Below are 72,089 nucleotides of genomic sequence, written 5' to 3' on the forward strand. Positions count from 1 at the left end.
TCACTTGGAACTCTGCAGCACACATATTGTTCACACATACACACACATCACTCACACTCATAACAACAGACACACGATCAAATTCACACAGCTCCATTGCTCATCCCTTTTGTTTGGATCTGTAGGGATCACATGTTTACCCACAGAGCTATTTCTTCTAGAAGCCTCCGTCACGGGTAGAAGAGAGTAACGTCTCTTTTTTTTGTGTTTGTCTGTATACTGTGTATGCTAATGCTCTGGCTAACGCGGTTTCACACGGTTTGTTTCTCTAAATGATGCAACTTGCCAGACATCCCTTTTTCTGCTGATGATCACACTTCCATTTTTTGGGAGTGAGCAGTTTGGAGAGGGAGGGAGGGAGTATGAGGAAAAGAAAGAGAAAGAGAGAGCGAGGGAAAGCGGGGTGAAGGAGGAGTGTACAAATCCACAAAGGTTTTGTAATAAATGCATCGGCGACAATAAAAACAAAAACATTCAAGGGAGAAAAGACGTGTTTCTGTGTTAAACAATTAGTGCTGCAGCATTAGAGCCGATCACTGAGAAACAAAGGCTCTGCAGTAGCAGGGGTTTACCCCAGACACAAAGACACAAAGACAGATGCTACAGTACTACAATACTACAGCTTTATACTACAGCCCTGCCTGGCTCTACTACAGACCAGATACAGTACTACAATACTACAGCTTTATATTACAGCCCTGCCTGGCTCTACTACAGACCAGATACAGTACTACAATACTACAGCTTTATATTACAGCCCTGCCTGGCTCTACTACAGACCAGATACAGTACTACAATACTACAGCTTTATACTACAGCCCTGCCTGGCTCTACTACAGACCAGATACAGTACTACAATACTACAGCTTTATACTACAGCCCTGCCTGGCTCTACTACAGACCAGATACAGTACTACAATACTACAGCTTTATATTACAGCCCTGCCTGGCTCTACTACAGACCAGATACAGTACTACAATACTACAGCTTTATACTACAGCCCTGCCTGGCTCTACTACAGACCAGATACAGTACTACAATACTACAGCTTTATATTACAGCCCTGCCTGGCTCTACTACAGACCAGATACAGTACTACAATACTACAGCTTTATATTACAGCCCTGCCCATCTCTATTACAGTACTACAATACTACAGCGTTATACCTCAACCCTGCCCATCTCTACTACAGACCAGATACAGTACTACAATACTACAGCTTTATACTACAGCCCTACCTGGCTCTACTACAGACCAGATACAGTACTACAATACTACAGCTTTATACTACAGCCCTGCCTGGCTCTACTACAGACCAGATACAGTACTACAATACTACAGCTTTATATTACAGCCCTGCCCATCTCTATTACAGTACTACAATACTACAGCGTTATACCTCAACCCTGGCCATCTCTGCTACAGACCAGATACAGTACTACAATACTACAGCGTTATACCTCAACCCTGGCCATCTCTGCTACAGACCAGATACAGTACTACAATACTACAGCTTTATACTACAGCCCTACCTGGCTCTACTACAGACCAGATACAGTACTACAATACTACAGCTTTATATTACAGCCCTGCCCATCTGTATTACAGTACTACAATACTACAGCGTTATACCTCAACCCTGGCCATCTCTGCTACAGACCAGATACAGTACTACAATACTACAGCTTTATACTACAGCCTTGCCCATCTCTATTACAGTACTACAATACTACAGCTTTATACAACAACCCTGCCCATCTCTACTACAGACCAGATACAGTACTACAATACTACAGCTTTATACTACAGCTCAGCCCACCTATACTACAGACCAGATACAGTACCACAATACTACAGCTTTATACTACAGCTCAGCCCACCTATACTACAGACCAGATACAGTACTACAATACTACAGCTTTATACAACAACCCTGCCCATCTCTACTACAGACCAGATACAGTACTACAATACTACAGCTTTATACTACAGCTCAGCCCACCTATACTACAGACCAGATACAGTACCACAATACTACAGCTTTATACTACAGCTCAGCCCACCTATACTACAGACCAGATACAGTACCACAATACTACAGCTTTATACTACAGCCTTGCCCATCTCTATTACAGTACTACAATACTACAGCTTTATACAACAACCCTGCCCATCTCTACTACAGACCAGATACAGTACTACAATATTACAGCTTTATACTACAACCCAGACACAGTATTACAATACTACAGCCCAGCTACAGTATATTATAGCCCCGCTCTATTCTACAGTACTATAGCTCTATACAATACTATAGCCCAGCTCTCTACTACAGCCCCAAAATGGAGTAGTGTAGGTGTAAGTGTACACTGTAAAACAAATCCAGGATGTACTTTTACAGCGTATAGTAGTATATGCATAGCCATTTTGAGATATGTGTATGTCTGGATCTCACATAGTGAATCCCCCTGAGGGCCAAGACAAATTGAGTGTGACACACACAGACACTCTCTGGGCTACCTGGTGTGTGTGTTTCAGGGTGCTATGGTAATCCCACCGCCCTGTGTGGTCAGACTCTGGGGTACCGCGCTCCACTTTGAGCTCCTGTTGACAGTGTGTGTGTGTGTTTGTGTGTGTGTGTGTGCATGCTTGATTGAGTGAGTGAGCGATTGACTGAGCGAATGCGTTCATGTGTGTGTGCATGTGTGTGTGTGTCAGGGGACTCGCTTTGGTGGCCCCTTGTCTGTAGACTCCCGTCAATGGTTCCAGTGTTTAATGTGTACACGTTTGTGTGTGTGTGTGTGTGTGTGTGTGTGTGTGTGTGTGTGTGTGTGTGTGTGACTCCAGCACTTAACCTCCTGACCGGAGTCAGCCTGGGCACCATGGTAGCGCCACTGAGCCTCTCACCCCCCGCCACACAGCAGTGGTGTGTGTTACCCCCTCTGGAGAGGGTGAGGAGCCACACACACACACACAAACACTCAACCTTGGACTTTCTTGAGCTCCATGTTTAGTCTCCCTGGTCTTTTGTTCCTCCCTGATCAGTCCACCTGCATATGAGGGAGGAAGTCTCCTTGTTTCTTTCTCTTTAATGTCAGGAAGTGTTTGATTCTCTCAGTGCTGTATCCTGCCCCTCTAAACCACTAATCGACACAACACTGCACCTCTCTATTCTCCTGTCTTTTCTTCTGTCCATTACTGCCTCCGTCTCTCTCCTCCTCTCTCTTATTCACAGAATTCTATCTTCATTCACCTTGCTCAGACACCTGTTGCATGCGCTCATGCAGAACATAATCACCTGTACCATTGAGTTACAGTGTGTGTGTGAATTATGCATGTCTGTGCATGTGTGTGTGTAGAATATGTGTGTGTAAGTGAACAGTGTGTGTTCTGGTGCAGGGGGTTCAGACTGGCATTCAGATGAGCAAAATACAATATATTTAATGCTTAATGATGAATTGATTAGAGAAAAAGGGGGGGGGTGTTTAACAGTAGAGAGTGTAGTAGATGATAGTAGTAGATGATAGTAGTAGGTAATAGTAGTAGGTAATAGTAGTAGATGATAGTAGTAGATGACAGTAGCAGGTGATAGTAGTAGATGATAGATGTAGGTGATAGTAGTAGATGATAGTAGTAGGTGATAGTAGTAGATGCTAGTAGTAGATGATCGTAGTAGGTGATAGCAGTAGATGACAGTAGTAGGTGATAGTAGTAGATGATAGTGGTAGATGATAGTAGCAGGTAATAGATGTAGGTGATAGTAGTAGATGCTAGATGTAGATGATAGTAGTAGGTGATAGTAGAATGTGATAGTAGTAGATGATAGTAGTAGGTGATAGTAGTAGATGCTAGTAGTAGATGATCGTAGTGGGTGATAGATGTAGGTGATAGCAGTAGATGACAGTAGTAGGTGATAGAAGTAGCTGATAGATGTAGGTGAGAGTAGTAGGTGATAGATGTAGGTGATAGTAGTTGGTAAAAGCAGTAGATGATAGTAGTAGATGATAGTAGAATGTGATAGTAGTAGATGATAGTAGTAGGTGATTGTAGCAGGTGACAGAAGCAGATGATAGTTGTAGATGACAGTAGTAATTGATAGTAGTAGGTGATAATAGTATATGATAATAGTATATGATACTAGTAGATGAAAGTAGTGGTTGATAGTAGTAGGTGATAGTAGAAGGTAGTAGTAGTAGGTGATAGTAGCAGATGATAGTTGTAGGTGATAGTAGTAGGTGAGAGAAGTAGATGATAGAAGAAGCTGATAGTAGTAGATGATAGTAGTAGGTAACAGTAGTAGGTGATAGTAGTAGATAATATTTGTAGATGAAAGTAGATGATAATAGTAGGTGATAGTTGTACATGAAAATTGTAGGTGATAGTAGTAGGTGATAATAGTATATGATAGTAGTAGGTGAAAGTAGTAGTTGATAGTAGTAGATGATAGTAGTAGGTGATAGTAGTAGGTGATGGAAATAGATGATAGTAGTAGGTGATAGTAGTATATGACAGTAGTAGGTGATAGGTGTAGGCAACAGTAGTAGGCGATAGTTGTAGGCGATAGTTGTAGGTGATAGTAGTAGCTGATAGTAGTAGATGACAGTTGTAGATGACAGTGGTAAGTGATAGTCCTATGAGATATTATTAGGTGATAGTAGAAGGTGATTGTGGAAGATGATTGTAGGAGGTGGTTGTAGTAGATTATAGGAGTAGGTGAGAGGAGTAGGTTATAGTAATAGATGATAGTTGTAGGTAAAAGCAGAAGGAGAAAGTAGCAGGTGATAGTAGTAGATGAGAGTAGTAGATGATAGTGGTGGGTGATAGAATTAGATTATAATTGTAGGTAAAAGTAAAAGGTGATAGAAGTAAGTGATAGGAGTAGATGAGAGTAGTAGATGATAGAAGTTGTGATAGGTGTAGATGATAGTTGTAGGTGACTGTAGTAGCTGATAGTAGTAGATTTTTTAATTTATTTTACCTTTATTTAACCAGGTAGGCAAGTTGAGAACAAGTTCTCATTTACAATTGCGACCTGGCCAAGATAAAGCAAAGCAGTTCGACAGATACAACGACACAGAGTTACACATGGAGTAAAACAAACATACAGTCAATAATACAGTATAAACAAGTCTATATACAATGTGAGCAAATGAGGTGAGAAGGAAGGTAAAGGCAAAAAAGGCCATGGTGGCAAAGTAAATACAATATAGCAAGTAAAACACTGGAATGGTAGTTTTGCAATGGAAGAATGTGCAAAGTAGAAATAAACATAATGGGGTGCAAAGGAGCAAAATAAATAAATAAATAAAAATTAAATACAGTTGGGAAAGAGGTAGTTGTTTGGGCTAAATTATAGGTGGGCTATGTACAGGTGCAGTAATCTGTGAGCTGCTCTGACAGTTGGTGCTTAAAGCTAGTGAGGGAGATAAGTGTTTCCAGTTTCAGAGATTTTTGTAGTTCGTTCCAGTCATTGGCAGCAGAGAACTGGAAGGAGAGGCGGCCAAAGAAAGAATTGGTTTTGGGGGTGACTAGAGAGATATACCTGCTGGAGCGTGTGCTACAGGTGGGAGATGCTATGGTGACCAGCGAGCTGAGATAAGGGGGGACTTTACCTAGCAGGGTCTTGTAGATGACATGGAGCCAGTGGGTTTGGCGACGAGTATGAAGCGAGGGCCAGCCAACGAGAGTGTACAGGTCGCAATGGTGGGTAGTATATGGGGCTTTGGTGACAAAACGGATTGCACTGTGATAGACTGCATCCAATTTGTTGAGTAGGGTATTGGAGGCTATTTTGTAAATGACATCGCCAAAGTCGAGGATTGGTAGGATGGTCAGTTTTACAAGGGTATGTTTGGCAGCATGAGTGAAGGATGCTTTGTTGCGAAATAGGAAGCCAATTCTAGATTTAACTTTGGATTGGAGATGTTTGATATGGGTCTGGAAGGAGAGTTTACAGTCTAATCAGACACCTAAGTATTTGTAGTTGTCCACGTATTCTAAGTCAGAGCCGTCCAGAGTAGTGATGTTGGACAGGCGGGTAGGTGCAGGTAGCGATCGGTTGAAGAGCATGCATTTAGTTTTACTTGTATTTAAGAGCAATTGGAGGCCACGGAAGGAGAGTTGTATGGCATTGAAGCTTGCCTGGAGGGTTGTTAACACAGTGTCCAAAGAAGGGCCGGAAGTATACAGAATGGTGTCGTCTGCGTAGAGGTGGATCAGAGACTCACCAGCAGCAAGAGCGACCTCATTGATGTATACAGAGAAGAGAGTCGGTCCAAGAATTGAACGATAGTAGTTGGTAAAAGTAGTAGATGATAGTAGTAGATGATAGTAGAAGGTGATAGTAGTACATGATAGTAGGTGATTGTAGCAGGTGATAGAAGCAGATTATAGTTTTGGGTGATAGTAGAATGTGATAGTAGTAGGTGATAGAAGCAGATGATAGTTGTAGATGACAGTAGTAATTGATAGTAGTAGGTGATAATAGTATGTGATAATAGTATATGATACTAGTAGGTGAAAGTAGTGGTTGATAGTAGTAGGCGATAGTTGTAGGCGATAGTTGTAGGTAGTAGTAGTAGGTGATAGTAGCAGATGATAGTTGTAGGTGATAGTAGTAGGTAACAGTAGTAGGTGATAGTAGTAGATAATATTTGTAGATGAAAGTAGTAGATGACAGTGGTAAGTGATAGTACTACATGATTTTAGTAGGTGATAGTAGATGATAATAGTAGGTGATAGTTGTACATGAACATGGTAGGTGATAGTAGTAGGTGATAATAGTATATGATAGTAGTAGGTGAAAGTAGTAGTTGATAGTAGTAGATGATAGTAGTAGGTGATAGTAGTATATGACAGAAGTAGGTGATAGGTGTAGGCGACAGTAGTAGGCGATAGTTGTAGGTGATAGTAGTAGGTGATAGTAGTAGGTGATAGTAGTAGGTGATAGTAGTAGGTGATAGCAGTAGGTGATAGTAGTAGGTGATAGTAGTAGATGATAGTAGTAGATGATAGTAGTAGGTGATTGTAGTTGATGAATGTAGAAGATGATTGTAGTAGGTGATAGTAGTAGAAGACACTGGTAAATGACAGAAGTAAGTGATAGTAGTAGATGAAAGTTGTAGGTGATTGTAGCAGGTGATAGAAGCAGATGATAATTGTAGGTGATAGTAGTAGGTGATAGCAGTAGGTGATTGTAGTAGGTGATAGTAGTAGATGAAAGTTGTAGGTGATTGTAGCAGGTGATAGAAGCAGATGATAATTGTAGGTGATAGTAGTATGTGATAGTAGTATGTGATAGAAGTAGATGATAGTAGCAGATGATAGAAGTAGATGAGAGTAGTAGATGACAGTAGTAGATGATAGTAGTATGTGATAGTAGTTGGTAAAATTAGTACACGATAGCAGTAGATGATAGTAAAATGTGATAGTAGAATGTGATAGTAGTAGGTGATAGTAGAAGGTAGTGGTAGTAGGTGATAGTAGCAGATGATAGTTGTAGGTGATAGTAGTAGGTGAGAGAAGTAGATGATAGAAGAAGCTGATAGAAGTAGATGATAGTAGTAGGTAACAGTAGTAGGTGATAGTACTACATGATATTAGTAGGTAATAGAAGATGATAATAGTAGGTGATAGTTGTACATGAAAATGGTGGGTGATAGTAGTAGGTGATAATAGTATATGATAGTAGTAGGTGAAAGTAGTAGTTGATAGTAGTAGATGATAGTAGTAGGTGATAGTAGTAGGTGATGGAAATAGCTGATAGTAGTAGGTGATAGTAGTAGGTGACAGTAGTAGGTGATAGGTGTAGGCGATAGTTGTAGGTGATAGTAGTAGCCGATAGTAGTAGATGATAGTAGTAGGTGATAGTAGTAGATGACAGTAGTAGATGACAGTGGTAAGTGATAGTCCTATGAGATATTAGTAGGTGATAGTAGAAGGTGATTGTAGTAGATGATAGGAGTAGGTGAGAGGAGTAGGTTATAGTAGTAGATGATAGTTGTAGGTAAAAGCAGAAGGAGAAATTAGCAGGTGATAGTAGTACATGAGAGTAGTAGATGATAGTGGTAGGTGATAGAATTAGATTATAATTGTAGGTAAAAGTAAAAGGTGATAGAAGTAAGTGAAAGTAGTAGATGAGAGTAGTAGATGACAGAAGTTGTGATAGGTGTAGATGATAGTTGTAGGTGACTGTAGTAGCTGATAGTAGTAGATGAGAGTATTAGGTGGCAATAGTAGATGATAGTAGTAGATTATATAATTTGTGATAGGTGTAGATGATAGTAGTAGGTGACTGTAGTACATGATAGTAGTGGGTGACTGTAGTAGATGATAGTAGTAGATGATAGTAGAAGGTGATTGTAGTTGATGAATGTAGTAGATGATTGTAGTAGATGATAGTAGTAGGTGATAGTAGTAGGTTATAGTAGTAGAAGACACTCGCAAATGACAGTAGTAGGTGATAGTAGTAGATGATAGTAGTAGGTGATAGATGTCGGTGATAGTAGTAGGTGATAGTCGTAGATGAAAGTTGTAGGTGATTGTAGCAGGTGATAGAAGCAGATGATAATTGTAGGTGATAGTAGTAGGTTATAGTAGTAGAAGACACTCGCAAATGACAGTAGTAGGTGATAGTAGTAGATGATAGTAGTAGATGATAGTTGTAGGTGATAGTCGTAGATGAAAGTTGTAGTTGATTGTAGCAGGTGATAGAAGCAGATGATAGTTGTAGGTGATAGTAGTATGTGATAGTAGTAGGTGATAGAAGTAGTGGATAGTAGCAGATGATAGAAGTAGATGAGAGTAGTAGATGACAGTAGTAGATGATAGTCCTAGGTGATAGTAGTTGGTAAAATTAGTAGACGATAGCAGTAGATGATAGTAGAATGTGATAGTAGTAGATGATAGTAGTAGGTGATTGTAGCAGGTGATAGAAGCAGATGATAGTTGTAGGTGACAGTAGTAGATGATAGTCCTAGGTGATAGTAGTTGGTAAAAGTAGTAGATGATAGTAGTAGATGATAGTAGAAGGTGATAGTAAGTACATGATAGTAGGTTATTGTAGCAGGTGATAGAAGCAGATTATAGTTGTGGGTGATAGTAGTATGTGATAGTAGTAGGTGATAGAAATAGAAGATAGTAGTAGATGATAGTAGTAGGTGATAGTAGAAGGTGATAGTTGTACGTGAAAATGGTAGGTGAAAGTAGTAGTTGATAGTAGTAGGTGGTTGTAGTAGGTGATAGAAATAGATGATAGTAGTAGGTGATAGTAGTAGGTGACAGTAGCAGATGATAGTTGTAGGTGATAGTAGTAGGTAAGAGAAGTAGATGATAGAATTAGCTGATAGTAGTAGATGAAAGTAGTAGGTGATAGTGGTAGGTGATAGTAGTAGATGACAGTAGTAGATGACAGTGATAAGTGATAGTACTACATGATATTAGTAGGTGATAGTAGATGATAGTAGTAGGTGATAGTTGTACGTGAAAATGGTAGGTGATAGTAGTAGGTGATAACACTATATGATAATAGAAGGTGAAAGTAGTGGTTGATAGTAGTAGATGATAGTCGTAGGTGATGGGTGTAGATGATATCAGGAGGCGATAGTTGTAGGCAATAGTTGTAGGTGATAGTAGTAGGTGTTAGTATTAGGTGATTGTAGCTGATGATAGTTGTAGGTGATAGTAGTAGGTGAGAGTAGTAGATGATAGAAGTAGCTGATAGTAGTAAATGATAGTTGTAGGTGATAGTGGTAGGTGATAGTAGTAGATGACAGTAGTAGGTGAGAGGAGTAGGTTATAGTAGTAGATGATAGTTGTAGGTAAAAGTAGAAGGTGATAGTAGTTTGTGATAGTATACAATGAGAGTAATAGATGAGAGTAGTAGGTGATAGTAGTAGATATTAGTAGGTAAAAGTAGAAGGTGATAGTAGTAGGTGATAGTAGTAGATGAGAGTAGTAGATGATAGAAGTTGGTGATAGTTGCAGGTCATAATAGCATATGATATTAGTAGGTGATAGCAGTAGGTGATAGTAGCAGGTGACAGTAGTAGGTGACAGTTGTAGGTGACAGTAGTAGTTGATAGTAGTAGGTGATAGTATTAGATGATAGTAGTAGGTGATAGTAGTAGCTGATAGTAGTAGGTGATAGTAGTAGATGACAGTAGTAGATGATACATGATAGCAGTAGGAGATAGAAGTAGGTAGTAGGAGGTAATAGTTGTAGGTGACAGTAGTAGTTGATAGTAGTAGGTGATAGTATTAGATGATAGTAGTAGGTGATAGTAGTAGCTGATAGTAGTAGGTGATAGTAGTAGATGACAGTAGTAGATGATACATGATAGCAGTAGGAGATAGTAGTAGGTAGTAGTAGGTAATAGTTGTAGGTGACAGTAGTTGGTGATAGTTGAAGGTGAAAGTAGTTGTTGATAGTAGTAGGATATAATAGTTGATGATAGTAGTAGGTGATATTGTAGCTGTCAGTAGTAGTTGATAGTTGTAGATGATAGTATGACATTATAGTAGTAGGTGATAGTAGGAGGTAATAGTAATAGATGATAGTTGCAGGTGAAAACAGTCGGTGATTGTAGTAGGTGATAATAGTATTTGATCGTAGTAGGTGATAGTAGTTTGTGATTGTAGTAGATGACAGTAGTAGGTGATAGTAGTAGTTGAAAATAGTATATGATAGTGGTAGATTATAGTAGTATATGATAGTATTAGGTGAGAGTAGTTGATGACAGTAGTAGGAGGCAGTAGCAGATGACAGTAGAAGGTGACAGTAGTAGATGGTAGTAGTAGGTGATAGTAGTTGATGACAATAGTAGATGATAGAAGTTGGTGGTAGTTGTAGATGATAGTAGTAGATGATATTAGTAGGTGAAATAGTATTTGATAGTAGTAGGTGATAGTAGTCTGTGAAAGTAGTAGGTAATAGTAGTAGGTTATAGTAGCAGGTCATAATAGCAGATGATAGTAGTAGGTTTTAGCGTAGATGATAGTGCAGGTGACAGTAGTAGGTGACAGTTGTAGGTGACAGTAGTAGGGGATCGCAGTAGGTGATAGTAGCAGGTGACAGTAGTAGGTGAAAGTATTAAATGATAGTAGTAGTTGAAAGTAGTAGGTGATGTTAAAAGATGATAGTTTATGTGAAAATGGAAGGTGATAGCAGTCGGTGATAATAGTATATGATAGTAGTAGATTAATGTAGTTGTTGAAAGTAGTAGATGATAGTAGTAGTTGATAGTAGTAGATGATAGCAGAAGACAAAAGCAGTAGGCGATAGTAGTAGGAGATAGTTGTAGGCGATGGTTGAAGGTAATAGTAGTAGGTGTTAGTAGTAGGTGATAGTAGCAGATGATGGTAGTAGATGATAGTAGAAGATGATAGTAGTAGATGATAGTAGTTGGTGATAGTAGTAGGTGAAATAAGTAGATGAGAGGTAGTAGGTGATAGTAGCAGGTGACAGTAGTAGATGACAGCAGTAGATGATAGTAGTCAATGATAGTAGTAGATGATTGTTGTAGGTGATAGTAGTAGATGATAATAGTGGAGGGCAGTAGTAGATGACAGTATTTGATAATAGTAGTAGATGATAATAGTTGGTGATAGTAGTAGTTGATAGTTGTAGGTGACAGTAGGAGGTGATGATAGCATTAGGTGATAGTAGTAGTTGATAGATGTAGGTGATAGTAGTAAATGACAGTAGTAGGATATAATAGTTGATGATAGTAGTAGTTGATAGTTGTAGGTGACAGTAGGAGGTGATGGTATTAGGTGATAGTAGTAGTTGATAGATGTAGGTGATAGTAGTAAATGACAGTAGTAGGATATAATAGTTGATGATAGTAGTAGATGATAATAGTTGGTGATAGTAGTAGTTGATAGTTGAAGGTGAAAGTAGTATGTGATTGTAGTAGATGATAGTAGTAGGTGATAGTAGTAGTTGATAATAGTATATGATAGTGGTAGATTGTAGTAGTATATGATAGTAGTAGGTGATAGTAGTTGATGACAGTAGTAGGAGGCAGTAGCAGATGACAGTAGAAGGTGACAGTAGTAGATGACAGCAGTTGGAGATATTAGTCAGCGATAGATGTATTAGATAGTTGTAGGTGATAGCAGTAGGTTATAATAGTAGGTGATAGAAGTTGTTGAAAATAGTAGATTATAGTAGTAGGTGATAGGAGTAGATGACAATAGTAGATGATAGAAGTTGGTGGTAGTTGTAGATGATAGTAGTAGATGATATTAGTAGGTGAAATAGTATTTGATAGTAGTAGGTGATAGTAGTCTGTGAAAGTAGTAGGTAATAGTAGTAGGTTATAGTAGCAGGTCATAATAGCAGATGATAGTAGTAGGTGATAGCGTAGATGATAGTAGCAGGTGACAGTAGTAGGTGACAGTTGTAGGTGACAGTAGTAGGGGATCGCAGTAGGTGATAGTAGCAGGTGACAGTAGTAGGTGAAAGTATTAAATGATAGTAGTAGTTGAAAGTAGTAGGTGATGTTAAAAGATGATAGTTTATGTGAAAATGGAAGGTGATAGCAGTCGGTGATAATAGTATATGATAGTAGTAGATTAATGTAGTTGTTGAAAGTAGTAGATGATAGTAGTAGTTGATAGTAGTAGATGATAGCAGAAGACAAAAGCAGTAGGCGATAGTAGTAGGAGATAGTTGTAGGCGATGGTTGAAGGTAATAGTAGTAGGTGTTAGTAGTAGGTGATAGTAGCAGATGATGGTAGTAGATGATAGTAGAAGATGATAGTAGTAGATGATAGTAGTTGGTGATAGTAGTAGGTGAAATAAGTAGATGAGAGTAGTAGGTGATAGTAGCAGGTGACAGTAGTAGATGACAGCAGTAGATGATAGTAGTCAATGATAGTAGTAGATGATTGTTGTAGGTGATAGTAGTAGATGATAATAGTTGGTGATAGTAGTAGTTGATAGTTGAAGGTGAAAGTAGTATGTGATTGTAGTAGATGATAGTAGTAGGTGATAGTAGTAGTTGATAATAGTATATGATAGTGGTAGATTGTAGTAGTATATGATAGTAGTAGGTGATAGTAGTTGATGACAGTAGTAGGAGGCAGTAGCAGATGACAGTAGAAGGTGACAGTAGTAGATGACAGCAGTTGGAGATATTAGTCGGCGATAGATGTATTAGATAGTTGTAGGTGATAGCAGTAGGTTATAATAGTAGGTGATAGAAGTTGTTGAAAATAGTAGATTATAGTAGTATATGATAGTAGTAGGTGATAGTAGTAGATGACAATAGTAGATGGCAGTCGTAGATGACAGTAGAAGGTGACAGCAGTAGATGATAGTAGTAGGTGATAGTAGTATATGACAGCTGTAGGCGAAAGTAGTAAGTTATAGTTGTAAGCGATCGTTGCAGGTGATAGTAGTTGGTGATAACAGTTGGTGATAGAAGTAGGTGAAAATAGTAGATTTTAGTCGTATATGATAGTAGTAGGTGATAGTAGTAGATGACAGTAGTAGATGGCAGTAGTAGATGACAGTAGAAGTTGACAGCAGTAGATGATAGTAGTAGGTGATAGTAGTAGATGATAGTAGTAGATGACAGTAGTAGATGGCAGTAGTAGATGACAGTAGAAGGTGACAGCAGTAGATGATAGGTGTAGATGATATCAGGAGGCGATAGCAGTAGGTGATAGTTGTAGGCAATAGTTGTAGGTTATAGTAGTAGGTGTTAGTAGCTGATGATAGTTGTAGGTGATAGTAGTAGGTGAGAGTAGTAGATGATAGAAGTAGCTGATAGTAGTAGATGATAATAGTAGGTAACAGTAGTAGGTGATAGTAGTAGATAATATTTGTAGATGAAAGTTGTAGGTGATAGTGGTAAGTAATAGTAGTAGATGACAGTAGTAGATGACAGTGGTAAGTGATAGTACTACGAGATGTTAGTAGGTGATAATAGAAGGTGATTGTGGTAGATGATTGTAGTAGATGATTGTCACGATCGTCGTAAGAAGCGGACCAATGCGCAGCGTGGTGTGAATGCATGAATTAATGAAGACGGAAAAAACACGAAATACACTAAAACAAACAAACAAACTAACCAGACGAACGTGACCGCTATAGAAACAGAGTGCTAACATGCAACATCACATAGACAATAACCCACGAAATACCCAAAGAAGATGGCTGCCTAAATATGGTTCCCAATCAGAGACAACGATAAACACCTGCCTCTAATTGAGAACCAATCTAGGCAACCATAGACATACATAAACACCTAGATGGTAAACAACCCCATGAACCTACAAAACCCCTAGACAGTACAAAAACACATACATCACCCATGTCACACCCTGACCTAACCAAAATATATAAAGAAAACAAAGAATACTCAGGTCAGGGCGTGACAATGATAGTAGTAGGTGAGAGGAGTAGGTTATAGTAGTAGATGATAGTTGTAGGCGATAGTTGTAGGTAATAGTAGTAGGTGTTAGTAGTGGGTGATAGTTGCAGATGATAGTAGTAGATGATAGTAGAAGATGATAGTAGTAGATGATAGTAGTAGATGACAGTAGTTGATGACAGTGGTAAGTGATAGACGTAGGTGGTAGTAGTAGGTGATATTAGAAGGTGATTGAAGAATGTGAGAGTAGTAGGTCATAGTAGTATTTGATAGTAGTAGGTGATAGTAGTATGTGATAGTAGTAGGTGATAGTAGTAGTTGATAATAGTACATGATAGTGGTAGATTATAGTAGTATTTGATTGTAGTAGGTGATAGTAGTTGATAACAGTAGTAGATGGCAGTAGCAGATGACAATAGAGGGTGAAAGTAGTAGATGATAGTAGTAGGTGATAGTAGTACATGATTGTAGTAGGTGATAGTAGTAGATGACAGCAGTTGGTGATATTAGTTGGCGATAGATATATTAGATAGTTGTAGGTGATAGCAGTAGGTTAAAATAGTAGGTGATAGAAGTTGTTGAAAATAGTAGATTATAGTAGTATATGATAGTGGTAGGTTATAGTTGTAAGCGATCGTTGTAGGTGATAGAAGTAGGTGATATAACAGTTGGTGATAGAAGTAGGTGAAAATAGTAGATTTTAGTAGTATATGATAGTAGTAGGTGGTAGTAGTAGATAACAGTAGTAGATGGCAGTCGTAGATGACAGTAGAAGGTGACAGCAGTAGATGATAGTAGTAGATGATAGAAGTAGATGATAGCAGTATGCGATAGTAGTAGGCGATAGTTGTAGGTGATAGTTGCAGGTGATAGTAGAAGGTAGTAGTAGTAGGTGAAAATAGTAGATTTTAGTAGTATATGATAGTAGTAGGTGGTAGTAGTAGATAACAGTAGTAGATGGCAGTCGTAGATGACAGTAGAAGGTGACAGCAGTAGATGATAGTAGTAGATGATAGAAGTAGATGATAGCAGTATGCGATAGTAGTAGGCGATAGTTGTAGGTGATAGTTGCAGGTGATAGTAGAAGGTAGTAGTAGTAGGTGATAGTAGCAGATGATAGTTGTAGGTGATAGTAGTAGGTGAGAGAAGTAGATGATAGAAGTAGCTGATAGTAGTAGATAATATTTGTAGATGAAAGTAGTAGGTGATAGTGGTAGGTGATAGTAGTAGATTACAGTAGTAGATGACAGTGGTAAGTGATAGTACTACGTGATATTAGTAGGTGATAGTAGATGATAGTAGTAGGTGATAGTTGTACGTGAAAGTAGTAGGTGATAGTAGTAGGTGATAGTAGTAGGTGATAGTTGTAGGTGAAAGTAGTAGGTGACAGTAGATGATAGTAGTAGGTGATAGTAGATGATAGTAGTAGGTGATAGTAGATGATAGTAGTAGGTGACAGTAGATGATAGTAGTAGGTGATAGTAGATGATAGTAGTAGGTGATAGTTGTACGTGAAAGTAGTAGGTGATAGTAGTAGGTGATAGTTGTACGTGAAAGTAGTAGGTGACAGTAGTAGGTGATAGTAGTAGTTTATCGTTGTAGGTGATAGTAGCAGGTGATAGTAGGAGTTGATAGTTGTAGGTGATAGTTGTAGGTGAAAGTAGTAGGTGATTGTAGTAGGTGATAGTAGCAGGTGATAGTAGTAGGTGATAACAGTTGGTGATAGAAGTAGGTGAAAATAGTAGATTTTAGTAGTATATGATAGTGGTAGTAGTAGATAACAGTAGTAGATGGCAGTTGTAGATGACAGTAGAAGGTGACAGCAGTAGATGATAGTAGTAGATGATAGAAGTAGATGATAGCAGTATGCGATAGTAGTAGGCGATGGTTGTAGGCGATAGTTGCAGGTGATAGTAGAAGGTAGTAGTAGTAGGTGATAGTAGCAGATGATAGTTGTAGGTGATAGTAGTAGGTGAGAGAAGTAGATGATAGAAGTAGCTGATAGTAGTAGATAATATTTGTAGATGAAAGTAGTAGATGATAGTGGTAGGTGATAGTAGTAGATTACAGTAGTAGATGACAGTGGTAAGTGATAGTACTACGTGATATTAGTAGGTGATAGTAGATGATAGTAGTAGGTGATAGTAGTAGTTTATAGTTGTAGGCGATAGTAGTAGGTGATTGTAGTAGGTGATAGTAGCAGGTGATAGTGGTAGGTGATAGTTGTAGCTGTCAGTAGTAGGTGATTGTAGTAGGTGATAGTAGCAGGTGACAGTAGTAGGTGATAGTTGTAGCTGTCAGTAGTAGGTGATTGTTGTAGGTGATAGTAGTAGGTGATAGTTGTAGGTGAAAGTAGTAGGTGATAGAAGTAGATGGTAGTAGTAGTTGATAGTTGTAGGCGATAGTAGTAGGTGATTGTAGTAGGTGATAGTAGCAGGTGATAGTGGTAGGTGATAGTTGTAGCTGTCAGTAGTAGGTGATTGTAGTAGGTGATAGTAGCAGGTGACAGTAGTAGGTGATAGTTGTAGCTGTCAGTAGTAGGTGATTGTTGTAGGTGATAGTAGTAGGTGACAGTTGTAGGTGAAAGTAGTAGGTGATTGTAGTAGGTGATAGTAGCAGGTGACAGTAGTAGGTGATAGTTGTCGCTGTCAGTAGTAGGTGATAAGATGATACGGAAAGACAAGCTATTATTGAGATAAAGACAGAAGGTTGTAGGAAAGAAGGGACAGAAAAGAGGTGCAGGAGGAGAGGCAGCGTGTGGCCCTGTCATGGTGAATATGAGGCTACTGACCCCAGTGAGTCTAGCCTTTCCCTTTTTTACACTTCAGAACAACTCCTCTATTGATGTCCTCCACCACCTCCACCGGCCTAGACTGCCCTGCTCTGCCATCCAGCCTGACCTCTAACCTCTGGTCCCAAAGGGTCACTGAGTTGCTTCCTGAACAGGCCGACCCCCCAGCCCCCCATGCTGGACGGACCGTTATCTGGGAGCGCCTGTTGGAAAGCTGACAGGACATGAGGGAGGGGGAAAGGAGGGGGAGGAAGGGGGGGAGGAAGAGGGGGAGGAGGGGGGAGGGGTAAAGGTGGTCTGGCAGGACGACGTCGCTCAGATAAGACATAAAAAGAGCCGACCAGTCATCTGAGCCAACCCGTCACTTGAGGGGTCACCGGGAGTCAGCGCTACGGCTACGGCAGCTGTCCATCACATCTCTGGGACAAGGGCTCCGACTGTACCTGACCTGTCAATCACCTGTGGTTACTCGGCAACCACACAGGGGATGCTGCACATACAAGAGCCGACTTAAGTTTTGACTACCACAATCATATGATGTCCTGACATCGTTTGTTACATCCACTGCAATTGTGGAGAAATGTATTTTCACAAATTGCTAACGATAAAGTGCCAAATGTATTTTAACCGTTGTCAATTTGATCTCATATACAGTTGAAGTCGGAAATTAGTCCTATATCGACATAACCTGAAAGGCCGCTCAACAAGGAAGAAGCCACTGCTCCAAAACCGCCATAAAAAAGCCAGACTACGGTTTGCAACTGCACATGGGGACAAAGATCGTACTTTTTGGAGAACTGTCCTCTGGTCTGATGAAACAAAAATAGAACTGTTTGGCCATAATGACCATCGTTATGTTTGGAGGAACGAGGGGAAGTCTTGCAAGCCGAAGAACACCATCCCAAACGTGAAGCACGGGGGTGGCAGCATCATGTTGTGGGGACTAGGATTTTTACTAGGACTACATGTCAGGAATTGTGAAAAACTGAGTTTAAATGTATTTGGCTAAGGTGTATGCAAACTTCCGTCTTCAACTGTATTTAAGTTTGTACGGCATCAAATCAAATCAAATTTTATTTGTCACATACACATGGTTAGCAGATGTTAATGCGAGTGTAGCGAAATGCTTGTGCTTCTAGTTCCGACAATGCAGTAATAACGAACAAGTAATCTAACTAACAATTCCAAAAAACTACTGTCTTATACACAGTGTAAGGGGATAAAGAATATGTACATAAGGATATATGAATGAGTGATGGTACAGAGCAGCATAGGCAAGATACAGTAGATGATATCGAGTACAGTATATACATATGAGATGAGTATGTAAACCAGGTGGCATAGTTAAAGTGGCTAGTGATACATGTATTACATAAGGATGCAGTCGATGATATAGAGTACAGTATATACGTATGCATATGAGATTAATAATGTAGGGTAAGTAACATTATATAAGGTAGCATTGTTTAAAGTGGCTAGTGATATATTTACATCATTTCCCATCAATTCCCATTATTAAAGTGGCTGGAGTAGAGTCAGTGTCATTGACAGTGTGTTGGCAGTAGCCACTCAATGTTAGTGGTGGCTGTTTAACAGTCTGATGGCCTTGAGATAGAAGCTGTTTTTCAGTCTCTCGGTCCCAGCTTTGATGCACCTGTACTGACCTCGCCTTCTGGATGACAGCGGGGTGAACAGGCAGTGGCTCAGGTGGTTGATGTCCTTGATGATCTTTATGGCCTTCCTGTAGCATCGGGTGGTGTAGGTGTCCTGGAGGGCAGGTAGTTTGCCCCCGGTGATGCGTTGTGCAGACCTCACTACCCTCTGGAGAGCCTTACGGTTGAGGGCGTGCAGTTGCCATACCAGGCGGTGATACAGCCCCCCAGGATGCTCTCGATTGTGCATCTGTAGAAGTTTGTGAGTGCTTTTGGTGACAAGCCGAATTTCTTCAGCCTCCTGAGGTTGAAGAGGCGCTGCTGCGCCTTCCTCACGATGCTGTCTGTGTGAGTGGACCAATTCAGTTTGTCTGTGATGTGTATGCCGAGGAACTTAAAACTTGCTACCCTCTCCACTACTGTTCCATCGATGTGGATGGGGGGTGTTCCCTCTGCTGTTTCCTGAAGTCCACAATCATCTCCTTAGTTTTGTTGACGTTGAGTGTGAGGTTATTTTCCTGACACCACACTCCGAGGGCCCTCACCTCCTCCCTGTAGGCCGTCTCGTCGTTGTTGGTAATCAAGCCTACCACTGTTGTGTCGTCCGCAAACTTGATGATTGAGTTGGAGGCGTGCGTGGCCACGCAGTCGTGGGTGAACAGGGAGTACAGGAGAGGGCTCAGAACGCACCCTTGTGGGGCCCCAGTGTTGAGGATCAGCGGGGAGGAGATGTTGTTGCCTACCCTCACCACCTGGGGGCGGCCCGTCAGGAAGTCCAGTACCCAGTTGCACAGGGCTGGGTCGAGACCCAGGGTCTCGAGCTTGATGACGAGCATTCTCACATAGGTATTCCTCTTGTCCAGATGGGTTAGGGCAGTGTGCAGTGTGGTTGAGATTGCATCGTCTGTGGACCTATTTGGGCGGTAAGCAAATTGGAGTGGGTCTAGGGTGTCAGGTAGGGTGGAGGTGATATGGTCCTTGACTAGTCTCTCAAAGCACTTCATGATGACGGATGTGAGTGCTACGGGGCGGTAGTCGTTTAGCTCAGTTACCTTAGCTTTCTTGGGAACAGGAACAATGGTGGCCCTCTTGAAGCATGTGGGAACAGCAGACTGGTATAGGGATTGATTGAATATGTCCGTAAACACACCGGCCAGCTGGTCTGCGCATGCTCTGAGGGCGCGGCTGGGGATGCCGTCAGGGCCTGCAGCCTTGCGAGGGTTAACACGTTTAAATGTCTTACTCACTTCGGCTGCAGTGAAGGAGAGACCGCATGTTTTCGTTGCAGGCCGTGTCAGTGGCACTGTATTGTCCTCAAAGCGGGCAAAAAGTTATTTAGTCTGCCTGGGAGCAAGACATCCTGGTCCGTGACTGGGCTGGGTTTCTTCCTGTAGTCCGTGATTGACTGTAGACCCTGCCACATGCCTCTTGTGTCTGAGCCGTTGAATTGAGATTCTACTTTGTCTCTGTACTGGCACTTAGCTTGTTTGATAGCCTTGCGGAGGGAATAGCTGCACTGTTTGTATTCAGTCATGTTACCAGACACCTTGCCCTGATTAAAAGCAGTGGTTCGCGCCTTCAGTTTCACACGAATGCTGCCATCAATCCACGGTTTCTGGTTAGGGAATGTTTGCTATGGGAACGACATCTTCAACGCACGTTCTAATGAACTCGCACACCGAATCAGCGTATTCGTCAATGTTGTTGTCTGACGCAATACGAAACATCTCCCAGTCCACGTGATGGAAGCAGTCTTGGAGTGTGGAGTCAGCTTGGTCAGACCAGCGTTGAACAGACCTCAGCATGGGAGCTTCTTGTTTTAGTTTCTGTCTGTAGGCAGGGATCAACAAAATGGAGTCGTGGTCAGCTTTTCCGAAAGGGGGGCGGGGCAGGGCCTTATATGCGTCGCGGAAGTTAGAGTAACAATGATCCAGGGTCTTTCCACCCCTGGTTGCGCAATCGATATGCTGATAAAATTTAGGGAGTCTAGTTTTCAGATTAGCCTTGTTAAAATCCCCAGCTACAATGAATGCAGCCTCCGGATAAATCGTTTCCAGTTTGCAGGGAGTTAAATAAAGTTCGTTCAGAGCCATTGATGTGTCTGCTTGGGGGGGATATATACGGCTGTGATTATAATCGAAGAGAATTCTCTTGGTAGATAATGCGGTCTACATTTGATTGTGAGGAATTCTAAATCAGGTGAACAGAAGGAATTGAGTTCCTGTATGTTTCTTTCATCACACCATGTCACGTTGGCCATGAGGCATACGCCCCCGCCCCTCTTCTTACCAGAAAGATGTTTGTTTCTGTCGGCGCGATGCGTGGAGAAACCCGCTGGCTGCACCGCTTCGGATTGCGTCTCTCCAGTTAGCCATGTTTCCGTGAAGCATAGAACGTTACAGTCTCTGATGTCCCTCTGGAATGCTACCCTTGCTCGGATTTCATCAACCTTGTTGTCAAGAGACTGGACATTGGCAAGAAGAATGCTAGGGAGTGGTGCACGGTGTGCCCGTCTCCGGAGTCTGACCAGAAGACCGCTTCGTTTCCCTCTTTTTCTGAGTCATTTTTTTGGGTCGCTGCATGTAATCCACTCCGTTGTGCTGGTTGTAAGGCAGAACACAGGATCCGCGTCGCGAAAAACATATTCTTGGTCGTACTGATGGTGAGTTGACGCTGATCTTATATTCAGTAGTTCTTCTCGGCTGTATGTAATGAAACCTAAGATGACCTGGGGTACTAGTGTAAGAAATAACACGTAAAAAAACAAAAAACTGCATAGTTTCCTAGGAACGCGAAGCGAGGCGGCCATCTCTGTCGGCGCCGGAAGGCATTGTGTCATGGTGGTGTCATGACAACTGTGGGTGATGTAGCACTAAGCTTGAGGGGTTGATCTTGTAGGTGATCTATAGCTGTATCCAAATCTGGAGCAGACAGTCCCAGCCGCGCCCATGGGACCCCTCGCACCCCTCGCACCCCTCGCACCACCAGTCCTGCTATCAGACCTCACAGTACACTGTGATAGGCTATCCAGACGTGCTCTATAACACACACCTGTCACCCCCCCCTCACACACACACACTTATACTTGTCACCTCTGTCATCTGTATCACCTGTAACACCTGTACCCACACACATGTCACATCACACACCTGCTTGTGCTCTTCTTATATTCCTGTATGTTTGTCATATTACATTTGCTTGTGTGTTTACTTTGTGCCTTTCACATGTTGCTATTTTAGATCTTTGATAGGTTCTTATTTTATATCTTTGATAGGTTTCTATTTTAGATCTTTGATAGGTTCTTATTTTATATCTTTGATAGGTTTCTATTTTAGATCTTTGATAGGTTCATATTTGAGATATTTGATAGGTTGCTATTTTATACATTTGATAGGTTCCTATTTTAGATCTTTGATAGGTTTCTAATTTAGATATTTGATAGGTTCATATTTTAGATATTTGATATGTTCATATTTTAGATATTTGATATACGTTCCTATTATAGATCTTTGATAGGTTCCTATTTTAGATCTTTGATAGGTTCCTATTATAGATCTTTGATAGGTTCCTATTTTAGATCTTTGATAGGTTCCTATTATAGATCTTTGATAGGTTCCTATTTTAGATCTTTGATAGGTTTCTATTTTAGATCTTTGATAGGTTCCTATTATAGATCTTTGATAGGTTCCTATTTTAGATCTTTGATAGGTTTCTATTTTAGATCTTTGATAGGTTCATATTTTAGATATTTCATAGGTTGCTATTTTAGATATTTGATAGGTTCCTATTATAGATCTTTGATAGGTTCCTATTTTAGCGTGTGTACATGTGTCTGTGTGTGAAGTTTTTGACCTGGTAAACAGAAATATATCAAATATATATTTATTTATTTTCTTCCTATTTGTATTATTTATTGTAATAAATAATAGATAGTAAAAACATGTTTGAAACATATTTACTCAAATGTATAAGAACCTGACTATTATTTAGATTCTGTGTTGAAACCCAGAACAGACTGACCCTCCTCTCCTCTCCTCTCACCAGACATGTGAGCACACAACCCCCCATCTCAACCCACTCTGCTCTGTAGAAATGACACTGTCGTTGCATTGATATTTCTCAACACAATGAAATCTGTTCCGTCCTGCGCCAATTGAACATTGCTAACGTTGATCTCACAATGAAGTCTCCATGAACAGCTAATAAAACATAATCTGCTCTGTATCTCCCAGTCTACCCGAGACACACAGAAAACCCTTTTAGCATATTTTCACTTGGGCTGTGCTGAGTGACAATTTGCTACTTTAGACAGAAACACTTTTTATATTTTCATTACTTATAAATGATGCAGTAAAGCATTCAGGGGTTCAAATCTAAATTAATCTGCATCTGGTAAGTAGGTTGAGTGGCATTCAAGTGGTGGATGTCTGTAGGGTTTCTTGTTTATCCAACTTTGAAAAGAGAAATGGTATCAGTTTGGGGAAGGTGCCTTACTTCTACACCTGAGAAAGGACAGGCAGACGTTCTGTTCTTTTAGTTACTGTTTTGATGCACAGTATGTGCTTTATATGGGTCTGTTGTTCAGTTATTCCCCATTCATGATTTTAGCACAGTAACATCACCCCATGGCATGACATCATGTCCCCATAGTAACCCCTGTCCATACCCCATTCACATGTGGTGCTAATACCCCTCTGTTCTACTGGTTATTACGTAATCACAAAGAGATTCGGACAAAACCAGGCCTGAAAGCTGTGAGATTTTTGCAATAGGATAACAGAAATCAAAGGAGAATTGTTGCCTTTTATTTTTCTGATGTTTGTTTGGTTATTTCAAAGGGAACACTTTGACCGGTCCAGACAGAAGGTAGCAGTTTGGCCTTGTACGTAAGAGGAGTGATTAGAAATGTTTTCCACATGAGTTGGGTACAGTAGGTGATTAAGGCACAACACTGGCACTCGGAACCAAGGGCCCTTGCAGGGCTTCTCATCATCAACGATGGTGTTTTAGCAGATTTAAAGAAACGCTTTATCAGGCTTTCGTATCACAGTTTGTTCCTAATATTTTATATGAGTGGAAACTACACCATAAAGTTAGAACAGAAAACGGACATTTCTGGTTAAGAGAAGGAATAAGGTTTTGGGCGATATATCTACATTGTTCCAGTCTTAATCTGCCCCCCCCCCTCTCTCTCTCTCTTGTTCACTTTCTCTGGTTCCCAGGTCTCCTCTCACTAAGATATCAGGCTTTCATCCCTCATAAAAGTGTTAGTCTCCCTCATTGCAAGGTGTGGTTGTGAGTGCTGTGCTGGTGGAAATCATAGGATGAGGTAGTGGATGAGGTAAGCACCAACAGAGAATGTTATCGTGTTAGATGTAGTCTCTCTCATGTATCGGGTACATTTTTACAGGCACTTTACCTGTCCCTCCTCTCACCTATGCTCTTACAGTATTCCGATTGCAATAATGACAGCAGAAGTTGTAGTAATAGTAAAAGTAGTGATAGTGGTTGTGGTTATAGGCCTTTATTTTAAAGAACAGATCAGTATGCCATTCAGGTCCTATATCTGGCCACGTTGACAGGAGCAGTTTGGGTTAGCAGTCCCGCCTAAAAGCAGACTTAATCCTCAACTCTAACTACAGAGCTATATGATGCTGGCTCGGGTTTAAAGTTCACTTCTCATCCTGTCCCAGCCTCAGACAAAAAAAGCTAATATTCTGTTTTATCGAACACCTGTTGTTTTCATTGGAAGAAATACAAGGCAATTCTGCTTGAAATTAGAGAAGATAAGAGCAGAGCAATGTGGTAATGAGTAGACCTCTTGAGTCAATATTCAATAATAGAATATCTTCTCTTTGAGTTGATACCTCTCTCATTCCTCTGATTTTTTATTCACTGAAATATACCCCTTGAGTTTTGAAGAATATGACTGAAAGGCTATGGCTGTCTTGCCCTATCCCATGAATCATGAAATACGGTTTGTTCTGTGAAAATATCAGAAGGACGTTTTGAATGTATAATGATGTTTTAAATAGCCCTAAATTCCATCTCACGGAATATTTCTAGTTATGAAATCTTATTACTCTACAACTGGCATGGCATTTCTGAAACCGATTGAAATGCCTTAATAAGCCTACGTAACATACTTTACAGAATTATTGTACTTAAAAAGCCCATAGGTAAATTAAAATATAATACTTGAACATCATTTTATTGCCTTTTTATTGAAATGATATACTTTTATTTGGGCGAGATAGATAAACTGGATATGACTTTGCTTTGTCGATAAATGTCGTTAATTCTCTTACTGCACTCTTGACTTTTTGATTGTTTTACTGTGCCTAAATTCAAATGAGACAGTATTGGTATTTTATTTAGAGGGACAATGGTCTATTTCAGTAGCAGTAGCCATTATCCGTTGGTAACCTGTAGTTGTAGCTCAACCTTTCTACACAAAGCTAATACGCAGACACATTCACAAATATGACTAATTAGTTTACATGCCATTTCCATCACGTCTGTATAATATTCTGTAGCATATTTAGACAACAACACGCCCCCTGTAGGAATCCAATATTTGCACACTACCCTACTGTAATAAGAAATAAGTAGTTTGGATCTATTGGATGGCCTAATAAAAACAGAAACTACATCCAACAGGGATGAATCTGTCTTTAATCTCTCTGATCTATGTGAAGATTTGATTGATTGATTTTTATGTCTGAAAATGTCAATGTTGATTCACTAACAACGTAGGTCTGCTTTTCACTTATCTAACACTTCTTTGCTTTTTAGAGATCGCAAAAATGTGCACCACAAAATTGTTCAACAACAGTTATTTAAAATATTCCGTCAGTTCGTGTTTTATCCGCAGTGTGGAGTGGTACTGTAAGCCACACTTGGGCGTATCGTCTGTGTACTTCCACTTCACCAATTGTTTTAAAGACAGGCTTTCAAAAGCAATTAGAAGTGATGTGAAACCGGGGCAGTTGCATTTGGAATATCTATTTGAAATGCATTTAATTATTTAGCGTTTGTTTATACCCAGCCTAAAGCACCATCTGCAATTACAATATTTGCTAGTTAAGGAATGTTTGCATATCCAATAAAACCTGCCGGATGTGTGTGGTTTAATATAAGCTCCCTCATAGGCGACATGCAAACTTTCTTCAAGAATGTGCAGGAGAGAGATACTTTATTAACCCATTACTATTTAACCAAGGGCATATGAACCTGTCCTCGTAGTTTATTCGCTCAAAGCTTAATTATTTGCAATAACGTTTGTTTTCTTCATTTGAACAGATCATAAATGCGCTTTTGGGTGTTAATGGTCTTTATGCATATGTGAGCTATCTTAACTTTTTCAGGTTGGCCACTGATTTCTCCAAAGCGTGCACTTGACATAGAATAGTGATGCTATCATATAAAACTGTTACATTTTCTCTAATAAGACTTTGGGGGAAGGCTACATCCGTGGATGTCCATTCAGGGATGGTGTCAGCTAAGAGGAAGGCCAGGTGAACTAGCAGGCAGGTGATATGATGAGTTGATTGGGAAGAGAGAAGATACGAGGGGAACAAGATGAACTGTGGCGCTGCTGTTCAGCCTTTACAGCATTGGAGTTTGGCGAGGTTCCCATTGGACTTCTGTCTGCTGATTACATCGATAAATAAATACATCGACTTAATCATCGCCTTCAACATTAGGCTACACGATGCGTAAAAACTTCCCTGCGAGACGGATAGCGCGCATTATCATGCTCTCCTGCATGACACCGCAGCACTCGCTGGAGCCTATAGCTTATTCTATTTCAGCAGTAACCCCAGAATCCTGCAGAGTGCATAATTCCAGAGGGGAAGTAGAAAGTCGATTTAAAATGTCAAAATACCGACTGCGGGTGTGTGTGTGCGCGCACACTCTATGCAGTATTTTTGATTGAAAGTGAAGGAATGTCTCTCTGCAGCGGTATTGGGAGGGGGTGGAGGGGGAGGTAGGTGCATAAAGGCACCTACCTATGCGGGGCCAGCCTCGAGCATTAGAGGGTGCTTTGATCAGAAAGGCCAGTACATCTTCACCCTTCTCGGGGACTTCATCAGATGCTGATGTTGGTGCGCGCGTGCACCGGTTCCCCTCTGAAGAGAGAAAGGGAGACGTGGGGGGAAGAAAGTGTCATCACAAATGTGCGTTGGGTTGTGGATGACTTTGTGACGACCTCTGTTGCAAATGGGCTATGCATGCGGAATAGTGGCCTCCCTCACAGACATGGAAATGGCTTAGCCGCTATCGCCGTCGCCCTGGTAACCATCTGAGTCCCCATCTCGCGGAGAGAAATGAGTTATGAAAAGGCTAGAGTGAAGCAGGGATTAAACATGATCCCGGGGACAGTGTCAATCAAAAACCAACTCACAAATCTCACTCTTTTTTTCTATTACAAAATTGTGTTTTGAAAAGCAGCATATATTTAGACAGGCAAAGGTGCCACCGACCATTTTATATTTTTAGGAGCTTGATAATGAATTGGTGCTTTAATAAACCAATAGGCTAAAGAAGAGGAACTTTAGGTTTAAAAACGATTCAATTTTCTTAGAGCATTTAATGGTGGTCGAATTTATATTTTAATTATTTAAGGCGATGGGTGTATTCAATTACCCATTTTAAATGCTATGCATATTTTAGAATAGACACATTTCTCTCCAGATTAAAGGGGTTGTTCATCATGTTGTATTCCAGTGCGTCATGCAGTGCTTCTCCAGAAGGCTATTGTGGACAGAGCAATGTAGATCCTAATCACATGTGTACATTTCCAAATTCAATGTGTAGTCTAAGTAGTTAAGATAATGAGAGATATAATGCTCTTATACCGGTTCTCCATTTCGATATATCGAATATCAGATACATCGCGAGTAGTTATATTTACCAATGATGCCGCTCACCTTTACCTGAAATGGGGGACATAACAGCTTGTTCTTCTTCTGCATGGCTCATATTCACAAATGGAAAGGTTATGAGTCTAGCACACTGAGTGAATGCTCTCCTCCCAAGCCTACTGTTCGACTACCCGCATTCCACCGTGCCATGCACACATTACCCAGCCGGCAAGAATGAGGGCAGAGTGATAAGCAGAGCGCGGGGGGGCTGAAGAAAAAAAACGTTCCCAAATTGGCTTGACCTCATGCTATTTGATATTTTCCTATTTGACAGTCATTTAAAGGCGCGCGGCAGCAAAGCAGAACCCGGACAAGTCCGGCCTGAAACCGAAGCCGTGTGCGCGCGGGGGATCTGGAGAACCCGATAGCTGGGGACTTACACCCTCCAAAGGCTTTCGGGACACTTTAGCCTGGCTCGCTCGGCCCTGGAGCGCCAGTGAGTCGCCATGCAGGGTGTAAACGTTAAATGTTAGCTATTTGTTCCATGGATTGTGAGGGGGGAAAAGTCAGTCTTTCATTCATTATTTTTTCTCCCTCTCTCTCCCTCTGCCTTCTCTTTCAGCCTCCTCAGAACCACACAAACAGCCATTGACTAAGCGGCGTAGGTAGCCCCGTAATAACGCTTAAACGAATCTCCCACATTTAAGCAAAGGAGAAGTTTTTAAAAAGGGAGAACGGAAGAATACATAGGAAACGGGATGGAAATGTGTGTAATCGTTGAGATGGTATAGACAAAGGCTCCTGACGCGGAGGAATCCCGAGGTTGTCTTGCTATCCTTGCGTTTCCTTATCATCCTGAGGATAAATATTGGTATATCATAGAGGAACTGGGGGCCAGTGAAATCCTATAACGCATTGTTTTGATTGTTACAATAAACAGGTGATCTACATCAAGATATGTGGCTCTCTGTATTCGAGCAGGAGGATCCGGCGGCGTCAATGTGGGGGGTCGGGATGGGAAGGATGCTAAGAATGAAAAGCCATTTTGCGTGAGGAGGTTAAGCGACTGGCTTTTAATAAACGAGCCCTTATTAAAGGATGAGTACATTCCCCTGCAGATAAAGGGCCGTTTTGCATTGTGCTCGTTCCCTCGCGGGAATATTCCTCCTAACAGGCTGTTTGTCTCCAACTCCCCTGTCCTCAATCTCATTAACTAATCCACCCATCTATATTATCTACCCACCTCGCCTCCCTCTTTCTCATCTCTGTTCATCTCTTTCATTCACAACACCCTTCTTATTTCAAAACAAACACAACATTTAAAATACAATTTTCTCACACAATGCGTGAGGTGATTTCCCATAGCGTTCTATGCGATAATACGCTTAATTTTGGTCGCTTTGTCCCCAAACACCTCACCGTTGCAGCCCTTCGACTTGGCCTGGGTAGATCCATGCAGGATTACTGTAGCGTTATTAGCCAGGGCCCGGGTGCCTGCCTGTCTGCTTGAGTGTCAGGCTGCCCATCTATCCCCTATGGCGGGTGGGTTTGTTTGAGATGGCGGCCTGTCTGAATATAAGACTGATAAACATCTGGGGGGCTTTGCCAGGACATTAGAAAATGAGGGATCAGAGAGACATTCAGGGGCCCGGAAAAATACAAACGCGTAATGAGAATATAAATTAAATGAGAGAGACAGAGAGAGAGAGAGAGAGAGAGAGAGAGAGAGAGAGAGAGAGAGAGAGAGAGAGAGAGAGAGAGAGAGAGAGAGAGAGAGAGAGAGAGCTCATCAGCTAATTACAGCTGCAAATATGATGCAAATGTATCCTGGCAAGGCAGTGAGCGTTCCCGTTAAAACATGCACCATCCGATGCGGGCAAAGTGCCAAATGGCTACAAAACAAATTTCTTTCACATGATTATTATTTGAATTCAACAAAGATAACCCAAACCACGGTCAATTGCTAGTTATCATTATTATAGGTACGTATTAGGCTACCATCATATTCTTATTAGAAAACATAAGTTAAATGTCTGCTTCCTATAGCTAGCTACTAGCTACTATAGCTAGTCCTATACACTGTGTACAGCCAACTTTGCCCATGCACCCCCCTCCCCCACCCCACCGTCATAATTTCAATAGGGTGGCATACTACCCAAGAACAATGACACCACCGTGCCCAAGATAATCCCCATCCAGCAATTACAGTCCCAACATATTCAATGTTTACACCCTGCTACATGCCCCGTTTTCCAACTTATAATGATGAATGATATTTCGCCTAGGATTAATCATAGAAAATTAAAAATCTCTCGGAGGTGGTTAGATGGAGAGGTGGAGGGAGGGAGGTGGTTGTGGGGGAGATTCGTGAGAGAGAGGGCGGGGGGCTGTGTGAAAACAAATTAGCTTCATCGAATCTTTTTAGATGCAAATATTTTGTTATCTCCACTTCACTGCACTGTTTTCACTGTTTATGATTAATTATCTCTTCTTGGTGAAAAATAAATCATGCAAAATTAGGATCTCGCTGGCTCCACTGGCTAGAGCAGCGATGGCAGGTCGATGCTGCTAATTCCAGGTTGAAATTGACACACTAATTATGCTGCAGAGTGGCGCTGGAACACTAGGAGGCAAGATTATACCTCTGCAGTTCTATTTTTTTTTATCAGATCCCCCTTATATTTTACCAATTAAAAATCGTAAAGGCATTTCATTGCCCCGGGATAAAAAAGCAGCTCCTCTCCTAACATTGGCCATCACTTTCCCCCATCAGATTCATTGTGATGTATTAGATGCAATAAATTATCCAATGTAACAAAACATGGCGAGCTGAAAGGCTGGTAATCTGCAGAGGAGAGATAAGGATTCATTATTCCAAATCATTATGAATCCGGCGTTGGCTGTGACTTCTTTCTTAATCAGCTTCTGTGATCCTGGATACGTGAAGGGAGCAGATAAGAGAGGAGTCGTTTATAATTCTCCCCACCTCGGCCTAATATTTTAAAATAAAATCGCAGGGAAGAAGAATCCGCCGTATATATAAAAAAAACAACAACAACACTGGCTTACGTTTGGAAGGCGCACAGGAGGAGAATAATAAAACACACGGAGAAAATAAATAAGGAGATGCATGAAACACCGTGGCCTATGGATTTAGGAGGCGTTTTGTCTCGCATTAAGGTCACCCTTGACATTTGCACATAAGCAGCAATTGGCTATGGTTGGCTGAAACCTTAAGTTAAAAGGTGCCTTTAATTGGGATAGCTTTGAGTGTATCTATTTAAACTGATCAGGTATGGACATTAGCCCTATCTGGGTTTAGTAGGCTATACATACATGCTATTATGTGTAGGTTCAACAACGACAATAACACAACAATGCGATGTGTAGCCCAATGCAGATAAGACCAATATGTGCATATATATTCACTAAATGTAATAGTTGATTGCAAAAACATGATACATTCCAGTGGCTACGCGCAAATGAAAATCTAGCTGAAAAGGTGTCCAAACAATTAACTTGGACGACATGTAGGCTGCAAGTGTTTAAACAGGCCAGCTTGTTCTATGCTGCCAACATTAATCGGGTTATGAACATGATATCATAATCCCTCATTCTATCTGCTGATAAGATTCATCGTTATAAATACCAAAAAGGGGCATAAATAAATAAACAATGCGCAAGAACACGAATGTGTAGCCTACTTGCATTATACCGGAAGGTTTACGCTCAGCTGTTGTCAGCACACGCTGTCACGCAGGAGCTCACGTCAAATTCAACATTAATCACCCGATTTCATGCCATTACTAGAGTGCACGCGGGAGAGAAGAGGAGAGTGACTTTGGACTTGGCCGTGCTCGCGCTCACAGACATCACTGGACCAACAATGTCCCCAGAATCAAAATGGAGCCTCGTGAAGCTGTGTGCCTCAGAAAATCGGTTTTCTTTTCGTTTAGGAGAAACACCCCACAAACATGATCATGGATACTTAATTTAGAAGGCTTAATTTATTTTGCGTGTCACATATTTCTGTTCTGTTTGCAAATGGTTGATAGGAGAAAGGGGGATTCATTTTTTTCCTGTCACATTTAATTATATCCCTACAATGAATGAAGCTAATTAATTCTTCAGAGATGTTATTTCTTCAAACGTTAATAATATTTGTATTGCACTTACAATAAGTCATAATCATCTACGGCATATACAGCGATTTGACCTTTGTTTTTACTATATCGAAGGCATCATTTATCATCGAAACATAATTACCAACACCTTTATATTGACATTTGAAGCCATTTATTTTTTAATAAGCACTTTATTTACGTACAATGCAAGCATATTAAATAATTTACATCTGGATGTGTTATTTTGTAATTCTATTAAAATATTGACATACTAATTCTATAAATGAAAGCGATTGTTGCCATGAAAACATTGAATTATTCATTGTTTTAGAAGACACATTTTTGGCTGGTTGCTTCCGTAAGTTTATACATCGACGCTTGTGCCAATTATCTTTAATTTATTACCTTAATTGAATTTCTTCTCCAAAGATAGATTTTGGTGTGATCAGTTTACATTTTCCTTCAGAGTCAAGTCGCAACGTGAGATATCAAGCCTCCAGCATCAGCAGAATTGTCTCGCGCTCTCTCTCTCTTTCTCTCTCTTTCTCGCTCTCGCTCTCTCTTACTTTCTCTCTCTTTCTTCATTCTTTCTATTTTACAGGAGGTAGACGGAAGATGGACCAGTTTTATTTGGTGTCTATTTCAAACATGGTATCTGTGTAAGCAGATATGTGGGTGTATGTTGGTGGATAGCCTATGCCATTTTTTAGTTTTCACAAAAAATATGTAGACCTTTTATTAATAGTTTAAATTATATTATTAAGATACTGTACATCTTTTTATTTTAATTTTATTTTAATTTCACCTTTATTTAACCAGGTAGGCTAGTTGAGAACAAGTTCTCATTTGCAACTGCGACCTGGCCAAGATAAAGCATAGCAGTGTGAACAGACAACACAGAGTTACACATGGAGTAAACAATTAAACAATTAACAAGTCAAGGCCTGAATGTCCATTTTTTTTTACACCATTTGATACATTTAATGGGGAAATTCAGTAGGCTACAAATATTATGGCTGTGCACTTCTGCAACTTTATTTTAGAAAATTAAAATGTGTTAAATATCAGTGTTAGAAGATCGAAATGAATAGATTAACGAAGGTACTTTATTTCTGAATATTTTGAAAGAAACAATGTCCATTAGCTTCATCATGAATACCATAATCCTAATATCCATTGGTGACGATGCCTATAGTAGTATAGGCCTATGCCATAGTAAAATATAGGCTTACTGAGCCTATGTCATCCTAACAAAAGAATATTCAGAAGTGTGTTTGTGTATATATGTGTGTGGACGCGCGTACTTGAGTACCTCTTTACACATATATTGAAATGGTCGATGACACGCAAATATTGATTACTGGGAGTTGCAAATCAAATATGATTTTTATTTTTCGAAATTCACGCATACTAGACACAGATAGAAATAATAAGCAATTTAAAGCATGCCGTGCTCCGTGATTTCCAACGCCCACTATACCATCCCATGATTAGTTAGCTACAAGGCTAAGCTATAGGCTACTTTGACAGTGTTACCGATGCTAAAAATACGAGCCGACCAAATACTACAACAGCTACACATGCGCCATAAACAGCAGTCCACCTCTCTGAACTCATAAAGTGGAAAAATGTCCTAATAGTGGTCTATGGGCAATCGGTTAGACTAACTATGTTTTTCCTCCTTAGACTCCACCGACCCGGAAGAGCTCTGATCTGAATGTACAGATGCTTTGGTTGGCCTGTAGGAGTGTATGTGCGTGTGTTTGTGTGTGTGTGTGTGTGTGTGAGTGAGTGAGTGACTCTGGGCTGAGGGCGTGCGCGCCTCGGTTTTTTCCCCTACGCATCTCGCTCTCTCTAAATGCCATCGGCGCTTCGATCTCCATGTCACTCTTTCCTCACATCTGCAGCCGATCAGAAAAAAAACGACCGCGAACCTCTATTCCACAGGTCAGTAAATATTTAGATTTCTATAAAGCAAGTCTGTCTGTTTGGCTGTCCTTCAGCGAAGAACACAAAGTCTAGCTCTTAAAGGCACATACTAGTTAGTCCCTTCCAGCCTCCCTCTGTGTTTTCTGTCCAGCCAGGCGTATGTCCAGAAATGAATTGATGAGCAAGTTTGTTCCATGACTTTAAAAACGATTTTCGAATATAGCGTTTTTGTAGTGCATCTTTGGGAAAAAGGCACACATGCTTTTTGTTTAGTGAATTGCAGAGGCCGGTTAAACAGCTCCGTTTTCTCAACATGTGTAGAGCTTTTCTGCATGTCTGTCAAACAGAAAAGTGGTTAAAAAGACACACGCGACGCCATTGTTGTCTCTTATGTTTTTACTGTAGCCTATATGTGTTTGGCTGCGTTTGTGACAGGCGTTTGGTTAGGGGATATTCAGTCTAAAGTAGTTTTCGAAAATAAAAATATATATACTGTAAATAGGCTTTAGGTGGTCTTCAATAATCGTTTTAACAAATCGTTCCTTTTTTCGTTTTTCACGTTTCCAAATTGCTTTGGAATTTATTGCAGTTAACGCACTAGATTCTGAGAGTATTTTACCTACCTCGCGCCTCCCGAAATACAGAAGATGAAGGATTTTAATGATCTATTACCACCTGAGTTGGTGACAGGCAGAATCCCTTAACCCATGAAATTGATCTGATTACCTCGCCAATGGGTCATAAAAGAAAGGAGTTGAATTTGCTGAGGCTGCATTCCAACCTTTTCCATCACGTCTGTGGTCGATATGGCTTGATTTGGAGATGAGCTGTTACATAGAATGAATAGGATACGAAATTAAGGGCATCACAGTCGCGCTATCATGGGCAGAGCTCGAGCGGTTATTTGCATACAGAGCTCAGAACGGGCTGGGAAATCGCGCGCTGTTCTATTGATTTATGCTGAATGCTTCCCCAACAGCTGTGTTTTGGAGATAGGGAGGCTGGCCACTCACATAATCACGAGGTGGGTTACCTTTTAAATAAGGATACAATCTGCCACCAATCTCCAAATCAGACCACGACAGAGATGGACAGCACACTGAGTGTGGCTTGAAATGTTGATATGTCGAAGTTCTTTGTGTGTGTGTTTATGAAGTTCTCAAATGATGTTAGCTACCTGTCGGATTTATTTAGACGTGTTTGATATGTATTGCTAATTAGCAATAACACTTTGTCATGTAAAAAAGGGGTGAACAAATTCAACAACTGTCAATTGATTTATTTGGTAAAATACGCCATAAGAGCACTACATTTGATGTTGTTTAAAGCAGAGTAACCGAAAACAGTAGCATCCAAATGGAGGCGGTGTGGGCCTGGCGATGCCGCCGTTAAGAGAGAGGAGGTGAACAGCGATCACACGGATAAGCATCTCTCTCACTCAATTGATAGAGTACCTTCATATATTTTTCTTGTTTCTGAAGCTAAAGCATTACCGAAAACATAATCTGTACTCGAGGTAAAATGTTCCAAAATCTTTTCTCATTTGAATCATTCTAAGAAATACACCTCATTTTTCAAGTTTCATTCACACCGAGAATAATTTCACGCCCTCGTTTTGGTTCTAAGAATCTGAACTGGTTCACAGAGTTAATTGAGTACAACAAGAAGCGTTGTTCTTGAAAAGATCAGAGAATATTGTGGCATTAGTCATCTTATACCTGTAGCCTATATTTATAGGCTATATGCCACACGCCCCAACTCGAGGTTTAAAATTTTGTCATGCATGATATCGTTTTGAATTATTTGAAAATGCCTGTTTTCGGTGTATTTTGTTTTCTATTTCAGCATATATGAAAAGCATTGTTATTATTATTATTATCATTATTAATAGTAATAATAATAAATAGCTGTTCGTTGATTACATTTAAATGATCCTGTAACACACATGAAAGTCCGACTGCGTTTCTCTCTCCTTCGCTTTAAAAAAAAAATGTCTCCGTCTTCATGAAGATGATAATAATGTATTCCAGTGGTGACTGGAGTGAAGTAGCTCCAGCGGGTAGAGAGAGTGCCGGGCGAGGCCCGCTGCCCGAGGCGGTGTCCTCTGGTTCACCCTGGATCCGCGCCTCGCGGCTGTTTGGACAGCTTTACCTGCAACATTAGAATGAAACTGTAAAATCTAAACCCATCAAAAGTCTCCTAAGCCAGATGCCGGCACTTTAATTAAATTTCATTTCTGGGCCTTCCCTGTTTTTCATCTGCCCCAAAACTGGGTTACAGTGCAAGAGCGTCAGGGAAGATTGCTTTAGAATGTGCTTATCTCCCTGTTTTAATGATGATGCTTCAATGGTTGGACACACATATATGATCAACCAAAAATATACCGAAAAAAATTGATAGATACAATTTATAGTAATAAATTGAATAGCATATATGGTATTATCAATATGCATATTATTATTATTATTTTTAGTATTGGTAGTAGCATTAGCAGTAGTAGTGTAGGCCTAATAGTAGTGTTATTATGATGATTATAACTATTATTACTACTATTATTGTTGTTATTATAATAATATGTATTATTATTATAAGACTATAACTACCACCTAATAATTACAACCTTGGGAAATACATTTGTCATAATTACAGTTAGCCTGGGAGGGGGGGCAAAATGTGGACACAGTAAACAAAGAGGTGCTATCTATAAAGTTAATCTCACTCTGACAATGAAATAATCCGGCGCTGTCTTAAATTCTCACCCTCGGTGAAATGTGTGATGTCTTCTGATTTTAATCAGCGTTCCCTGACAAATGATCTCTCCAGTCTTCTGCTGTGCCCGCCACCAGGCAAAACTACCAGCCACCATACTACCACCAACATTTATGAATCAGACGCCGTGTAGTAGACTAGGCATCTGCTTTTTATTTGGTTTGTTTTGGTTATTTTATCACGCACACACAGACACGCACGCACGCGCACTCACCCCCTTCTGCTGTGACAGTGGTGGGGATTTACAAATGACAACTTTTAAAGGGGACCAGTTTTTATTCCACTCTCCTTCCCTCTTGACACTGAAGCTTGGGAAATCACGTCTTGAGAGATGTCCCACTCTGTAAGCTTCCAGGCATCCAGACAAGGAACAAAAAAACAGTATCAGGATTTTTACATTTACCGTCATGTGTTGCCTCGGAGCACCTATAACGCATAGCCTACTTGGTGGATAATGGAGCGCGATACTTTTCAAGAGGATAATTACACGAGTCCGTTGACAGCTCGACAATGGCGGTGAGATTGTTCGATGTGAGGCGGTACAGCAGTTTCCATCCAGGTTCAGTCTCAGGTTCGCTTGAGTGAGACATGCTCTCTGGGTATCCTGGAGAGGGATAAAAGCGTGCTTTGCCAAATCAGCAATATTTCTGTTTCTCACACATTAACTCCATGCACCCGACTGAGAACGGCGGTGGTAAAATGCACAACCTCCAAAAGACTAAAAGGCCATCTACAAATATCACAAATGTAGCTATCCTATTCTGTAAAATAGGCCTACCTCATTGCAATAAGATGGATGTGGCAGTTATTGTTGTGGTCATGCTCTGAATTTCAAATGCTCCCATGGAGACTCTGACTTCTTTTTGTAAATGTATCATTTCCTTCGTGTCAGTTTGCATTCGTGATAGTGCACTTTGGAAAATGATATTGTATCGATTTTTATGCCAATGCAAGGCTATTAATATAATATTATTTTTCTCCCCTTGTAATGTCTGTGTGCATACAACTCACTCACTCACTTTTTTTTTATGCGTAATTAACGCCCAGCATACCTGGTTACAGAATTGTGCTTATAAATGATTATAATTTTACTCACTGGAAAAGGGCGCGCGCATTTCCTCTCCAGAACAGCCTGCGCGCTCTGCTCTGCTTGCTGAGAGGGTTCATTTCCTGGCTGTTTACTCTGGAGATGACGTCACGTCCAGTGGCGTCGCAGAGGCTGCCTGTGTCAGTACTTTGTGCAGCACCTAAAAGAACAGCCCCCTATTATACAATGACATGCTGCCAATCGGAGAGTATGGGGTAGCCAAACTGGGAATTAGATACAAAATACCTCCCCACGGGGCAGCCCACCCCTCCCACCTATTACTGTGCAATCAAGTGGAACAAGGCGAGAGTACACTGCAGCATTCATACCTGACATTGGCATATGGAGTAATTAGATGATCTGGTCTATGGTGTCAGTATGAATTTATTGAATTAGTCAATTCAAGATCATACACTATAGAACCAATGACTGCATCCAGTCACATTTAATGCAGTCTTTTTTAATGAATAATGACATGTCAGGGCATTTTCTGCTTGTCTATCTGTGTGTTGGGGGAGAGACTAGAGGTCTAATACACTGGGAAAATACTCTCTCTCGCTCAGTCTGTTAAAGTCAACTGAGGAGCCAGGCAGTAATGCAGTGGAGTGTTTTCAGACTGCAGTTCAGCCGCTCTGGCGTCCTCGCCCGCCCCTGCTCTGTGAAGCGAGGAAATCAGCCCAATTTGGGGAGTTAAGTCGTAGCCTGCTATTATAATAACGCGCCTGTCACCGCGAGAGGACGCACTGTCACAATTTTAAGGAAATGGGCGTCCCACAACCTGCCAGGTTGCCACTGGTCCCTCGTTATTGAGCAACAGGCTTCACTTGCTGTCTCTTTCTATTTATGTATATTTTTAATGACAAGCCCGGAAATAGTATTGTGGCCAGCAGGATTCATTGATTCAGATACTGCATTAAAAAGCAGTCTACTTTAGAATATAAAATAATATAATATAATTAAATAGATGTTTTGTTTTTAATGTTGTCTTCATGAGATGTGCATTTAAGATGTTCATATTTACATATTTAATACAGTCTATATGTCCATATTTCGTTATAAAAAATTACTTTATTATGGGTTATAATTTAGTTATAATGCACAATGCATTTTGTATAATGGGCATGAAGGCGTTTGTGTACCGGTATTTGCTTTCAAGAAAAATAATCTGAATATGAAATTAAATGTACTTACTATTGGTGAGACTCTTGCAGGGTCTGTGAAAGAAAAATCCTTGCAGCAGTTCTTGGTCATCTCTCCTGGCCCACAATATTCAATTAGGGCGAGCAGGGCAGGCCCCTCCCCCACTGATGACACTGACAGACCCTCCTTAAGTTGCGTCGCGCCCCAGCTGTCTGCAAGCATTGAGCTGCCTGGCGCCATCCTGAAAGAATGCCTTCACTGTAAAAAAAAACAGAGAGAGAGCGAGAGAGAGAGAGACATACACACACTGGGACGGAGAGAGTTCAGAGAGAGCTAGAGAGAGTGGGTGAGAGAGCTCGAGAGAGAGCGAGAGAGAGAGAGAGAGAGGGAAGCGAAGTAAGCGGAGAGGGTTGCCGCTGCGCACAAACAGAGATTTGATCTGTGAGTTCGGTGCTAGTCAGTTTGCACTAAGCCACCTACTGCAAACAAGGCTGCGTCTAAACATATACCTCTGCAACTTGTTGAATCGGCTTTATAATATAGAAACTTTGTCAGGGAAAAGTTGAGGAACTTTTGAGTGGGACTGGATACGACCTTGGACCTATTTATGACAACATTCAAGTGAAACATTATTTTTTGAATGTATGTTTTGAACAATTTTATTTGATTTATTATATGGGCAAATTCACATGAATGTGAATCCCTGCCAAATAATCGCATTTGAATAGACTGAAAATAACAGCATAGGGGGAACAACATCATTTTTAAATACATTTTTATTTTTCATCTCCAGGTGAACGAAGGTAACGAAGAAAACTGTGGATTAAACAAAGCAGGAATTCGGACAGATTTTTTTCTTACTTGACTTGAATCGGTTCACTCCGGTGTATATGAACGTTTGCTAAAAAGCTATGGAAGTATCCGCGGACCAACCCCGATGGATGAGCCATCACCACCCATCGGTGCTAAACGAACAGCATCCAGGCTCGCACCACCCGGGCCTCGGCCACTCGTACATGGACCCCTCGCAGTATCCCCTCGCCGACGATGTGGATGTACTGTTCAATATCGACTCACAGGGCAACCACGTATCTCCATACTATGGGAACTCAGTCAGAGCCGTCCAGAGGTATCCACCTCCTCCACATAGTAAGTACTGCTTCATTGCGCATTGTTTTAGGCTACTATTGAATTAGAGACGTTGACCTCTTATTTCAATGTGGTGTGGTCAGATTTAACTCAGATAGAGCTAACATAAGACTAATTCGTCTTCAGATGGTTGTACATTTTAAAATGTCTGAACCGAAGTATTTGTCTAATAGGTTTAAGCCTCAGAGGATCCTGCTAATTAAAAAATGCGAGGGCCATATGAAACCATGCAGTCCTCTGTTATGTGTGGCTTACCTCTCTGGTGGTGTGCCTTTGATTTCATATGTTTCCCGTTGTGAGTATAGGTCTGTGTTATAACAGTGAGTAAGACCACTCTGTTTCATTGTTCTACTTCTATGTTCAGTGCTATTTTAGCACAGTGAAATCAGATGTAAGAAGGGAAGGTGGTAAATATCAGTCGAGCAATTTGAAATCAATGACAAATGTTTAAATTAAATCAATTAACGTGAATTACAGATGAACAACACGTTACTATTGTCAAATATGACATGCATTTTTGTATCATGGTTAATGTCATTAAAATATGTTACCTAACGAATGAATGTGTAGACCTACAGAGAGAATTTGGAAAGGCCCCATGCGATATATTTGGTCATTTCAGACTATCATACTTCACCACACAACCGTGTACATTTCATGGCAGGTAAACTATGAGTTATCATTTAATTATAGATATTCTTGGAGAGAAAATAACTGCGGAAGAGCAATTGGTTTAATTTATTGACATGACTTCCTGAACGGAATAGTGAATCATGACCCGGTTTCTGTAGCGATGCTTCCTATGCTAAAACACCACTGTTCAAACCCTCTGTACTGACACTGGCGTGCTACTCACACTGCTGCTCTGACACAGTCATTCAGGCCCTGGGTTTCGGCTAGACCCAAAAAATAAAGCAGGCTGGAGTCAAGAGGGGCAATTTGGGTCAGAGCATATGTTGTCAGGTGTGTAGGCCTGGTGTGCAGTTTAATCTTGTGTCCCCGAAGATTAAATCGCGAGTGAGGTTTTACTAAAATAGCGTATGTTTTTTAAAAATGTTTTCCATGATCGGCTTTCTTAATGGAAATAATCAAAAGTCTAAGTCATTGTAGTTTCAGTTTCTCCACTGGTAAAGCACATCTGAATGCACTCATATAAACAAGACCTTGTCATATTTATAATGTTTTGTTTCAATAGAACGTGTGACTAAACGTTTTTAATTGACAGTGACTGAGGTGCACCTTTAATTTGTCACGAAGTGATATTATTTGTGTAATTTTCATAGCAGGCCTAGACCTACATGGCGATGTCAAACTTAAACCAGCATACATGTGAGATATTGTTTAAAGTCAACAAAATGATCATAAGGGAAAGTGATCAAATCGTGAGAGTAGGCTAATTGAATGTAGGCTTATTGTAATTTTCTTCACCGAGAAAAATACTGACACCGTTCTATCATCCTATTTTCTATTACAGGTAGTCAGGTGTGTCGCCCCTCTCTACTGCACGGCTCTCTGCCGTGGCTGGACGGAAGCAAAGCAATGCAGCACCACAGCACTTCCCCATGGAACCTGAGTCCTTTCCAGAAGAGCTCACTGCACCACGGTTCCCCGGCAGGTCTCTCTGTCTACCCTTCGGCGTCCTCCTCCTCCCTGTCCGGGGGCCACTCCAGCCCGCACCTCTTCACCTTTCCCCCCACTCCTCCGAAAGACGTGTCCCCGGACCCAGGCATCTCCACTCCGGGCTCAAGCAGCAACAGTCGCCAACAGGAGGAGAAAGAGTGCATAAAGTACCAGGTGTCCCTGGCCGAGAGCATGAAACTGGAGTCACACAGCCGGAGCATGGCATCAATCGGAGCGCAATCCTCCGCACACCATCATCACCCCATCGCCACATACCCATCCTATGTCCCCGAATACGGCCCAGGCCTCTTCCCACCAAGTAGCCTGATAGGTGGGTCATCTTCTAGTTATGGTTCCAAAACAAGACCAAAAACAAGGTCATGTTCAGGTAGGCGTGCATTTTATTATATTACCATTTGATTTCACCTTAGAATATATGGCATTGATGACATCCAGGTGTAATCCCAATGTACCCGTTACAGAATCAGGACCTATTTTCGTTCTTCACACAAAAAACTCTTATTTGGGGATATTGGCATGCCATGTAGCTTTGAGTGACAGCCAAGGCCTTTCTCCAGCCCTTGCAGGACCATAGAAAGTCAAATGTGTCTCAAAGGGGCTCATGCACAAGATTCGTTTGAGGGGAAAATACAATAGCAGTGCCAAGGAAAGCACTTGGCGGTAATAATAATGCAAATGAATAATAATAGCAATAACAACAACAACAATAATAACAATAATAATACATTTTAAATAATAATAAACAAATATTGCATGTATAGTCCAGGTTTCTATCCCTACATCAATTTGACTGAGTAACACTTTTAATTGGGGACGTTATAACGTTTCTATATGTTATTAGGCTACACAAACATCTTTAATCGCATTCAATCAACACCCGTATTTGTTAGAACACATTGCTTTTAATAGAAAGCGAATTAAATAATTCAAAGTGCATTTGCTCACATGAGATTGAACGATTTTCCACTTTCCAAAGCAAAGGAAATGAGTCCAGTGAACGATTAAACAGCCTTAGTACACTTAAATCAGATGAGTTCAGAATAGTTTTAAGCTGTGCCTAAACCAGATCTGTTTTCAGTTGTTCTATGTTTCACATAGGGAAAGAGAGAGAGGCTAAATCTGTGACCGCGGCCTCCATGCCGGAATGGCTGTCTCGCGCCAGTTTATATGTTTAAGATAATCCCATTACTGTCAGACTGGTGCACGCGACAGTTGTATTGTTTACGCAGAGCCAGTAATAACTTTGATAGAGTCCGGATGCGGGGCTGCATTGAGAGGGGGTAATCACGAATGAGCATTCTCCGTGGCAGAGGGGCACGACTGGCGAGGCGGAATGTTATCCAAGCAAGTGGGGGTAATTAAAATAAAAGGTTATTCAGGCTCTGCTAGAAACCAGTTAACTGTAATGAGATTAATATCAGTGCCACATAGCATTTGGAGAAATATAAAAAACAGTGGATTAGACGATGCATATCATCAGGCTAATTCAATGTTGAATAATATTCACTTATTACTACAAAAAAAATAAATCATTTTAATTTGTGGATTAAGTATGTGTGTGCTGTAATATGCGTAAAGATACATCCTCTAAAATGAATCTTAAAGAGGTTATCTATTAATGAGGTCATATAATAGAATGTGTCTACATTGCAAATTTATAGTTGAAAATAAGTATTGGAGAAAGGTCGACTCTGTGGTCTTCTGAACATAAACCCCGGAACACGCCTTGCGCAATTCAAAATTCTGTAGTAGCCTATTTCTCAGAGCCCTATTGTGGAGTGGATACATTTGTTTAGCTGCGTTAGCCAGGCTCCACTATAAAACCACTATTGATTCACAACGTCCTCGGTGTCTGCTGAGGTATCTGGAATGTCTATCACATCCAACAAGGCAGAACCAGAAGTGACGCACATAAGTCTCTGAAGAAGTGGAGCGATTTTTGCAGTCGAAAGGGGAAGTGCGGGTGAGGAGAGGCACACAGGCACGGCACAGCGCAAGGCCTCCTCTCTATACGCGTCTATGCTTTCAAATAATCCTGCCGCGATGCTCGGTTGTTTCAGTTTCAGTAGCGAGGCCACATATGGGGATCAGGAGACCCCCTTAATGAAACTGTTAACGCGCCTCTCACCTGTCGGTGTCACTAGAGAAGTGCCAGTCAAACCCAAATGCTGGTTTGGAAAGACAGTGGTCATTCCAATCAAATAAATAGGCCTACATATGAATGAATTCGCCTGTTTTACAATAACATATTATTATTATTACTATACACAACTATGAAATGAGAGGTTGTGTGTGTGGGAGAAAGAAGAGGGCACATTTTAATCACAAAAACATGATTGAGTCCATAGATTATGCACGCCCTTTTCTAAAGATAGGCTATCAGTTTGTATTAATATATTATGTATTTGATGAAATGATGTGTGACCTCATTGTGACAGTAATCGACCATAATAGACCTGTTTTATTCAATGATAGTCAGATGTTTGTATGATGTCAGAGGTATTGTATGATGTCATTTTCGAAACACTAGGAATTGGAAAAGGCCTACTAACTCCAGGGTCAAATGTTGATATCAGTTGTAGCCTAACAGAGGCTGGGCTTTTTTTTGCACTTCGAATATTCAATGCATTGTTATAGGCCCACTGTATTATTATTATTATTATTATTATTATTATTATTAATAGTACTAGTAGTAGCAGTAGTAGTAGTAGTAGTAGTAGTATGTTTACTGGTATACTTGGTATACTTTGTATTATTGTTACTGTGTACTATGAATGTTATGCTACTATTATAATTCATTATTTTGTGTGATGACATTTTCTACGATGTTTATAACAGCCTTTCTCCCTCTTGACCTGAGGGATCAAGTGTTTCAGATGTGAGATGCTATGTTTAGTTTAAAAGGGGCGAACTGATCTCGGCGCTCTCTCCATGTTGTGTATCGTTTCTGCTTTCAGAAGGTAGAGAGTGCGTTAACTGTGGAGCTACGTCGACCCCGCTCTGGAGGCGGGATGGCACTGGTCACTATTTGTGTAACGCCTGCGGACTCTATCACAAGATGAACGGGCAGAATCGGCCCCTCATCAAACCCAAGCGACGACTGGTATGTCCCTGCCACTTTGTATTGATGACACTTCCGTCTTTCTCTCTTTCTCTACCCAGGAAGAAGTGTTAGCTGCAGGAAATTGACTCGCCAAGTGCAGGTCTCGAATTCTTTTAGATATACAGTAATAGCAAACTGCAGATTTATTATTACTATTGTTTTGCATTTTTTTAAATGATTTGCTTCATCAATTATTATTTTTCCCGCTTCAATTGCCCTACTGTTTGATATTTCTTAGAGGGAAAAAAATAGGAGAAAATATATTCCTCTTATTCTGCATTGAGGCAAATCGAAAATATTCCATCCAAGTCCTCACTGCCCGCATAGAAATAATATCTGCAGTTGACATACTGTAAATGGCATACTTAGAATTGGACGTTTATATGGTTTAGATGAGAGATATGGGCTACCATGCACCCTGCAGTATTTGGAGAGGAACCCCCTGAACTTTTGAACACCAGAAAGCTATAGAGCTCTATAGAGCAGTTCCCCTATCTCCCTGCATGGTTAGATAAAAGAGAACACTTTCTAGGCAGGGGTCGCCTCGCGTGGACTGCTCGTTTAGCAGCCAGCCAGCTTCTGCTCTAGCCTATATCCCCCTTCTCTCTCTAATGTGAAAACCCGACTTCCCAGGAAAAAGCTGCCGGATATCTGAGCAGCGCAGATAAGTCGCTTTTAACAACATAGCCCGCTTCCCCAGTCTAAACATGAAGGGGACCGGGGACCGAATCAGCGCAAGGAGCGGCCCAGGGCACGCAGGAGTCACGACTCAAGATTGTTCTTCTCAGAACTCAGGGAATCTCTGCAGAATGTTCAAATACTGAGGGAAAATAGTAAGAAAAGGAAAAGAGAAAAGAGAGAGGGAAGTCTGAAGAAGAAGTCTGGGAGGAGATGGATACAGTGAGCTCCATTTTCTAGTACACAAGCAGTTTATTTTCGCGTTAATGGAACTCAAGATTGGTGTGCAAAGCAATTACATTATTTAAGTCACGCATGAACATGGGTTATTAGACCACCAGATGTAGATAATTGGAAATCCCTCCGAAAGATAGTGTAGTGCCTTTTGTTTAGCCCATTCGGTGTTAACGGGTACTGTGTCCTATTCGGTCATCTCGTCTATCGATTGGTTTTATAGATTATAACATCAATGTCAGGCCGGCCAGCAAACTGGCGTCTGAGGCAGGCCTTTCAACCCATGGGAATGTAGAGTCCTCTCCCCATGCAAGTCGAAACGTATCTCTAATGTAAATCAGGGCATTAGCCCGTCCCAATTTTTAAAAACAATTTTCTGTAATTGGCTAATAGGCAATTTGGTCGGTATGGCGATATTCAAGTTTGTATTGCGATATTTAAGTTTACCATCTTCATCCACAAGCATATACTTTTGTCCATTTTATTCATTAGCCATGTCAAATTGTGAATCCCCCTTGACAGCTCAACATGATTGGCTATGTAAAAACAACAGAATAATGATTATTTGATCTTGCTATGCAAACATTGATGATTTAACATATATTTTTCCTCCCATGGGAAAATGGAGATTTGTTTTAAAAATACATAATTCTGTCCGCCATCATGCTCTCACCGTAAAACAAATTGTAGTTTATTTGTATAAACTGTTGAGTTTCATATTTAAACACAAGGAGCAGACACTATCTTACTGTTACTTAAGCACTTAGTCGCTTTAACGGGGACATTTAATCAGATTTAATAGGTCCCATTTCATGCCACTGCTTTTGTGTAATCTGTAAATATTTACTCTTGAGGGGGCATGTGCGCATGATGCTATTTTTAGTCTCGAGTCAAAGTAGCGCTGTTTTGGAATGTTGTCTTTATTTTAAAACTAGTTGCAGAAAGTTGATTGACAGAACTTTGCAGAAAGCTATATGTTAGTAATGTATTATAATTGCATTATAAATGCAACATTTGGTTTGATAACCTAGGAAAAGGCCTTATGACTGATATGCATTTTTTAAAATCTCCTTTTCACCAGTCTGCAGCAAGACGGGCAGGAACATCATGTGCAAACTGTCAAACGAGCACGACAACACTGTGGCGAAGAAACGCAAACGGGGACCCCGTGTGTAACGCTTGCGGTCTATACTACAAACTGCACAATGTAAGCAAAACAACAGCCTTTACATTATAGTAAGATATCTACTAACTTATCTAAGCATGTGTCGTCTTTCATATCCTTTCTTTTCTTCCTCATTTTTCTTTCTTTTCATTTATTCTCTCCTCCCTTTTTTCTGTACATTCAAAGCTTATTTGTAATTTCTATAGTTCTTGAAATATTTATCGCAGTCGTCCCTATCGAGAATTGTGGGGGCACAAGCGATAAGAAATATAATTCATATGATTTATTCGCAGTAAGTCACATGTACGAATATATGAATATATGAGAGAGACGAATTAAGCCGCGTGCTTACAGCTTGGCTTTTGAATATTAAGAGCTTAATTAAAATTCGATTAATTTTCAGACCGATCTTATTTCAGGCCTTTTGGTTACATCCGCGCCAGGGACTTGGAGTCCCCCTCTGACCACCAATCCGCCTGATTCGTTTTGGGGCGTGCTGGTTACTGTCTCATCACATAATTTCACTTCCTCAATCTGAGGACCCCCAGGACCAGTTATCATCTTTCTCTCTCTCTCTCTCTCTCCCCCTCTCTCTCTCTCTCTCTCTCTCTCTCTCTCTCTCTCTCTCTCTCTCTCTCTCTCTCTCTCTCTCTCTCTCTCTCTCTCTCACACACACACACACTTCAGCAAGACGAAGATCTGCTGCGTAATTTAACTAGCGAAACATAATAATATTATTATTATTAAACTTTACTTATAGTCTATTCAACCTTCACATGAGAGAGCTTGCCCCACAAAAATCCTCCAGAGTTTGTCTGATGGAGTATCCCTTATCCTCGCGCTAAGGGTGTATAATAGCCTATCCTACTACACTCGCTTGTCACGCAAGTGCTCCCTATTAAATATTTTCCCTATGTTGGTTTTGGCAGATTCTTTAAGACTGAAGAAAACAATTTTTACTCAGGTTATCAGGGAGAATAATAATATTTCCCAGTTACATATTATCTTTTGAAATGACCCGACCTCTGTTTAATTGCAACATTTGTTTGTTTTGGTTAATTCAGATTTCTGTTGGGGACTACTCACTTTGAAACAAATTCCACATTTTACATGGAACATTATATGAAGCCTCTCTCCCCTCGTGCACAATGACTCCTAACCTGCACAGTGGCCACAGTGGCTGCAGGTGACAGCAACCTAACGCTAACCTCAGAGACCTTGATAGCCTTTCCAGTTTGATAAGGCTGTAGGCTACAGTAAACCTGTATGGACATATTTATTGGATGCTTTTGAATTGTTTTTGTTGCCACAAAGATGTGACAGACAGTGTTGACACCCAAATCATTTTTTCCCCCTCCTTGAATCATTTTTTCCCCCTCCAATGTTCCTCAACGTTCACTGATGTGTGTGTGAGTCAGGATGTTTGCAGTGTGGTCAATCCAAGACCATTGCATAAGGTTTGTGGTTGTTTTCAGGTTACTATAGGTATGGGGAGAGGATATGAGGTTATGTATTGAATGCTCTGTGGTGGTCACTGAGTAAAGCTCTGAGTATGTTGTGTTTTGTTTGATGCAATGGGGCGGAAGCCCAAAGGCCCAGGCTTCCTATGTGAGATGCATGGCATACATTTGAGCATCAAAGAGCATAGCCTGCCTGGCCAGCTTTAGTTGGGCGAGCTGCATTTCAACGCCTAGCTAGCAGCTAGAAACACAAAGAAGCCCTTCGCTTTTACCCGACGTCGTGTAGAGACAGTGAAACCACATCACTCAGGGGCCGTAGCTCTTTGCCCTTTGCTAATCAGCTGGGCCACTCTGTCCTAAAATATAGTCAGCGAGAAATGCCAGTAACGTCTCAGAGAAAGTGACAGAAGTGAGGCGGTGAAATCCCTGTTCCCATTTCTCAGGGAAGCCGTCCTAAAGATCAGGGAAGCAGCCGGCCTCATCCACCTCTCCTTCATAATCCTGCCCTGAGCTGGAATTCCATCATCCGGCTCTCATTCCCAGCTAAAACCTGTGCAGGAATATGTCAGCTCGGGCCATTTTGGCCAGCAGATGCCCATGCAGAAGGCTGCGATGGAGGGTTGAGGGTAGAGAGGCGGACTTGGCCGGCGACGATAGTCGTCATGGCCATGTGTCTCATTGGTTGGCTGGTTAGGACGGTGGCTGCCAGGCTCTATTTCTCTTTCTCTCTCTCTCTCTCTCTCTCTCTCTCTCTCTCGTACGCTTTCCCTCATTCCATCTATCCAACTCTCTCTATGTCTTTCCCTCTGTCTCCCTCTCCCTGGCATGGCAGTAGCCTAAGATCCAGCCCAGCTTAAGGGAATCAGCGTTTAAATCCAGCCAAAAGTGGACTCACCCTGACACACACACACACACACACACACACACACACACACACACACACACACACACACACACACACACACACACTACTCCCCCCCCCACCCCCTCCCGCTAACAATGGGACAGACACATTTATTCTATAATGGGACTCCATTACATATCACAGTGTCCCCCAAACCCTGAGCTCGACCTCTTTTGAAATTAGAAACCTATTTGTGTCGCCCCTCTCCAATTTTATTTGTTTTGTTTTGTTTTTTGTTTGTTGGTCCAAACGCATTGACACAATTTGAATGCGCTTTCCAAGATACGAGTGATAAACTGAGCTCAATGCTTGGATTTTTATTTACTTTCTTTGTCAGCGTTTTTTCCGCTTCATCAAAGCCCATCAGAAAGCATGAATGCTGCTCTTTGATATTTCGGCTCAGTTCTACACTGACTCAAATTCCTATTTCTGCTCCTTCAACTTAAGTAACTCCTTGACGTCACTTACCTATGAAATATGAATATTGAATAACTTGCTTGTTTTAACCCTGGTGCATTAACCCCATGTCCCCCAGATCAACCGACCTCTCACCATGAAGAAGGAGGGCATTCAGACCAGGAACAGGAAGATGTCCAGCAAGTCGAAGAAGAGCAAAAAGTCCCACGACAGCATGGACGACTTCTCCAAGAGCCTGATGGAGAAGAGCAGCTCGTTCAGCCCCGCCGCTCTGTCCCGCCACATGTCCTCCTTCCCCCCCTTCTCACACTCCGGCCACATGCTGTCCACCCCCACGCCCATGCACCCCTCCTCCTTTGCCCCTCACCCCCACTCCAGTATGGTCTCTGCCATGGGCTAGAAGAGCCCAACGATACCACCCACCTCCCAAAACCCCTCAATCAACAACTAACCCCTCCCCCCCACCATCCTCTTACCCCCAGTTCTCTTCGCTTACCTGAATCCCAAGCTGAAAGACAACCAAGCTCCTCCCTGCTACCCATAACCAACCGCTCTGCTCCATCACCAAGCCTCCTATGATCTGACCTCGGTGTGAGGGAGACAGGCTTTATGGGTCCTTGCATTTGTTCAGTTGTCTCTTTTTTAATCTTTATCAAGTGTATCTACTGGGATCCTCAAAGCCTGGCAGACTGACTCACTGACTCTGGTTTTCCAACTCCTGGGAAGACCGTTGTTGTTCTCCGGCCTGGGAGAAAAAAAATCTTGAAGCTTCACCCACTCACTGACTGTGTCCTCCCAGCTGATAACCCCCAATCCGGAATTCCATTTGTGTGCAAAAATTCAATTTTTCATGGAAAAGCAAAGATGATAAACAAACCTTCCCACCCTACTTCACACACCTGTATGACAGCTCCCCCCACCCCCCCACCCCTGAGCCGTGAGAAGACGAGAGGAGATGAACTTTGAATATATTTGTACAAATTGTATGAAATACAGTACATTTAATGAAGACTTTTTAATTAAGTAAAATGCCCCTGGGCAGCTAACGACAGAAGGGTACGAGTCAAGGCAAGAAGAGACACTGCCGCTGGAGAGTAGAGGAAGAGAGGACGCCTCTGCTTCCTGGAGAGAGGGATGAGAGGGAGGAGAGGAAAGGACAGAGAAAAGGACAGGCCTTCACTTTCGCCTGCTGGAAAACGTGTTTGATGCATTAAGCTTCTAGAGAGTCTATTGTTCTGACTGCAGGCGTCTCTTTTTTGGATGTGCTATAGGTCTCGGGCTGTTGGTTTGTGTTCACATGCTAGCACATACAAACACATATTCACACATCATACTTTCACATACACACACAAACACACACTGCCACATTGGATCACCTGAAAGACTTTCTTCCGGCCCACAGATTATATGCATTGTGAAAAAAGTTCCTGTATTTGTTATTTGTATGTATAATTCAGAGTACCAAAAATACGAAAGAAACAAAGATGTAGAATTATTTCTTTATGTTATGCAGACTGAATGGTTGTAAAAGTTGAATAATAATCACTAGTGTAAAAAATGACTGCTTTTTTGTTTCGTAAATTTTTTTTTTCTTTGAAAAGAATAAACTAGTTTAATCTCTGTTGACATGTTAGCCTGTGGTTGCGATACTTATTTCGTTCTCTGGTGCGATGTTGTCGTGTGATGTTTGACACATCGTCACCCCACCCAGACCTGTCTGCAACACCCCCGGCCATTTTTACCCAGCATTCACAGCAGCAACTGACAGCTCTTGTGGTGAAGGACAAACAGGAAGTGCAGAAATAAACAGTGGCACTGTGGCTGTAGGAGGGCTCACATGCCATTTTATGGCTAGACAGGCAGGCTAACTCTCACAGTCATTCTCACCATCACAACTGACCTGCACTTTAAATCGGGTCATAATGGAACAGAAAGCTTGGCAGAAATTCTCCTGTAGGTATTCGCTCGTTATTAGGAATTAGACATGTTTCTGGAGAGAGCATGTGAAGTTAGAATGTGTCTTCAGAAGTCCACAGTTCTACAGTACGGAGCTGATTGGTGAGGGTGATTAGTTGTCTCAGACAATTTAGGGAATTCATTTAAATCAATCTGGGGAATTCAGATCCTCATGTAGAATAAGAATTCTCAAATACTTACATGACACATTTGTAGTTTCTTAGCGCCCATGTGCTTTTATGGAAGTCGACTACATGATGTCAATATTACCAGACACAGCCATGATACAGCAATAGAAAACACATCAATCACAGAGACTTTAACAATATATTTGGTTGGAACAACTATTTCAGTACATTTTATCATCAACACACCAAACCCATGTGTAGCCTACACAGCAACATCAGTCAGATTTTATTTTGTCACAAGCAATTCCGCTAGTCCGCCGCATACCTGTAGGTGCTGAAGAGCAATACATCATTTCCTCCCTTTCTTTTGAAAACGATTACTGTTTTTGAATTGGAATTTTGAAGAGGAACTCGGCGTCGGTTTCGAACGCAGAATTGACCGCATTGTGGCTGAAGTTCCTCTACATCCCTCTCCTTCCCCATCAAGTGTAAAGCATATTGAAATACACATATTAATATAAGGAGTGCCTTATGGGGAAAAAGAAGACTAAATTGATTGAGAAACAAGGAATTGAGAGTGCATGAACCATGGTAAGAAGAAGCCATCATCTCAACAGTGTTATTAGTGGCTGCTACTGCTACTGTATTGACTTTAATCCCACTGTACTCTGCCAGAGGGAACGAGAGCTATGTGATTGAGGAACAAGGATGTTTTAGTATCGGTTTAGGTACATTAAATATCCAGAGCAAAAACATGCCCTTATTCTTAAATAGGGTTAATGGCCTTCAAAATCATTATTTTCTTTATTTAAAAAAGTATGAAAATCACATGATTTCTATTAAAGTGGGCATTGGGTTCGATTTGAAGTTCAACGTGATTCAAACAGCACACCATCTGTTCTGTGTTTGACCTTTTAAGACAGGATTTAGCATCCTTCCAGCCAAGCTTGCTAGCATTATACTCACCCAACTGGATTCCACTTACCACTATCTAATACTGAGTACTGTAGTCCTCGGTCACTGTCAAAATGTTCAAATAGTAATGATATATTGTAAGTCACACATAAACATTTTTTTCTGACTTGGAAGTGAAACCAAATAGCATCAATGGGATCATCTAGAGGTAGATCCTTTCCCTGGGTCAATTCATTTGTAAAAACAGACATGTTATGCAAACAGACATACGCAGTGGCAATTCAGAGAATACAAGCACACGTTCCAGTCTCTAGTCCAGCTCCACCCCCTGTACTGACCTTTTCTTTGACTATACTTCAACGAGGTCAAACAGAAGTCTACCAGCCATTGGCCACAATTTGTTTCTGAGCCACTGTGTCCAATCAGGAGATTTGCTCCTGTGTTTTAACAGCGAAATTGAAGGAGGGAATGTAGGATGAGGATGGGAATTGTGTGTTTGTGTGTGTGTTTCTGTGTGTGTATGTGTGTATTAAGGGGATTGAGGTGAACCCTTGGCCTGTGGCGGGACCCCATGTACACTGGCCAACCTTTCACCTTGGCGCCGTGCTATGAGTGTCTGCCAAGGGTGACTGAAAGTCCACTGACAGACACAGGGTAGTAATATAAACAGATTTACTCCCACCCCTCTCTTTCCTATTCTCCACTCTCTCACATGATGGTTCTTCTGTCTTATAGGCCACAACTCCCCTTTTCCTCCCTCATTTATTTTCCTCCTCTAGCACTCTCTTATTACTCCCTTTATCTCTCTTCATCTTTCCTACTCATCTTTCTCTCTCTCTCTCTCTCTCTCTCTCTCTCTCTCTCTCTCTCTCTCTCTCTCTCTCTCTCTCTCTCTCTCTCTCCTCCCTCTCTCTCTCTCTCTCTCTCTCCCTCTCTCTCTCTCTCTCTCTCTCTCTCTCCCTCCCTCTCCCTCTCTCTCTCTCTCTCTCTCTCTCTCTCTCTCCTCCCTCTCTCTCTCTCTCTCTCTCTCTCTCTCTCTCTCTCCCTCGCCCTCTCCCTCGCCCCTCTCTCTCTCTCTCTCTCTCTCTCCTCGCCCTCTCCCTCGCCCTCTCTCTCTCTCTCTCTCTCTCTCTCTCCCTCGCTCTCTCTCCCTCTCTCTCTGTGCAGTTAGGGATGACTTTCCGGTAGATTAGGGACGGAGGCAGATGTGTCGTGGCAGGTGTTAATGTTCACTAATGAGCTCCTCTTAGGGATGAATCTGACATATGTTGTGCCCCATGCCATGCTCCAGTGCTCTCCATCCAGGTGTGACCATCTATGGGGTACACAGAGGGTGAACCGGGGTCCACTGGAGGTCAGAGGAAGCTCTGGGTGAGGTGTGTGTGTGTACTGAGTGAATGACTGAGTGAGTTAGTGTGTGTGTGTGTTTGTGTGTGTGGGTATTGAGTGACATTATATTCACACTAATTGGTGTTAGTGGTTCTAAACCTCTCTCTCATGTTTTTGTACTGTGTATATTGTGGTATAACCTGTTTTCAGTATAGGGGTTTTCTTTTGCAGTTTCAAATCATACAGTTGGCATGTTTCTTTTTTTATAGCCTACCGGCTTTTTGTTTAGCCAAATGGCATGTGGTCTTGCCGTTACGCTATTGGTGTTTCAGCTGTTTTTCCACCAGGGCAAACCTTTTGCATCATTCTTAATTTTGACTCCATAATCACAGGAGGTTGGTGGCACCTTAATTGGGGAGGACGAGCTAGTGGTAATGGCCGGAGCAGAACAAGTGAAATGGTATCAAATACATCAGACACATGGTTCCCAGGTGTCTGATGCCATTCCATTCGCTCCGTTAAGGCCATTATCATGAGCCGTCCTCCCCTCAGCAGCCTCCAGTGCTCCATATAGGCTTGATATTTTGTTTTTAACCTATTATTGCTCGATGCATGCTGTTTACCTGAACCTATGGGTGTGTCAACCTGTTACACACTGCATTTATCCATGTGCAATGCTATTCATGTGTACTTTTGAATTCTCAGTCAAACTTTTCCTGAATTGGCTAGATTTAAAAAAAAAAAAAAAACAATAGTGAGAGAATGTAACTTGTCTCACGGTAGGAAGGCACTGGATATTCTTTCAGCTGATGTTCGGTGTTTTACTTAATGCAAGGTGCTCAGAGTTCAGCAGCCGACAGAAAAGCTAGAATAAACTACCTAGCAAACACTTCACAGTGTAGTGCAATACAGCTACAGCTGCTCTTAAGAATGCCTCACAACAACAATCTTGTGTACTAATGGCTGACAGACAGGCAGGTAAGTAGCAGTCTACCCCATTCCTCTAGTTCTGAAGGTCTGAAACATACTACCAGTTGGTAGTCTTCTACTCTCATTAGACAGATCTGGGTACCCAGTCTTGGTAAGCTCCTCCCGAGTAGCCCCCCGAGTCATACCTGGATTGGGTCGTAGCAACTCATTTCTCAAGAGAGGGAGAAACTGTGCCAACATTGGCGCCCTATAAACGAGGTATGGATTGGCACCCAATCAAGGCTCATCCGCTCCCATCCCCCTAGCACCAGGAAGCGCACCATCATTTCCTACCGTCTTTCAAAGTGTGTTGCATTATGGGGATAAAAAGTGTCTGACTTGTGCCTACATGTGAACTGCATGAACTTCACAACGACCACGTGATCAAAGGTCATGAAGTTTCTACTGCAGTCAACTTTTCTGCAGTTGCTCCTCACCAGCTGCAACTTGCGGCCATTGCCTGCATTGTCGAATATACCGTGGATATGTACAAATTAATGTGATATTTGAGGCTCTCTCTCCCCAATTTATAGTACAATGTACACACATATACTTACAGGGTGTGAGTGTGTGATATGGGGGTTGGAGACACGTTTATTACTTTTATAAACAACACAACACTGCCATGTTACACTGAGCCTTGCTGTTGGAAAACCACATGCATGTGCAACTTTCAGCGGCAGCAGATGCACCTCCCCCGACATCACTCCTCGACCTTCGTCAGCAGTCGGTTGTTTCAGCCTCACCACTCAAACAAGCCCAATTTTTGAGCGAGCTGGCAATTAACATTCCTAAAGTGAGTAATAAACTATTCGAATGATTGCTGTCACGTTCTGACCTTTATTTCCCTTGTTTTGTATTTAGTTAGTATGGTCAGGGCGTGAGTTGGGTGGGCAGTCTATGTTTGTTTTTCTATAATTTGGGTATTTCTATGTTTCGGCCTAGTATGGTTCTCAATCAGAGGCAGGTGTCATTAGTTGTCTCTGATTGAGAATCATACTTAGGTAGCCTGGGTTTCACTGTGTGTTTGTGGGTGATTGTTCCTGTCTCTGTCTTTGCACCAGATAGGACTGTTTAGGGTTTCACACGTTCCATGTTTATTGTTTTGTAGTGTTCATGTGTACATTTACATATTAAAAGAACCATGGACACTTACCACGCCGCATATTGGTCCTCTGATCCGTTTCGCCTCTCCTCTTCGGAAGAAGAGGAGGAAATCCTTGACAGAAACACCCACCCAAAACGGACCAAGCGGCGTGGTAAACAGCAGCGACGACAGCAGCAGCAACAACAGCGGCCAGCATCACAGGACTACACAACTTGGGAGGAGATAGACAGGTGGGCGGTCGACCCAGGGAGAGTGCCGGAGCCTGCCTGGGATTCGATGGAGCAGTGCAAGGAAGGTTACAGGAGAATGAGGTTGGCGAAGGCAGCACGGCAGTGAGACAGGTACGAGAGGCAGCCCCAAAAATTTTTGGGGTGGGGGGCAGACGAGGTGTGGTACTAAGCCAGGTAGCAGACCTGAGCTCACTCCTCATGCTTATTATAAGCAGCGCATTACTGGTCAGGCATCGTGTTATGCGGTTAAGCGCACGGTGTTGCCAGTGCGTGCCCATAGCCCGGTGCGCTATAGGGCAGCCCCCCGAAAGTGCCATGCGAGTGTGGGCATTGTGCCAGGGCGTATGGTGCCTGCTCAGCGGGTCTGGTCGCCGGTACGCAGTTTTGGTCCAGGTTATCCTGCGCCGGCTCTGCGTGCTGTGTCTCCGGGCGCTGGGAGGGTGCAGTGCGTCCTCTGCCTGCGCTCCGCTCGTGCCGGGCAAATGTGGGAGTGGAGCCTAAGGGAGAGGTGCGTGTAGTAAGCACTAGATCTCCCGTGCTTACCCACAGCCCGGTTCAACCTGTGCCTGCACTCTGGAGGGTCCGGGCTAAAGTAGTTGTCCAGCCTGGGGAAGTAGTGCCAGGTTGCGCACCAGAGCTCCAGTGCTCCCCACAGCCCAGTCCTTCAGGTGCCTCCTCCAAACACCAAGCCTCCTGAAGGTCTCCCCAGCCTGGTGGTTCCTGTGGCAGCCCCACGCACCAGGCTGTCTCTCTGTCTCCTCCCTGCAGGTGGTCCTGTCTGTCCGGCGCCGCTGCCGGAGTCTCCCGCCTGTCCGGCGCCGCTGCCGGAGTCTCCCGCCTGTCCGGCGCCGCTGCCGGAGCCTCCCGCCTGTCCGGCGCCGCTGCCGGAGCCTCCCGCCTGTCCGGCGCCGCTGCCGGAGCCTCCCGCCTGTCCGGCGCCGCTGCCGGAGCCTCCCGCCTGTCCGGCGCCACTGCCGGAGCCCCTCTGCCCAGAGCAGCTGCCCCTCTGTCCCGAGCAGCTGCCCCACCTCTGTCCCGAGCAGCTGCCCCACCTCTGTCCCGAGGAGCTGCCCCACCTCTGTTCAGTGGGGTCATTGAGAGGGGTGGCCATGGGTAGAAAGCCACGGAGGCAGACAATGAGGCGGACTAAGACAATGGTTAAGTGGGGTCCGCGTCCCGCGCCAGAGCCGCCACCGCGGACAGACGCCCACCCAGACCCTCCCCTATAGGTCAAGGTTTTGCGGCCGGAGTCCGCACCTTTGGGGGGGGGTACTGTCACGTTCTGACCTTTATTTCCCTTGTTTTGTATTTAGTTAGTATGGTCAGGGCGTGAGTTGGGTGGGCAGTCTATGTTTGTTTTTCTATAATTTGGGTATTTCTATGTTTCGGGCCTAGTATGGTTCTCAATCAGAGGCAGGTGTCATTATCTGATTATCTGTCATTATCTGATTATCTGATTATCAGAGGCAGGTGTCTCTGATTGAGAATCATACTTAGGTAGCCTGGGTTTCACTGTGTGTTTGTGGGTGTTTGTTCCTGTCTCTGTCTTTGCACCAGATAGGACTGTTTAGGGTTTCACACGTTCCATGTTTATTGTTTTGTAGTGTTCGTGTGTACATTTACATATTAAAAGAACCATGGACACTTACCACGCCGCATATTGGTCCTCTGATCCGTTTCGCCTCTCCTCTTCGGAAGAAGAGGAGGAAATCCTTGACAATTGCGAAATGTACAATAATTAACAGGCTTCGTAAATGAAGTACAATAAAGTTTGGCAAACAAACGTTTTGTCTCTCCGAGAGCGTAATTAACGAACTGACGGTGTAACCAAACAAACACTGAAGCGGAATAAATGAACCTGCCCATATCAAGTATTACGCCAAAGTAACCGACGCTATAAATAGCACCATGACATTACACATGATTCAGAGGACGTAGGAGGGAGGTTTGTTAAGGTCCCAGATGCTCAGTCTGAACATTAACACGCATCGCTTGCGGAACGGTTTTGGAAGGGTTAGTGTTCCCACACGGCCATATGTCCATGTTACAGCGCTTGTCTACGGCAAACAGACATGCTAGTTAGCTATCTAGCTCTGAACACCTGTGTGCAACTGTAACTCAGGAAGTGTAGCGGAAGTGTAGTGTCGTCGGATGGAGGCACCCATAGCTGTATGGATCTGTGCAAAACCGCTACAGTCGGTGTTTCTTTTTTTATTTGAAGGATTGAAGATAACGTTTTCGAAAGCCATATCGCAAGTGAAGGTTCTTGACGTTTCGAAACCTTTAAAACACAGCGCAGGGATTGTAGTTCACACGATGCAGTCGTGGGCGAAGCTAATGACCGAGAACTGTAGGGAGAAGACAGAATGGCACCTTGAGTTTTCGGGAGCTGGTTACAGCACGTGCACGGCCGGTGTAAAAGGCGCAAAATGCCTCAGCTGGCTGGCTTTTCCTGCGATTGAACTGCACATTTCAGCACATTTGAGGTCAATTGAATTAATTCAAATCCAGAGTTAAGAAATTATAGTATAACAGCGTAGATGTTGTATAGTTGCTTAATTATCTACTACCAGATGAAAGTAAACAAATAGTTTTCCTATACATCAATCTAGTTTAGGCCATGCCCATGAACATGGATGTAGGCCTAAAGGCTAGCTATAGGCCTATGAAAGCCATAACATAACAGGTTTTTTTGTTGATGCCAGCAGTAGATGGTAGATATGCAGATATTGGAATTGTGTTACTGCTATGTAGACCTATTCTGTTCTGTAATATCAAGTGCCACTGCCAAACCTGACATTCCCATGGGAACAAAGTTATTCAATAGGCTACATTGAGTCAGGTACTGTTTTTGATGGTTCCTCACATCATACCATTGTGTTGCCCACATCACCAAGGCATGACCTCAGGGAAAACATAAAGGCTTTGGTTTAAAAATGTTTCTTCACCCCATCACACTGGCATCAGTTCAACCATGTCCCCTCCCGATCACTCCAAAGGAATGTGATTTATGAATAGCGAAGAAAACATGCATGAGGATACTTGTTTGTAACAAACTGATAATGCAGGTCGCACTGAGTTCACATGTCTTATGTAGATTGCTCTAGCTAGCCCCTCCAAAATGTTTTTTTTTTCACTCTAGCCAAGACATGTGATGAATGCATGTCTTACTGTGGGAGTTCTCTCACTCCTACCAGCTTTGTTCAAGTCCCCTTCACCGCTTTGTAAAGTGCTGCCATGTGCTTCATTGTCTTCTTAACAATCATACATTTGAACCATAATCTCCCGTCACAACATTGCAGATAAAAGATAATTATCTCCTTTTGTGAGGTGCCTTCAGGCTCCCTTGGCCGGCCTAGCAGACAACATGCCTAAACCCTCATCATCCCACACACAACCGATGACTGCAGTGAGTCAGCTTGCCTGCTCGATGAGAGAAACGCCAACCTACGAAGTAAAAAGCTCTAGATGTTTGTGTGTGTGTGAGGCAATGTGTGTACGTGTGGGTGTGTGTGCAAGGCAGTGGAGGCTGGTGACGTAAAAAAAAAAATAGAGGAAGATGGCAGACCCACGGTACAATCGCGGAACGCACAGAGACAACAAAGCGTGTTTCAAATATTATTTGAACCTGAAGCGTTTAATAAAGACATTTATAGTACAATATTATGGGGAATGGGAATGAGAGGGCTACTTCCACCGTGTTGGAAAGGGATCACAGCAGTGATTGAATGAGGGTATGAGGCGTGAGTTGAGGTGTTCAGAGGCTTGACCAGTGCAGGACAGGATTTGACTGGGAAGGCAAAAAACAATAACACAACACACTACACAGTTAGACAAAAGAGCTAAGAATGAGTTAGTCCAAGAAGGAGTAAAATTATTGATGTGTGTTTGTGTATGTGATTGACTCTACATACAGTAATGAGATAAAATTGATAGGGGTACACTCAGTGCTTGGAGAGGAAACATTCAATGTGCCAGTAGATGAGTGGGCACATGAGACATGGCTTCAATTCATGTCATGAGAGAGTTGACAATGGTAGTGGAGTGGAGTGGTCATCACCTCTTACTCAGGGAACAGGAGGACCTTAGCTGTAAATACAAATAGCAGATACATTCCATTACAGCTGTGCCATCGTAGGTTTGGGCAACGAGTTTCTCTATGAAGTCAAACACAGACGGAGTGTCTTGCCCACTTGACACATCAAGGTAGCCCAAAAAACGTTCCTGAAGAAAGCCCTGATGATCTACATACCTGACGATAACTGACAACTGTAAGCAGAATGTTGGCACCTTGGGACCTGGAGTTTTTCCTTATATGTTAACCTAACTTGGAAAACTCTGGACCCTATAAGGTATGGTGAAACCCCTGTCAAACTGCAGCTACCTTATATTTGTTCATATAAATTATATTTAGACTGGAATAGGAGAGGGATTTCCTCTACCCAGAAACATAGACAACAGAACTCACAGGGCTAAGCTTGCTTCATGCATGTTTGCGTCATGCAGGCCTATGCAACTGTAGGCCTTATAAAACATTTACTCACATCTGTCATCACTATTATGTTGACTGATTAATTCCAGTGAATAATTTTGGATTAAAAATATGTAGGCAGCCTAGCCAGCCCCATTTTGAATATAGACTAAATTTGATCACATTCACATTTTCTGCTGATACAAACATGGACTATAAATACATGACAATAACAATTAGTTTACCCTGAGCAGATGGACAGGGCACACAGGATGTAACATTATGAGGCTGTTCTTATTGGTAGCCTACAGTTGATCAGATTGAAAAAATAGTCTCATTTTCATCCCATACAGCATGTCAGATTTCAAATGTTTAGGTGTGTTTTTGCTTGGGTCCGTCCGGAGTGATTGTGTGTTGTCATCTTTGCTAAATAAATACCGGAGGAAAGTGGAAAGCCTCCTTGAGCGCACACAAAAAAAAAGTGCTGCGTCAACCTCTCTCTTTAATCTAAATTTTAATGGATGATGCGATGGAATATATCAAATCATTCGGAAAAGACAGTTGAAAGTTCGATATGTGGGTATTTATATGATCCCTGCTTTTGTTTTGCTGTTTAGCTGAACGATCAATGTACCCACCTTTCGACCAAGGCTCAGACTTTCCAAAAAACAGGCAAGGCCAGCAATATTTGATTTTATTTAACCAGGCATGTCAGTTAAGATCAAATTCTTATTTATAATGACAGCCTACCGGGTAACAGTGGGTTAACTGCCTTGTTCAGGGGCAGAACGACAGATTCTTACCTTGTTGGGTCAGGGATTCAATCCAGCAACGTTTCGTTTACTGGCCCAATGCTCTAACCACTAGGCTACCTTTTGCCCCAAATACAGGCAGCTTGATGAAAGGCTCCGTTAACCAGCTATACTTTTGATACCAATTGGCATTGAATACCCTCATCTTTTCATCCTTCTTCATGAAACTGATCTCAGGCAGAGGTTGACCCTCTGTTTAAATTCCCACCTTTTCCGTGTACCCCAGATGATGAAAGGGGTTCTTCAACAAAAAGTCAACAACATTTCCGGCAGCGTTGGCCATTCTACCATTCTGGCGGAGAAAACTGCACACTCACGCTGGTAGCTAGCTAGCTACTGAAGTTAGCAGGGCTAACTTTTAACATTTTTAAATAAATTGCACTAACTGGACACAAAAATAAAGTTCTAAAACCAAGAAAACAATTGATAATATACCTTTTCCGACTCCTGTAATTTGAAAAAACGAATTTGAATTGAAAAATATATATGCTCAACTATCACTCTTAATCTCTATCCAACAATGTCAGCAAGCTTCTCAACACATAGAACCCCCACAGTGCTCTGTGACACAATCCCAATACAACACACTAGGTTCATTCTCTGATCCTAATTCTATGATTGGATGGACCACATGTCAGTTCATACTGCAAAAGCTTTGATTGGTTGGAGGACGTCCTCTAGAAGTTGTCATAGTTACCATGTATGTCTATGGAAGGGGGTGAGGCCTACAAACCTCCTAGGTTTTGTATTGAGGTCAATGTAACCAGAGGAGGACAGAAGCTAGCTGTCCTCCGGCTACACCACGGTGCTACCCCAGGCTGTTGAAGTTGAGACCTGGCTGTAGACTAGGGTTAAAGATGGAGGAGCAGCAGGCCCACATGTGAGTGACAGACAGAGAGAGAGAGAGAGAGAGAGAGAGAGAGAGAGAGAGAGAGAGAGAGAGGGGAGAGGGTAGCCTGAGGGGAACGGCGTCTTGTGGAACACTGGAGGTGGCATCGTGTTAAAGTTCACAAGTTCACCTGGTGAGCACCTAAGAGGAATGCACCCTGGTCTTTGACAGGTGTGCTAGGGGGAGTGAGTGACGACTGGAGAGGTGAGGGGAGGAAAAACAGAGAGGTAGGCATGTAAGAGAGAGAGGGAAAGAGATGGTGGGGGCCTGGGGGTATAAGTCAGTATTTTAGGGGAGAATGTGGGTTGAGGTGAGATGTGTCTAACTCCCTCCAGTGCTTCTCTCTCTCTCCCTCTCCCTCTCTCTCTCTCTCTCTCTCTCTCTCTCTCTCTCTTTCCATCCCATCTCTGTCAGGTGGAGAGTATTGCCTACGGCTCCAAACAGGCCAGAAAAGAGGAACATGAGTTCCATTGTCCCTGAGAACATCTCAAACAGGAATACACAACAGCTGTAAAACCACACACTGGCAAACCCCTGACAACAATAGCCCCTTCCCCCCCACACACGTTAGATCCATTTAATCCCATGACATACATCACAAATCCTGATGAATCTTCCTATTAGCATTGGCACCTAAAGTGCCATTTATGAACTCATCCTTCCAGCTCAACTCCCTCCATGTTGTCAATGCCTGTGTAGGATAGCATAGCCCATCTAGCTATTCCTCACAGTACCGGCATAATATACCCCAAAGGACACCCATCTCCCAGAGCCTTCCTCAAACCCATCCTCACCTGTAAAAACCACAAACATCACTTGCATGGGCCCGCCTCCAGAATTTCCCAACATAAACCAGGTCCTTCATATTGTGGTGTATTCAACGTTCACCTGTATGACAACTTCAAGCCAGTCACATGACACCTTCAAGCCAGTCACAACCCCACAGACAGACAGAGCAAACAGACATTGATGTTGATGTTTTCTTCATTGGTTGTGTGTTGGTTTGGCAGCGTTGTTCAGGGACACCCATTAAGTTGTGTTTGATAGGGATAGGATCTTGGCATGGGACGGCCAACCTGGGAGGGGGTGTTTGATGTGTGTGGAGCGTCTGGCAGCGCCTCTCTTTATCAACATTTAGGTATGCATTAATTACCACGTACTCTGTGAGTGAATGGAGGCTAGATAAATTAGACAGGATTTTTGTGTGCACAGGTGGATGTGTATTAACTTGTGTGTAGTCAATGTATTATATCTTAGCTATTTTAAGTTGATCATATAGTTTGGTCTTATGTTAATATATGATGAGGTAATCAGTGTGTTTTTCAATAAACTGGCCTTTCAGAGCAGACATTAAATCAATACTTTCTTGCTATCTGTGTGCATGTGTGTGTATATACTCCCAACAGAAAGTGTAACTAACAGGGTAACCTCTGTGTGTGTTCATTGACTGCCCAGAGCCTGCGGCTGTTTACATAGAACTCTGCGATAGTTCCAACTCAGTCTGAGATGTCACATGTCATTGACTCCCAGCAGCCAATCAGACAAGCCTTATTAAATAAATATGGTAATCCTGCTGTGGACCTCGGTTTACTACCATGCTGGGATCTTGAGTAGTTATCTACACTACAGCACCTGAGGAAGTCACAGGAGTGATCAGGGAAGTGACTAAACACATTAGTGCAACCCTCATACCTCCCTCCTTCCCTACCCCCACCCACACGCATCAGACAGACACACACACACACACACACACACACACACACACACACACACACACACACACACACACACACACACACACACACACACACACACACGTATAGATATATTGATACTGTATATTGTGTTTCTTCAATATTAGCTGAGGAAGTGTGTGTTTGTGTACATATTTAGCTTTGTGAGTCTCAGTGTTTGTTCTAGAACAGTTTTGTCGGGGTTGCTTAGTGGACTTGCTGTCTGAATGTGTCCTGCCCAAAAACGTCCTCCCACCCTCACCCCTCACCCCCCCACCTCCCCCACCCATGTCCCTCTGGAATCCCAGTGAGTGTTTGGACTGGAGGTGGGGAGCAGAGACTGCTCGTGTTTTCATAGAAAAAGCTCTTTCCTGAGGTAATGGTGGCCTGGGTTGACCGCTGCCTGCTACACAGCAAGAGAGCAGCAGCTCCCTGGAGATGGGTTAAGGCTGGCCTCAGATCAGATCTCCTTTACTTGAATTGTAACGTTCCGTTAGAGGTATTCAGTCACCTCTGATCCTGGACCAGTTGTTAAAGGAGCCACATCTCTTGACTTACCTGCTGAGCTCAGGTGGGCAGTGGGCAACAGTACAGTGATGAGACATTAGGGGGAGAGAGGGGAGTGACATCTGTTGCTATGGAGATATGGACAATAATGAAGGGTGGGACATAATCCTACAACTAATACTAAGGAAAGGGTACTATAAACAAACAATCATCCGCCATAAAAAATAGGGTACATGGTCCAATGCAATTTGGCCTCAGTACCTTGTTATAGCCTGTGAAGTACCAGAGATCAGGTGGTTTGAGTATTTATCAACGTAGTGAGTGATTTGACAGAGTGGAGGTAAATGAACTATGCAAAGTGCTTGGCTGGGACACTAAAGTGACCCTCTCCATAGGAAGTTAGTGGCAAATTGGGGGTTGAACTCAGAGAGGAAAGACTTTAGGCTCTAATTTGCTAAAGTGCTTCCCTAAACGTCAAGGAGCTACCTATACCAGACTTTGACATATAATCTACATCACAGCACAAGGCTGTACCCTCTATCTTTAGCATCTTGACCCCTGACTGCACTCTCATAGGTCTACTCAAGGAAACTAGAAATGGACACTAGAAGACCACTTAACTGTAGTATTTCTCTAGATTTAGATTTGCACCCTGGGTTGTGTAAGAGGGGAGCGGTTGAAAAGCGGGAATGCACTCCTGTCAACACCCGAGCCAATCGAGAGAGCTTTTGTTTATTTAAAAGACTCCCAATCGCTAGCAGTGAACCAGGAAGCAGCAGGTGCCTCGGTCTAATGGCAGTCAGAAACAGTACAGTTCACAGTGGATAAACAGGTTGGGATAGGGTGAGGATGGAGGGTAAGGGGAGAGGGATAGGGGGAAAGCTTATTTTCACCAAAACAATCACCTTTTGGAAGAGGAATTAGGCCTCCCTGACTAGTTTACTGTCAAATGTGTAAGTCGTTTGTTGTTTTTGTTGCTGGTGTTGGTTGTTGTTATATTTTGGCTGCTTTGAGAAGGCTGGCCGCTGGTGGTGTTGGCAGGCCTGAGGGTGGATAGGGGAACAGTCAGGGGAGGAGGAGAGGGGGAGAGAGGGGTCCTTTGTTGGGTGCAGTTTGGGCTCAAGTCTCCCTTGTGGCTCTGTTGCTCTCCACTGCCCTGGCACTCTGTCCTGTACACATCCCGCCATAACAGGATAAATGAGCTTTTTCCTTCTATTGTTCCCTTTCTTCCATTCCTCCTCTTTGGTTCTCCCTCTTTTTCTTTGTTTTTTGTTGTTGTTCAACGTCTGAAAGGCAATCACATTGCCTTTGCATTAACGCTTCTGTGGCCAAGCCATTAAGGATGATCTGTCACGGCTTTATTCCCAAATATCCTCAATCATTCTTTCCTGAGCTCCGCCATAAAACCAAATAACTTTTCCTCTTCCCACTCTTGAAGGATCTCAATTCATTATTTCTAGTTCGTCCTGGGACGGCACCACCCTCCATGGGAGATGACGTAACCTATCGCCTTAAGCTTAGGAAGCTAATAACTGACCTTATTAAAATCTGAAATGTTTCTTGTTTATGTTCAGTTGTACAATGTGGCGGAACACTTCGGTGGTTTCTCCCACTCTTAGCTCTTACTCTACGAGCCAGGTGGAGGCTGAGGTGTGCCTGGGGGCAGGTAAGCTGAAGGGGAACAGGCAGAGGGAGGGGGGTGGGGGGCAGTTTCAGGTGACAAGTTTCACTTGGGATTGACTCGAGCCTGTCCGGACATGCAGGGGAGAGCTGCTTAGAACAGCCTGAGGGAAAGAGAGAGAGAGAGAAAGGTGGATGAGGAAAAAGCTAGAAAATGCTCCCACAGAATTTCCCAGAGATCTCTTTGGCCTTTCCTCATCTCGCACCCTTTGTCGCCTTCTCCATCGCTCTCTATCGTTTACTTCTCCTCCTCTTTAAACCGTCATCTCCCTCCCTCCCTCCCTCCCTCCCTCCCTCCCTCCCTCCCTCCCTCCCTCCCTCCCTCCCTCCCTCCCTCCCTCCCTCCCTCCCTCCCTCCCTCCCTCCCTCCCTCCCTCCCCCTCCCTCCCTCCCTCCCTCCCTCCCTCCCTCTCGGCCGCTCTCTCTCTTTCTCTCTCTCTCTCTTTCTTTCTCTTTCACTTTTTAAAAATTCCATACTGATGAAATTGTTCCTGTAATTTTTGGCCTTGAGAAGCAAAACAGAAAAAGTCCCACATACCAAAAAAAACGCTGGGTAAATATAGTCGGACAGCCCAGACGTTTTTGCAGCTCTCTCCGTTCACTGGCTTCGTCTGGCGGTGACGGTAGGCCATTTGCCATTGTCAGTATTTTGTACGCATGGGGATTAAGCAGCTGTTAGAGTTGAGTGGTGTTACGGAGGGGGAGAATGCAGACACAGCACTCCCAGTCCAACCGAAACAGACCTGTCCTCAAACGTAGGGGATGCCCCATTGTCCCATTGTTTGGATACACTGTGTGATGATGGCGGCAGGTAGCCTAGCGGTTAAGAGCGTTGGGCCAGTAACCGTTTTGCCCTTGAGCAAGGCAGTTAAGCATCAACAACTGCTCCCTGGGCGCCGGTGACGTGGATGTTGATTAAGGCAGCCCCCCGCACCTCTCTGCTTCAGAGATGCAAAAGACACATTTCAGTTGTACGACTGACTAGGTATCCCCTTTCCTTCCTTTCTCTGAACGGCTAAAGATTCTCAACTTTTTTTCTGCGTGTCTTTAGGCCTTGTGTCCACTTACTAAGACAAAGGCATTCTGTGTAGTAAGGTATTTCGTTTGAAATGTTACCATCTATTGAAAGGTATGACTACCATGTTTTTCTGAAACAGAGGGCTTCATAATTGTTCATGTGAAACAGCCCGTTATAGTTGGGCTACATGTTTGGCAAGAGTCAGTTTATTAGCTGCGGGGGAGGAAGGGGATTGTTTGAAACATGTTTGTTGTCTTTCACTTGGAGGCTGGGAGAGAATGGGTCGAGCGTTTCATATTACAGTTTCCTTGTAGCAGATTTGCATAAAGACCAGTTCCATGAGCGCTTTTATATTTGCTCATGACATCACATCTAAAGGTGAATTTCCAATGAGATGGACAATGGGCGCCTGTGAGTCAACACTCAACAGCAACACAACGTTTGCATTAGTACTCTCTCAAACGCTCCCAGCAAACTAGCTACTGGCTTCCCAGTTTAGTATTTTCTCTTTCACACAGGTATTCCATGCTGTTGGTCTTGTAGGCTATATGCAACAGCACAGCGAAGGTTCAGCTCACTGGCAGACAGGCAGGGAAGGGAAGGGAAACTGAACTCTCCATCACCCGGACCAAGATGCCTTGCAGGCAGCGATGCTCTGCTGAAAGGGGGTGGGGTGGGGGGATATTTATGGCTTATTAGCAAATGTTCTACAGGACAGGTAGAGTACCTAGATTTCCCTCTCTCTATACTCAGGATGCGTCCCAAATGGCACCATATTCCCTATATAGTGCACTACATTGACCAGAACCCATAAGGGCTTTTTTTGGGGGGGGGAACAGTGGTTTAAAGAGCAATCATTCCTGTGACATTGTTTAACAGGAGGCTGTCAGTGCACAGGTAATTATAGCCCTCAGACGGAAACTATGGAAGGTGCTTTTCCTCCAGTGCTACCGTTTCTCCCTCTCTCCCTCTTCGCTCCCTTTGTCCCTCATTCCCACTGTTGTTGTAATGCCCTGAAATTGAATCTGGTAATGAAATGCCTGCTGTGGCCAAGCGAGGTAAAAAACATCTTAGCATTAGTGTCAGTTTGCCACAATTCTGATCAAATGGCAGATGATTTCTCATGTTTAAGATCATCCATGCAACAGGAAATAGGCTTTTATTTGTCCTTTATTTAACTAGGCAAGTCAGTTAAGAACAAATTCTTATTTACAATGATGGCCTACCCCAGCCAAACCTGGGCCAATCGTGCGCCGCCCTATGGCACTACCAATCAGGGCCAGATGTGATGCTGCCTGGATTTGAACCAGGGAATACAGTGACGTCTCTTGCACTGAGGTGCAGTGCCTTAGACCGCTGCGCCTCTCGGGAACCCCGGAGTCATTTACTTCTGATTTACTTCTGAGTGATGAGAAAGCTATGTAGACTATAGAGTCTGATACTTTGTCCATCTCTCACTCTTGTTCTCTCTCTCTATCACACTCTCTCTCTCTCTCTCTCTCTCTCTCTCTCTCTCTCTCTCTCTCTCTCTCTCTCTCTCTCTCGCTCATGGTAATTCTATGGAATCCACCAACTATCTGTAGTGTTAACACGTATCTTGCGCCATCTCACGCCCACCCCTCCTGATCCCGGATATACCCAGGTAGTTACAGTTTCTTTCTGTGAAACGATACTCCATCCGCAGTCCTCACCTTGTGAACCTCTGTGACTCCACTTCTAGGAAGACTGTCTGTTTAGTCTCCGCCCTCCTCTTTAAATACAGGTGGAGATGTGCTCTAATGGATGGTTAGCATGCTTAATGATAATGGGTGGACCTCTGTGACTGGGCCTCATTGCTCACCATTGACTCTCCTGTTATTGCTTGTCTATCATGCCTTTCCAATGGAAATACAGCCGACGTGCCTATAGGCCTAGATTTGACTAGGGTTGTGGGGTTAGGGCATCTGTGTCAGACTTTAAATCAAATAAAATAAATGTCATAAACATTCCCCCCACCCATTCCTTGATGTTGTTGACTGAAAGTTTTTTTTCAAGGTGTTGTGTCTCCACCATTGAAATAGTAGTTATCCTACTCTACTCTACTTTGTCAAAACGGCAGTGGAACGTTATGGGAGTCTTATGGCCATATGGGGACTGTAATGGTCTCTCAAATCAATGTCAGAGGCTGTTTGGATTTAATTAGTGGCCCCAGAGCAGGTTCTCCATGTGAGTGCATCCACTTAGGGGCCCCTCATTGGATTTTAACATCCACCATGGAAAGACTGAAACGTCAATCCTAGTAATCCTATATCTACGCTGGCTGGCCTGTCCCCTGGGGGCCATGCTACTCACAGCTCCATACGTTAATGTGTACGTGTGTGGCTTGTGTGTTTGTGTGTTTACCATGCATGTGTGTTTTTAAAGTGTGTCTTAAAGTGTGTTTTTGCGTCTGTGTTTATATGCCTGTGTGTGTGTGTGTGTGTGTGTATGTGTGTGTGAATAATGTCTGTTGAAGTGAGTGTGTGTGGCAGGTCTCAGTCTCTTTGCAGGGAGTAAAATTGATTGACTAGTAAATTGGGTGTCCCCTGGGTGTTTTTGAGCAGCTTGTTGTCTCTGTTCTGTGGCTTCACAATAGGCCTGTGTGTGCAGGGGTGGGATGTGTGTGTATGTGTGTGTGGGTGGGATGAGTATGTGTTTGTGTATGTGCGTGTGTATGCGCATGGATGGTTGTATGAGTGAACAGCCTGTCTGAGCCTTGCTAACCTCTTGAGCAACAGGGCCTGTGTGCGTCTACGGGCACACACATTAACTACACACCAACAGCTAAAAACATAGTGGATTTTTCCACACCTCCTTGACTTGGGGTAATTCCTGTTGCTTCCAGGAAGAGAGTCATGATCGTATTCAGGATGTAAAATCAACAACGGACATTCTAGCTTATTCTAAAGCTCTGTCAGTCAGGAATCACATAGGTAGGCAGAAGGCACAGTTAGATGGGATGACAGAGTGATTCATTAATTGTCTCAGGGACTTCCCAGTGATCTAGTTTTACATTCCTGTGGCCTGATATGCCTCTCTGGTTGAACTCAGCATCGTATCTCGGAATGTCATTTCAGCCATTGTAAGGGTACCTGTGAGAGATGGAGTATCTACCTGGACAGGTGAGTTAGAGGCCCAGCCTGGACAGCTGACTGGCCAGTAGCATTGGGGGGTCCCTCCTCCCCGCTCCCGCTCCTCTTCAACTCATCTCTCTCTGCTTGACTGTTCTGTGTAAGAGTGACCGAAGAGGTTTGAGCTCGTGAGGGTTAGCGGGACCAAGGATGAAAGGTGGAATTGATGTGATATGAGGGACAGGTCCTGTAGCATCTGGCCATCTGCCCATTAGGTCCCCCAGAGCCGTAATGGACGCCTCCCCCTCAACCCTCCACACTGGCTGAGGACCCATAATGGACACCCCCTCTAGCCCTTAGGGGAGCCCCTCTGGGACCCTGTAGTTGGAGGTTGTGCAACTGGATAATGGTTCCATTTAAGGCCCCATTCACAGTGCAGGTTGGAGCTGGGGACTTTGGGATCATGGGGGGTCGCCGGGCACTGAACACCAGCCGGTAGTTAAATCTCTACCACGACGATGACCACAATCACTCAACCTGCTACCTGTTCGCTGTCGATGTGGAGACAGGTGTAAAAGGGGAGGGGTCAGGGGTCAGGTGAGAGGAGTGCAGGTGGTGGTTGGTGGTAGTGGGTTTGGTGGTCTGTGACTCAGATTTAGGTTACCAGCAGGGGAAGTGACACTATAGAGGGACGCTTGTTCATATTTAGCAAAGCAAACCAAACCTGATTCAATCTGCATTGCTGCGTTGGGAATAAGGGAACATAAAGAAAAGGAGGAATCCGGGCCCTTTGTGACTTGCAAGATAAAGGGAAGAATAGACACACACACACACACACACACACACACACACACACACACACACACACACACACACACAAACACCTGGCGAGGAGAAGACAGGTGTGCTGGAGGGAAAAGGGACTCTGAGAGCAGAGTAAGCTACTGGTACGTACTGGAATGCTAAAATAGGAGTCATTGGTTGATGTGCTTCCCATTCGCTGGAGGGTAAATGCACCAAATGCATGACCTATTCCCTTCCAGTTTTAAGCACATGCACACTCACACACAGACAATCCATTCACATACACATTCTATAGGTCCTCTGGCGCGCACACACACACACACACACACACACACACACACACACACACACACACACACACACACACACACACACACACACACACACTGTGCAGTGTATGGGGACAGATTTTTGGCCCGTGTATATTTGGATCATTTTCATACAGATGATGGTAGACAGCCTAGTTTCTATAGGGACCATGTCTGTAGAGCGCTAATACATCCGCCAAGAGGATTTGAATCACATCTATAATGACCATTACAGTTTTTTTACAATGACTTTGACACTAATTTCGGAACCTTGATGTCATTTTTCAAAACTCTAGACACAAAACTCACAACCAATGATCAAAATGCACATTTTTCAAAAATCTTAACACTTTTTCCAATTGCTTGGATACAATACACATAAAGTTAAGATCATTTGTTCATTGAACTAAAATCATCTGTTCAAAATGACACAACTTAATATCAAAGTATTACCATTTCAAAATGCAATTCACACATTACATCTGAGATGACTGTCTATTCATGTCATTACAATGATCTAACTATCAATTGATACAACTGCTCAAAATGATAAGTAACTGTTGCGTTACTCTTAATGCATAGTTTTATGGAAACTGACAAACGATATTCCATGTTTAGATCATGAAAGTTTCAGGATAACGAGACACCAA

The 72,089-nt window shown here is 42.5% G+C and overlaps 1 protein-coding gene and 1 long non-coding RNA gene across 9 annotated transcripts; one reads left to right on the top strand and one right to left on the bottom strand.

Moving 5' to 3' along the window:
* Positions 1–33,615: 33,615 nt before the first annotated feature.
* On the top strand, positions 33,616–51,126 carry LOC112214249 (transcription factor GATA-3). Of its 7 annotated transcripts, none has more exons than XM_042311480.1 (6): positions 33,616–33,764; positions 39,536–39,891; positions 41,366–41,899; positions 44,490–44,635; positions 46,629–46,754; positions 49,612–51,126. In XM_042311480.1, exons 2-6 carry the CDS (start codon positions 39,654–39,656, stop codon positions 49,891–49,893), a joined length of 1,326 nt encoding a protein of 441 aa, XP_042167414.1. In that variant the 5' UTR covers positions 33,616–33,764; positions 39,536–39,653; the 3' UTR covers positions 49,894–51,126. The 7 variants fall into 7 exon arrangements, with proteins under 7 accessions (XP_042167414.1, XP_024228629.1, XP_042167417.1 ...); XM_042311481.1 differs by lacking the exon at positions 33,616–33,764 and adding an exon at positions 39,105–39,384; XM_024372861.2 differs by lacking the exon at positions 33,616–33,764 and having other exon boundaries at positions 39,096–39,891; positions 46,629–46,783; positions 49,612–49,688.
* LOC112214251 lies at positions 35,011–38,921 on the bottom strand. 2 transcript variants are annotated; one of them, XR_006080701.1, is made up of 4 exons: positions 38,794–38,921; positions 37,612–37,762; positions 36,506–37,119; positions 35,011–35,897 (listed from the first exon to the last, which is right to left on the bottom strand). It is a non-coding gene; the product is annotated as an uncharacterized LOC112214251 (long non-coding RNA). The 2 variants fall into 2 exon arrangements; XR_002948096.2 differs by lacking the exon at positions 36,506–37,119.
* Positions 51,127–72,089: the final 20,963 nt, after the last annotated feature.

This window comes from Oncorhynchus tshawytscha, linkage group LG33 (assembly GCF_018296145.1).
Source record: "Oncorhynchus tshawytscha isolate Ot180627B linkage group LG33, Otsh_v2.0, whole genome shotgun sequence".
NCBI classification, from domain to species: domain Eukaryota; kingdom Metazoa; phylum Chordata; class Actinopteri; order Salmoniformes; family Salmonidae; genus Oncorhynchus; species Oncorhynchus tshawytscha.

Excerpts from the sequence above, each read along its gene's own strand:
- LOC112214249 (XM_042311480.1), top strand. The coding sequence starts at position 39,654 with ATGGAAGTATCCGCGGACCAACCCCGATGGATGAGCCATCACCACCCA. Across the intron at positions 44,636-46,628 it reads TCAAACCCAAGCGACGACTG|TCTGCAGCAAGACGGGCAGG; the intron begins GTATGTCCCTGC and ends CCTTTTCACCAG. Across the intron at positions 46,755-49,611 it reads TATACTACAAACTGCACAAT|ATCAACCGACCTCTCACCAT; the intron begins GTAAGCAAAACA and ends CATGTCCCCCAG.